Source organism: Pan troglodytes, chromosome 18 (genome assembly GCF_028858775.2).
Source record: "Pan troglodytes isolate AG18354 chromosome 18, NHGRI_mPanTro3-v2.0_pri, whole genome shotgun sequence".
NCBI lineage: Eukaryota > Metazoa > Chordata > Mammalia > Primates > Hominidae > Pan > Pan troglodytes.
In genome coordinates this window covers 43,263,975-43,336,063 of record NC_072416.2, presented here as the reverse complement: position 1 = coordinate 43,336,063, position 72,089 = coordinate 43,263,975, and positions in this window count along the sequence as shown.

Sequence of the window (72,089 nt, the reverse complement as noted above, 5' to 3'; positions counted from 1 at the left end):
TCATCCCACAGTGTTGAAACTTTCTTTTGATTGATCAGTTTGGAAACAGTCTTTTTGTAGAATCTACAAATGGATATGTGGAGTGCTCTGAATCCTATGGTGAAAAAGGAAACATCTTCAAATAAAAACTATTCAGAATCTTTCTGAAAAACTTCTTTGTGATGTGTGCATTCATCTCACAGAGTTGAACCTTTGTTTTGATTGAGCAGTTTTGAAACAGTCTTTTTGTAGAATTTTCAAAGGGATATTTGTGAGTGGTTTCAGGCCTATGGTGAAAAAGGAAATATCTTCACATGAAAACTAGACAGGAACATTCTGAGAAACTTCTTTGAGATGTGCACATTCATCTCACAGAGTTGAACTTTTCTTTTGATTGAGAAGTTTGGAAACAGTCTTTTTGTAGAGTCTGCAAAGGCATATTTGTGAGCCCTCTGAGGCCCATGGTGAAAAAGGAAATATCTTCACTTAAAAACTAGACTGAAGCTTTCTGAGAAACTTCTTTGTGATGTGTGCATTCGTCTCACAGAATTCTACTTTCTTTTTATTAAACAGTTTGTAAACGTGTTTTTAGAGTCTGCAAATGATACCTGTGAGCCCTTTGTGGCCTATAGTGAAAAAGGAAATATGTTGACATAAAAACTAGACAGAAGCTTTCTGAGAAACTACTTTCTGATGTGTGCATTCATCTCACAGAATTGAAACTTTCTTTTGATTCAGCACTTTGGAAACAGTTTTTCTTGAATCTGCAAAGGGATATTTGTGACCACTTTTAGGCCTATGGTGAAATAGGAAATATCTTCACATAAAAACTAGACAGAAGAATTCTGAGAAACTTCTTTCTGATGGGTGTGTTCATCTAACAGAGTTGAACGTTTCTTTTGATTAAGCAGTTTGGAAACACTCTTTTTGTAGTATCTGCAAATGGATATTTGGAGTGCTTTGAGGCCTATGGTGAAAAAGGAAATATCTTCACATAGAATGTAGGCAGAAGCTTTTTGAGAAACTACTTTGTCATATGTGCATTCATCTCACAGTGTTGAACCTTTCATTTGATTGAGCAGTTTGGAAGCAGTCTATTTGAAGAATCTGCAAATGGATATTTGGAGAGCTTTGAGTCCTATGGTGAAAATATATTCAAATTAAATATATTCAAATTAAATATATTCAATTTAATTGGAAATATTAAAGGAAATATATTCAAATTAGAACTAAACAGAAATTTTCTGAGAAACTTCTTTGTGATGTGCACATTCATCTCACAGAGTTGAACGTTTCTTTTGATTGAGAAATTTGGAAACAGCCTTTTTTTAGAATCTGCAAATGGATATTTGGAGTGCTTTGCTGCTTGTGGTGAAAAAGGAAATATCTTCAAATAAAAACTAAATAGAAGATTTCTGATAATCTTCTTTGTGATGTGTGCATTCATCTGACAGATTTGAAACTTTCTTTTGATTCAGCAGTTTGGAAACTGTCTTTTTTTATAATCTGCAGAGCAATATTTGTGAGCGGTTTGAGGTCTATGGTGAAAATGGAAACATCTTCACATAAAAGCTATACAGAAACACTCTGAGAAACTTCTTTGTGATGTGTGCATTCATCTCAGTGTTGAACCTTTCTTTTGATTGAGCAGTTTATAAATAGTTTCTTGTGGAATCTACAAAGGGATATTTTTGACCCCATTGATGCCTATGGTGAAATAGGAGAATCTTCACATAAAAACTAGACAGAAGCATTCTGAGAAACTGCTTTGTGATGTGTGCTTTCAACTCACAGAGTTGAACTTTTCGTTTGATTGAGAAATTTGGGAACAGTCTTTTTGTAGAATCTGCAAATGGATATTTGGTGCGCCTTGACACCTATGGTGAAAAATAAAATACCTTCACATAAAAACTAGACAGAAACATTCTGAGAAACTTCTTTGTGATGTGTGCATTCATCTCATGGAGTCGAACCTTTATTTTGATTGAGTAGTTTGGAAACAGTCTCTTTTTAGTATTTGCAGATAGATATTCATCAGTGGTTTGAGGCGTATGGTGACAATGGAAACATCTTCACATAAAAATTAAACAGACACTTTTTGAGAAACTTCTTTGTGATGTGTGAATTCATCTCATGGAGTTGAACCTTTCTTTTGATTGAGCAGTTTGGAAACAGTTTTTCTAGAATCTGCAAAGGGATATTTGTGACCCCATTGAGGCCTATTGTGAAATAGGAAATATCTTTACATAAAAACTTGACAGAAGCATTCTGAGAAACTTCTTTGTGATGTGTGATTTCATCTCAGAGAGATGAATCTTTCTTTTGATTGAGCAGTTTGGAAACAGTCATTTTGTAGACTCTGCAAATGGATATTTGGAGCACTTTGAGGTCTATGGTGAAAAAGGAAATAACTTCACATAAAAACTGGACAGAAGCTCTCTAAGAATCTATTTGTGATGTGTGCATTCATCTCACAGATTTGAACTTCTCTGTTTGAGAATTTTGGAAACAGCCTTTTTTTAGAATCTGCAGAGGAATATTTGTGAGTAGATTGAACCTTATTGTGAAAAAGATAATATATTCACATAAAAAGTAGGCAGATGCATTCTGAGAAACTTCTTTGTGATGTGTGCATTCATCTCCCAGATTTGAACTTCTTTTTTGATTGGGCAGTTTGGATATAGGACTCAAGGCGCTCCAAATATCAATTTGCGGTTTCTACAAAAAGACTTTTTACAAACTACTCAATGAAAAGAAAGTTTCAACTCCGTGAGATGAATGCACATGTCACAAAGAAGTTTCTCAGAATGGTTCTGTCTCGTTAGATGTGAAGATATTACTTTCTCACCATAGGCCTCATACCGCACAAAAAATCCCTTTGAAGATTGTACAAAAAGACTGCCTCCATACTCCTCAATCAAAAGAAAGGTTCAACTATGTGAGACGAAAGGACACATCACAAAGTAGTTTCTCAGAAACCATCTGCCCAGTTTTGATGTCAAGATATTTCTTATTACACTATAGGCTTCAATGGACTCACAATTATCCCTTTGAACATTCTACAAAAAGTCTGTTTCCAAACTGCTCAATCAAAAGAAAATTTCAACTCTGTGAGATGAAAGCACACATAACAAAGAATTTACTCAGAATGCAATGTTTCCAAATTGCTCTATCAAAAAGAAATGTTCAACTCTATGGGATGAAAGCAGACATCAAAAAGAAGTTTCTCAGAATGCTTCTATCTAGTTTTTATTTGAAGATATATATTTTTCACCATACACCTCATAGTGCTCCAAATATCCCTTGGCAGATTCTACAAAAAGAGTGTTTCAAAACTGCTCAATCAAAAGAAATTTTCAACTCTGTGAGATGAAGTCACGCATCACAAAGAAGTTTCTCAGAAAGCTTCTGCCTAGTTTTTATGTGACGATATTTCCATTTCCCCATAGGTCTCAACTCGTTCACAAATATATCTTTACAGCTTCTCCAAAAAGAACTTTTCCAAACTGCTCAATCAAAAGAAAGGTTCAACTATGTGAGACGAATCCACACATCAAGAAGAAGTTTTTCAGGAAGCTTCTGTCTAGTTTTTATGTGAAGATATTTCTTTTTTCAGCATTTTCCTCAAAACGCTACAATTATCCATTTGAAAATTTTTCAAATGCACTGTTTCCAAACTGTCAATCAAAAGAAAGCTTCGTCTCTATGAGATGAAAGCACATATAACAAGGAAGTTTCTCAGAAAGTTTCTGTCTATTTTTTATGTGAAGATATTTTGTATTTCACCATATGCCTCAATGGGCTGAAAATTATCCCTCTGCAGATTCTACAAAAAGACTGTTTCCAAATGGCTGAATGAAAAGAAAGGTTCAACACTGTGAGATTAATGAAAATATCACAAAGAAGTTTCTCAAGAAGATTCTGTCTAGTTTTTATGTGAAGATATTTCCTTTATCATAGGCCTTAAACCGCTCAAAGATATCCCTCTGCACATTCTACAAAAAGACTGTTTCCAAACTACTCAATCAAAAGAAATGTTCAACTCTGTGAGATGAATGTACACATCATGAAGAACTTTCTCACAAAGTTTCTGTCTAGTTTTTATATGAAGATATTTCCTTTTTCACCATAGGCCTCAAAGCACTCCAAATATCTATTTGCAGATTCTGCAAATGACTGTTTCCAAACTTCTCAATCAAAAGAAAGGCTCAACCCTGGGAGATGAAAGCACACATCACAAAGAAGTTTCTTAGAAAACTGTGTGTTTTTATGTCAAGATATTTCCTAATACACCATGGGCCTGAAAGGGCTCCCAAATATACCTCTGCAGATTCTACAAAAAGACTGTATACCAACTGCTCAATGAAAGGAAAGATTCAACTATGTGAGGTGAATGCACACATCACAAAGAAGTTTCTCAGAAAGCTTTTGTCTAGCTTTTATGTGAAGATATTTCTTTTTCACCACTGCCCTCAAATGGCTCAGAAACAACCCTTTGCAGATTGTAACAAAAAGTCTGTTTCCAAACTGCTCAATGAAAAGTAAGTTTCAACTCTATGAGTTGAATGCAAACATCGCAAAGAAATTTCTGAAAAACTGTCTAGTTTTTATGTGTAGATATTTCATATTTCACCATAGGCCTCAAAATATCCCAAATATCCCTTTCCAGATGCTACAAAAAGACTGTTTCCAAACTGCTCTATCAATAGAAAGGTTCAACTCTCTGAGACAAAAGCACACATCACAAAGGAGTTTCACAGAATGCTTCTATCTAGTTTTTATTTCAAGATATTTATTGTTCACCATAGGCCTCAAAGTGCTCCAAGTATTCCTTGGCAGATTCTACAAAAAGATGTTTTCAAAATATCTCAATCAAAAGAAAGGCTAAACTCTGTGAGATGAAGGCACACATCACAAAGAAGTTTCTCAGCAAGCTTCTGGCTAGTTTTTATGTGAAGATATTTCCTTTTTCACCATAGGCCTCAAAGCTCCCCAAATATCCATTTGCAGATACTACAAAAAGACTGTCTCCACACTACTCAATCAAAAGAAAGCTTCAACTCTGTCAGATGAATGCACATATCATAAAGTAGTTTCTCAGAAAGCTTCTGTCTACTTTTTACGTGAAGATATTTCCCTATTCACCACAGGCCCCAAAGCCCTCCAAACATCCCTTTGGAGAATCTATAAAAACACTGTTTAAAAACTGCTCAATGAAAAGAAAGGTTCAAACCTCTGAGATGAATGCACATATCACAAATAAGTTCCTCAGAAGATTCTGTCTAGTTTTCATGTGAAGATATTTCCATTTTCACCATAGGCCTCAAAGCACTCCAAATATCCACTTGCAGATTCTACAAAAAGACTGTTTCCAAACTGCTCACTCAAAAGAAAGGTTCAAATCTGTGAAATTAAAGCACACATCACAAAGAAGATTCTCAGAATGCTTCTTTCTAGTTTTTATGTGAAGATATTTCCTATTACATCATAGGCCTCAATGAGGTCACTAATATCCCTTTGAAGATTCTACAAAAAACTGTTTCCATCCTGCTCAATCAAAGAAACGTTCAACTCTGTGAGATGAATGCACACATCACAAAGAAGTTTCTCAGAAATCTTCTGTTTAGTTTTTATGTGAAGATATTTCCATTTTCACCATAGGCCTCAAAGCACTCCAAATATCCATTTGCAGATCCTACAAAAAGACTGTTTCAAAACTGCTCACTCGAAAGAAAGGTTCAACTCTGTGAAATGAAGGCACATATCACAAAGAAGATTCTCAGAATGCTTCTTTCTAGTTTTTATGTGAAGCTATTACCTATTACATGATAGGTCTCAATGGGGTCACAAATATCCCTTTGAAGATTCTACAAAAACTGTTTCCAAACTGCTCAATCAAAGAAAGGTTCAACTCTGTGAGATCAATGCACACATCACAAAGAAGTTTCTCAGAAATCTTTTGTTTAGTTTTTACGTGAAGATATTTCCTTTTTCACTGTAGGCCTCAAAGTGCTCCAAATATCCCTTGGCAGATTCTACAAAAAGACTGTTTCCAAACTGCTTAAGAAAGGAAAGTTTCAACTCTTTGAGATGAATGCACACATCACAAAGAAATTTCTCAGAAAGCTTCTTTCTAGTGTTTATTTGAAGATATTTCCTTTAACACCGTAGGCCAAAAATTGCTCAAAATATCACTTTGCAGATCCTCAAAAAGGCTGTTTCCAAACTGATCAATAAAAGGAAAGGTTCAAGTCTGTGAGATGACAGGACACATCACAAAGAAGTTTCTCAGAAAGCTTCTGTCTAGTTTTTATGTGAGGATATTTCCTTTTCCACCATAGGCATCAAAGAGCTCACAAATATCCCTTTGCATATTCTACAAAAAGACTGTTTCCAAACTGACCAATCTAAAGAAAGTTCCACCTCCATGAGATGAATGTACATATCCCAAATAAGATTATCAGAAATCTTGTGTGTACTTTTTATGTGAAGGTATTTCCTTATTCACCACAGGCCCCACGGCACTCCAAATATCCCTTTGCAGAATCTACAAAAAGACTCTTTCCAAACTGCTCAATTTAAAGAAAGTGTAAACTCTAGGAGATAAATGCACACATCAGAAAGAAGTTTTGCAGAATGCTTCTGTCTAGTTATTTTTTTTTTTCCGAGATATTTTCTTTTTCACCATGGGCCTCAAAGCACTCCAAATGTCCATTGGGAGATTCTACACAAACACTATTTCCAAACTGCTCAATCAAAACAAAGTTTCAAATCTGTGAGATGAAAACATCCATCACAAGGGAGTTTCCCAGAAAGCTTCTGTCTAGTTCTTATGTGAAGATTTTCCTTATTCGCCATAGGCCTCAAAGCACTCTAAATATCCCTTTGCAGATTCTACAAAAAGACTGTTTCCAAACCACTCAATGAAAAGAAATGTTCAACTCAGTGAGATGAATGCACACATCTGAAAGACATTTCCCAGAAAGCTTCTGTCTAGGTTTCATGTGATGATATTTCATTTTTTATCATCGGCCTCAAAGGGGTCACAAATATCTCTTTGCAGATTCTACAAAAAGACTGTTTCCACACTGATCAATGAAAGGAAATATTCAAATCTGTGAGATGGAAGCACATATCACAAAGAATTTTCTCAGCAAGATTCTCCCTAGTTTTTATGTGAAGATATTTCCTGTTTCACCATAGGCCTCAAACCACTCACAAATATCCCTTTGCAGATTCTACAAAAAGACTGTTTCCAAACTGCTCAATGAAAAGAAAGGTTCAACTACATGAGATGAAAGCACACATCACAAAGAAGTTTCTCGGAAAGCTTATATATGCTTTCTATATGAAGATATTTCCTTTTTCACAGTAGGCCTCAAAGCACTCCAAATATCCCTTTAAAGATTCTACAAAAAGACTGCTTCCAAACTGCTCAATGAAAAGAAAGGTTCAACTTTGTGAGATGAATGCACACATCACTAAGACGTTTCTTAAAATGCTTCTCTCTGGTTTTTATGTGAAGATATTTCCTTTTTTACGATGGGCTTCACAACACTCACAAATATCCCTTTGCAGATTCTACAAAAAGACTGCTTCCAAACTGCTTGATAAAGAAATGTTCAACTCTGTGAGATGAGTGGACACATCACAGAGAAGTTTCTCAGAAATATTCTGTCTAGTTTTTATGTGATGATATTTCTTTTTTCACCATAGGCCTCAAATTGCTCAATATATCTCCTTGCAGATTCTACAAAAAGACTGTTTCCAAACTGCTCAATCAAAAGAAAGCTTCAACACTGTGAGGTGAATGCACACATCACAAAGAAGTTTCTCAGAAAGCATCTGTTTACTTTTTATGTGAAGATATTCCTTTTTTCACCATACACCTAAAAGTGATCCAAATATCCCTTGGCAAATTCTTCAATAAGACTGTTTCCAAACTGCTCAAACAAAAGAAATATTCAACTCTGTGAGATAAATGCACACATTACAAAGAAGTTTCTCAAAAAGCTTCTGACTAGTTTTTATGTGAAGGTATTTCCTTTTTCACCATAGGCCTCAAAGCACTCTAAGTATACATTTGGAGATTCTACAAAAAGACTTTTTCCAGACTGCTTAATGAAAAGAAAGGTGTGATCTGGTAAGATGAATGCACCCATCACAAAGAAGTTTCTCAGAAAGCTTCTGTCTAGTTTTTATGTGAATATTTTCTTTATTCTCCATAGGCCTCAAAGCACTCCAAATATCCCTTTGCAGATTCCAGAAAATGACTATTTCCAAACTGCTCAAGGAAAAGAAAGGTTCACCTCTGTGAGGTGAATGAACACACCACAAAGTAGTCTCTCAGAAAGCTTCCATCTATGTTTTATGTGAAGACATTTCCTTTTTCACCATAGGCCTCAATGTGCTCCAAATATCCCTTTACAGATTCTCCAAAAAGACCCTTTCCAAACTACTCAATGAAAAGAAAGGTTCAACTCTGTGAGATGAAAGCACACATCCCAAACAAGTTTCTCTGAAAGCTTCTGTCTTGTCTTTATGTGAAGATAGTTCCTGTTCCATCATAGGCCTCATACAGCCTGCAAACATCCCTTTGCAGATTCTACAAAAAGACTCTTTCCAAACTGCTCAATCAAAAGAAAGGTTCAAGTCTGTGAGATTAATGCACACATCACAAAGAAGTTTCCCAGAAAGCTTCTGTCTAGTTTCATTGTGAAGATATTTCCTTTTTCACCATAGGCCTCAAAGGCATCACAAATATCCCGTAACAGATAACTCAAAAAGATGGTTTCAAAACTGATCTATCAAAAGAAAGTTTCAATTCTTTGAGATGAATTCTCACATCACAAAGAAGTTTGTCAGAAAGCTTCTGTCTGGTTTTTATGTGATTATATTTCCTTTTTCACAATAGTCCTCAAACCGCTCACAAGTATCCCTTTGGAGATTCTACAAAAAGAGATTCAAGACTACTCAATCAATAGAAATTTTCGACTCTGTGAGATGAATTCACACATCACAAGAAGTTTCTTAGAATGCTTCCATCTCGTTCTTATGTGAAGATATTTCATTTTTCACCATAGGCATCAAAGGGCTCAAAAATATCCCTTTGAAGAATCTACAAAAAAAGTTTCCAAACTGGTCATTAAAAATAAAACTTCAACTATGTGAGATGAATGCACACATCACAAAGAAGTCTCTCAGAAAGCTTCTATCTAGTTTTTATGGGAAGATATTTCCTTTTTCACCATAGCCCTCAAACCACCTAGAAAAATCCCTTTGCAGATTGTACAAAAAGAGTGTTTCCAAATTACTCAGTCAAAAAAAGTTTCAACTCTGTGAGATCAATGTACACATCACAAAGAAGTTTCTCAGGAAGCTTCTATCTTGTTTTTATGTGAAGATATTTCCTCTTTCACAATAGGCCTCAAACCGCCTAGAAATATCCCTTTGCAGATTCTAAACAAGACTGTTTCCAAACTGCTCAATGAAAAGAAAGCTTCAAATCTTTGAGATGTGTGCACACATCACAAAGAAGTTTCTCAGAAAGCTTTGGTCTAGTTTTTATGTGAAGATATTTCCTTTTTCACAATAGGCCTCAAAGCAGTCACAAATATCCCTTTGCAGATTCTAAAAAAAAGAATGATTCCAAACTGGTCAATCAAAAGAAAGGTTCAATTCTGTGAGGTGAATGCAGACATCACAAAGAAGTTTCTCAGAAAGCTTCTGTCTAGTTTTTATGTGAAGATATTTCCTTTTCCACAATAGGCGTCAAACCACTCACAAATCTCCCTTTGCAGATTCTACAAAAAGACTGTTTACAAACTGCTCAATCAAAAGAAAGTTTCAACTCTGTGAGATGAATGCACAAATCACAAAGAAGTTTCTCAGAAAGATTCTGTCTAGTTTTTTTACAAAGATATTTCCTTTTACAACACAGGGAAAATGTGCTCCAAATATTCCTTGGCAGATTCTACAAAAAGACTCTTTGCAAACTGCTAAATCAAAAGAAAGGTTCAATTCTGTGAGATGAATGCACACATCACAAATAAGTTTCTCAAAAGGCTTCTGTCTAGCTTTTATGTGAAGATGTTTCCTTTTTCACCATAGGCATCAAACCGCTCATAAATATCCCCTGGCAGATACTACAAAAAGACTGTTTTCAAACTTCTCAATCAAAAGAAATGTTCAAATATGTGAAGTCAATGCACACATCACAAAGAAGTTTCTCAGAAAGCTTCTGTCTAGTTTTTATATGAAGGTATTTCCTTTTTCACCATAGGCATCAAAGTGCTGCAAATATCTCTTTGCAGATTTTACAAAAAGACTGTTTCCAAACTGATCCATCAAAAGAATGGTAAAATTATGTGAGGTGAACACATACATCACAAATACATTTCTCAGAAAGCTTCCATCTGCTTTTTATGTGAAGATATTTCCTTTTTCACCATAGGTCTCAAATGGCTCACAAATATCCCTTTGCAGATTCTACAAAAAGACTGTTTCCAAATTACTCAATGAAAGAAAGGTTTAACTCTTTGAGTTGAATGCACACATCACAAGGAAGTTTCTGAGAAATCTTCTGTCTAGTTCTTATGTGAAGATATTTCTTTTTTCACCACAGGCCTCAACGCACTCCAAATATCCCTTTGTAGATTCTACAAAAGACTGTTTCCAAACTGCTCAATCAAAAGAAAAGTTCAAATTTGTGAGATGAAAGCACACAACACAAAGTAGTTTCTCAGAAAGCATCTGTCTAGTTTTTATGCAAAGATATTTACTTTATCATCATAGGCTTCAAGGGCTCATAGATATTCCTTTGCAGACTGTACAAAAAGATGGTTTCCAAACTCCTCAATGAAAAGAACGGTTCAAATCTGTGAGATGAATGCACAGATCACAAAGAAGTTTGTCAGAAAACTTCTGTCTATTTTTTATGTGAAGATATTCCCTTTTTCACCAAAGGCCTTAAATTGCTCAAAATATCCTTTGGAAGATTCTGCAAAAAGACTATTTCCAAACTGCTGAATGAAAAGAAAATTTCAACTCTGTGAGATGAATACACACATCTTAAAGAAGTATCTCAAAAAGCTTCTGTCTGGTTTTTATGTGAAGATATTTCTTTTGTCACCTTACGCCTCAATGTGCTCCAAATATTCCTTTGCAGATTCTACAAAAGACTGTTTCCAATTTCCTCAATCAAAAGAAAGGTTCAAATCTGTGAGATGATTGCACAAATCACAAATAATTTTCTCAGAAAGCTTCTTTCTAGTTTTTAAGTGAAGAGATTTCCTTTGTCACCATAAGCCACAAACACTCACAAATATCCCTTTGCAGATTCTATGAAAAGACTATTTCCAAACTGCTCCACCAAGAGAAACTTTCAACTCTGTGAGATGAAAGCACACATCACAGAGAGTTTCTGAGAAACCTTCTGTCTAGTTTTAACGTGGAGATATTTGTTTTTTCAACATAGGCCTCAAAGGCTTACAAATATCCCTTTGCAGATTCTACAAAAAGACTGTTTGCACACTCCTCAATCAAAAGAAAAGTTCAACTCTGTCAGATGAATGCACACATCACAAAATGTTTCTCATAATCCTTCTTTCTAGTTTTTGTGTGAAGATAATTCCTTTTTCATCATAGGCCACAAACTGCTCACAAATATCCCTTAGCAGATTCTACAAAAAGACTGTTTCCAAACTACTCAATCAAAAGAAAGGTTCGACTTTGTGAGATGAATGCACACATCACAAAGAAGTTTCTCAGAAAGCTTCTGTCTAGTTTTTATGTGAAGATATTTCCTTTTTCACCTTAGGCCTCAAACAGCTCACAAATATCCCTTTGCAGATTCAAGAAAATGACAGTTTCCAAACTGCTGAATCAAAAGAAAAGTTCAACTCTGTGAGATGAATGCACACATGACAATAAAGTTTCTCAGAAAGCTTCTATCCAGTTTTACCTGAAGATATGCCTTTTTCACCATAGGCCTCAAAGTGCTCCAAATATCCATTTGCATATACTACAAAAAGACTGTTTCAAAACTGACCAATCAGAAGAATGGTTCAAACCTGTTGGATGAAAGCACCCAACACAAAGAAGTTTCTCAGAAAGCTTCTGTCTAGTGTAAATGTGAAGATATTTCCTTTTTCAACATAGGCCAAAGTGGTCTCACAAATATCCATTTGCAGATTCTACAAAAAGACTGTTTCCAAGCTGCTTAATCAAAAGAAAATTCAAATCTGTGAGATGAATGCACATATCACAAAGAATTTTCTCAGAATACATCTGTCTAGTCTTTATGGGAAGATATTTCCTTTTTCACCATAGGCCTCAAACAGCTCACAAATATCCCTTTGCAGATTCTACAAAAAGACTGTTTCCAAACTGCTTAATCAAAAGAAAGTGTCAACTCTGTAAGACGAACGCACACATCAAAAAGAAGTTTCTCAGAAAGTTTTTGTCTGGTTTATATTTGAAGATACTTCATCTTTCATCATAGGAGTCACCCTGCTCCAAGTATCCCTTTGCAGATTCTACAAGAAAGTATGTCCAAACTGATCAATCAAAAGAAATGTTCTACCCTGTGAAATGAAAACACACATCACAAAGAAGTTTCTCAGAAGGATTCTGTCTAGTTTTTATGTGAAGATATTTCCCTTTTCACCTTAGGCCTCAAAATGCTCCAAATATCCATTTGGAGATTCTACAAAGAGACTGTTTCCAAGCTGCTCAATCAAAAGAAAGGTTCAACTCTATTAAATGAATGTGTGGTTCACAGACAGGTTACTCAGAAAGCTTTTGTCTAATTTTTATGTTGAGATATTTCCTTTTTCACCATGGGCCTCAAAGCGTTCCAAATATCCTCTTGCAGATTCTGCAAAAAGACTGTTTGCAAACTGCTCAATGCAAAGAAATATTCAACTCTGTGAGATGAAACCCACATCACAAAGAAGTTTCTCATAAATTTTCCATCTAGTATTTTTGTGAAATTTTCCTTATTTTTCAGAGGAATCAAAGTACTCCAAATATTGTTTTGGAGATTCTACAAAAAAACTGTTTCCAAACTGCTCAATCAAAAGAAAGGTTCCACTCTGTGGGAGGAATGCACACATCACAAAGATGTTTTGCAGAAAGTGTCTATCTAGTCTTTATGTGAAGATATTTCCTATTTCACCACAAGCCTCAGAGAGTTCGCAAATATCCCACTGCAGATTCTACAAAAAGATGGTTTCATAATTGCTCAATCAAAAGAAAGGTTCAACTCTGTGAGATGAATGCAAACATCACAAAGAAGATTCTCAAAATGATTCTGTCTAGTTTTAATGTGAAGACATTTCCTTTTTCACCATATGCTTCAAACTGCTCACAAATATCCCTTTGCAGATTCTACAAAAAGACTGTTTCCAAACTCCTCAATGAAAAAAAAGGTTCAACTCTGTGACATGAAAGCACACATCATAAAGAAGTTTCTCAGAAAGTTTCTGTCTAGATTTTATGTGAAGATATTTCCTTTTACACCATAGGCTTCAAACCATTCACAAATATCCTTCAGCAGATACTACAAAAAGACTGTTTCCATACTGCTCAATCAAAGGAAAGCTTCAACTCTGTGAGATGAAAGCACACATAAAAAAGAAGTTTCTCAGAAAGCTTATGTGTAGTTTTTGTATGAAGACATTTCCTTTTTCAACATAGGCCTCAAGTTCTCCAAAAATCCATTTGCAGATTCTACAAAAAAACTGTTTCCAAACTGCACAATCAAAAGAAAGGTTCAATTCAGTGACATGAAAGTAAACATCACAAAGCAGTTTCCCAAAAGGCTTCTGTCAAGTTTGTATGTGAAGATATTTCCTATTTCACCGCAGGCCTCAAAGGACTCAGAAATATTCCTTTGCAGATTGCATTAAAAGACTAAATATCTTCACAGAAAAACTAGAAAGAAGCATTCTGAGAAACTACTTTGTGAAGTGTGCATTCAACTCACAGAGTTGGGCATTTCTGTTGATTCAGCCATTTGCAAACAGTCTTTTTGTAGTATCTGCAAATGGATATTTGGAGTGCTTTGATGCATTTGGTGGAAAAGGAAATCTCTTCACATAAAAACTAGACGGAAGCATTCTGAGAAACTTCTTTATGATGTGTGCATTGATCTCACAGAGATGAATCTTTCTTTTCGTTGAGCATTTTTGAAGCAACCTTTTTGTAGAATCTACATGTGGATATTTGGAGTGCTTTTTGGCCTATAGTGGAAAAGGAAATATCTTCAAATAAAACCTAGACAGAAGCATTTTGAGAAACTTCTTTGCCATGTGTTCATTCAACTCACAGAGTTGAACCTTTCTTTTAATTGCACAGTTTGGAAACAGTCTTTTTGTAGTATTTGCAAATGGATATTTGGAGCGCTTTGAGGCCTATGGTGGAAAAGGAAATGTCTTCACATAAGAACTAGACAGAAGCATTCTCAGAAACTTCTTTGTGATGTGTGCATTGATCACACAGAGATGAATCCTTCTTTGATTGAGCATTTTTGAAACACTCTTTTTGTAGAATCTGCATGTGGATATTTGGAACACTTTTTGGCCCATGGTGGAAAGGAAATATCTTCAAATAAAAATTAGACAGAAGCATTCTGTGAAACTTCATTTTGATGTGCACATTCATCTCACAGAGTTGAACATTTCTTTTGATTGAGCAGCTTTGAAACATGCTTTCTGTAGAATCTGCAGGTGGATATTTGGAGCACTTTGAGGCCTGTGGTGGAAAAGGAAATATCTTCACATAAAAACTAGACAGAAGCATTCTGAGAAACTTCATTGTGATGTGTGCATTCAACTCACAGAGTTCAACCTTTCTTTTGATTGCGCAGTTTGGAAACTGTCTTTTTGTAGTATTTGCAAATGGATATTTGCAGCACTTTGAGGACTGTGGTGGACAAGGAAATATCTCCACATAAAAACTAGACAGAAACATTCTGAAAAACGTCTTCTTGATATGTGCATTCATCTCACAGAGTTGAACCTTTCTTTTGATTGAGCAGTTTTGAAACACTCTTTGAGTAGAATCTGAAGTGGATATTTGGAGCGCTTTGAGGCCTATGGTGCAAAAGGAAATATCATCACATAGAAACATCTTCATAATGTGTGCATTCAACTCACAGAGTTAAACATTTCTTTTGATTGAGCAGTTCGGAAACACTCTTTTTGTAGAATCTGCAAGAAGATATTTGGAAAGCTTTGAGGCCTAAGGCGGAGAAGGAAATATCTTCACATAAAAACTAGATAGAAGCCCTCAGAGAAACTTCTTTGTGATGTGTGCATTCAACTCACAAAGATGAACCTTTCTTTTGATTGAACAGTTTGGAAACAGTCTTTTTGTAGTACCTGAAAATGGATATGTGAAGTGCTTTGAGGCCTATGGTGGAAAAGGAAATATCTTCACATAAAAACTAGACAGAAGCATTCTGAGAAACTTCTTTGTGATATGTGCATTCATCTCACAGAGTTGAACTTTTCTTTTGATTGAGCAGTTTGGAAACAATATTTTTGTAGAATCTACAAGCAGATATTTGGAGCACTTTCTGGCCTATATTGGAAAAAGAAATATCTTCAAATAAAAACTAGAGAGAAACATTCTGATAAATTTCTTTGTGATGTGTGCTTTCACTTCACAGAGGTGAAACTTTCTTTTGATTGAGCAGTTTTGAAACACTCTTTTTGTAGAATCTGCGAGTGCATATTTGGAATGCTTTGAGGTCTATGCAGGAAAAGGACATATCTTCAGATAAAAACTAGACAGAAACATTCTGAGAAACTTCGTTGTGATGTGTGCATTCAATTCACAGAGTTGAACCTTTCTTTTGACTGAGCAGTTTAGAAACACTCTTTCTGTAGAAACTACAAGTGGATATTTGGAGCACTTTCGGACCTATGGTGGAAAAGGAAATATAATCACATAAAAACTAGACAGAAGTATTCTGAGAAACTTCTTTGTGAGGTGTGCATTCAACTCACAGAGTTGAACATTTCTTTTGATTGAGCAGCTTGGAAACAGTCTTTTTGTAGTATCTGCAAATGGATATCTGGAGTGCTTTGAGGCCTATAGCTGAAAAGGAACTATCTTCACATACAAAAAGATAGAAGCATTCTAAGAAACTTCATTGTGATGTGTGTATTCAACACACAGAGTTGAACCTTTCTTTTCTTGAGCAGTTTGGAAACAGTCTTTCTGTAGTATCTGAAAATGGATATTTGGAGCACTTTGAGGCCTATAGTAGAAAAGGAAATATCTTCACATAAAAACAAGACAGAAGCATTCTGAGAAACTTCTAGTGAAGTGTGCATTCATCTCACAGAGTTGAACCATTCTTTTGATTGAGCAGTTTTGAAACACTCTTTTTGTAGAGTCTGAAAGTGGATGATTGGAGAGCTTTGTGGCCTATGGCAGAAAAGGAAATATCTTCACATAAAAACTAGACAGAAGCATTCTGAGAAACTTCTTTGTGATGTGTGCTTTCAATTCAAAGAGTTGAACCCTTCCTTTGATTGAGCAGTTTGGAAACTGTGTTTTTGAAGAATCTGCAAGTGGGTATTTGGAGCACTTTGAGGCCTATAGTGGAAAAGAAAATATCTTCACATAAAAAACTAGATGGAAGCATTTTGAAAAACTTCTCAGTGATGTGTGCATTCAACTCACAGAGCTGAACTATTCTTCTGACTGAGCAACTTGGAAACAGTCTTTTTGTGTTATCTGCAAATGGATAATTGGAGCGGTTTTAGGCTTACAGTGGAGAAGGAAATGTCTTCGCATAAAAACTAGACAGAACCATTCTGAGAAACTTCTTTGTGATGTGTGCATTCATCTCACAGAGTTGAAACTCTCTTTTGATTGAGCATTTTTGAAACACTCTTTTTGTAGTGTCTGCAACTGGATATATGGACCGCTTTGAGGCCTACTGAGGAAAAGGAAATATCTTCACATACAAACTAGACAGAAGCATTCTCAGAAACTTCTCTGTGATGTGTGCATTCAACTCACAGCGTTGATCCTTTCTTTTGATTGAGAAGTTTGGAAACAGTCATTTTGTAGTATCTGCAAATGGATATTTGGAGCACTTTGAAGCCTACGGTGAAAAGGGAATATCTTCACATAAAAACTAGACAGAAGCATTCTGAGAAACTCCTTTGTGGTGTGCATTCATCTCACTGAGTTGAACCTTTCTTTACATTGAGGAGTTTTGAAACACTCTTTTTGTAGAATCTGCAAGTGGATATGTGGAGCTCTTTCAGTCCTACGGTGGAAAGGATATATCTTCATATAAAAACTAGACAGAAGCATTCTGAGAAACTTCTTTGTGATGTGTGGATGGAACTCACAGAGTTGATCCTTTCTTTTGATTGAGCAGTTTGGAAACAGTCATTTTGTAGTATCTGCAAATGGATATTTGGAGCGCTTTGAGGCCTATAGTGGAAAAGGAAATATCTTCACATAAAAACTAGGCAGAAGCATTCTCAGAAACTTCTTTGTGATGTGTGAATTTATCTCAGAGAGGTGAAACTTTCTTTTGATTGAGCAGTTTTGAAATACTCCTTTTGTAGAATCTGCAAATGGATATTTGGAGTGCTTCGAGTCTTATAATGGAAAAGGAAATTTCTTCATATAAAAACTAGCCAAAAGCATTCTCAGAAATTTCTTTGTGATGTCTGCATTCATCTCACAGAGTTGAACATTTCATTTGATTTAGGAGTTTGGAAAGAGTCTTTTTGAAGTATCTGCAAATGGATATTTGGAATGCTTTGAGGCGTATAGTGGAAAAGGAAATATCTTCACATAAAAACTAGACAGAAGCATTCTGAGAAACTTCTTTGTGATGTGTGCATTCATCTCACAGAGTTGAAACTTTCTTTTGATTGAACAGTTCTGAAACCTTCTTTTTGTAGTATCTACAAAAGTATATTTTTAGCTCTTTGAGGCTTACAGTGGAAAATGAAATATCTTCCCATGAAAACTAGACAGAAGCATTCTGAGGAACTTCGTTGTGATGTGTGCATTCATCTCACAGAGTTGAATCTTTCTTTTGATTGATTAGTTTTGAAACATTCTTTTTATAGAATCTTCAAGTGAGTATTTTGACCACTTTGATGCATATAGTGGAAAAGCAAATATCTTCACATAAAAACTAGACAGAACCATTCTGAGAGAGTTCTTTGTGATGTGTGTATTCAGCTCACACAGTTGAACCTGCTTTATGATTGAATAGTTTTGAAGGTCTCTTTCTTTAAATCTGCAAGTGGATATTTGTAGCACTTTGCAGTGTACAGTGGAAAAGAAAATATAGTCACATAATCACTAGACAGAAGCATTCAGATAAACTTCTTTGTGATATGTGCCTTCAACTCACAGAGTTGAAACTTTGTTTTGATTGAGCAGTTTGGAAACAGTCTTTTTGTAGTATCTGAAAATGGATATTTGGATGCGTTGAGGCCTAAAGTAGAAATAGGAATATCTTCACATAAAAACTAGACAGAAGCATTCTGAGAAACTTCTTTGTAAAATGTGCATTATACTCACACAATTGAACTTTTCTTTTGATTCAGCAGTTTTGAAACCCTCTTTTTGTGTAATCTGCAAGTGAATATTTGGAGCGCTCTGCATTATTGAATGGAAAAGAAATATTTTCACATAAGAACTAGAGAGAAACATTCTGAGAAACTTCTTTGGGATACGTGCATTCATCTCACAGATTTGAAAGTTTCTTTTGATTAAGCAGTTTGGAAACGCTATTGTTGTAGAATATGCAAGTGGATATTTGGAGCGATTTTTGGCCTATGGTGGAAAAGGAAATATGTTCACATAAAAACTAGACACAAGCATTCTGAGAAACTTCTTTTTGATTTGTGCATTCATCTCACAGAGTTGAAAGTTTCTTTTGATGGAGTAATATGGAAACAGTCGTTATGTAGAATGTGCAAAGGGATATTGATGAAACCATTGAGGCTTATGGAGAAATAGGAAATATCTTCACATAAAAACTAGAAAGAAGCTTTCTGGGAAACTCCTTTGTGATGTGTTCTTTCATGTCACAGAGTTGAAACTTTCTTTTGATTGAGCAGTTTGGAAACAATTTTTTGTAGAATCTGCAAATAGATATTTGGAGTGCTTTGAAGCCTGTGGTGAAAAAGGAAATATCTTCACGTGAAAAAGTAAATATCTTCACATAAAAACTAAACAGTAACATTCTGAGAAACTTCTTTGTGATGTGTGCATTCATCTCACAGATTTGGACCTTTTTTTTTGTTGAGCAGTGGGGAAACTGTCTTTTTTTATTATCTTCAAGTGGGTATTTGGAGCGATTTGAGGACTATGGTAGAAAAGATAACATCTTCATTTAAAAACTAGACAGAAGCGTTCTGAGAAACTTCCTTTGTGATGGCAGCATTAATCTCACAGAGTTGAAATTTTCTTTTGATTGAGCTGTTTTGAAGCACTCCTTTTGTACAATCTCCAGGGGGTTATTTGGAGTGCTTTGGGGCCCACGGTGGGAAAGGAAATATCATCACATAAAATCCTGACAGAAGCATTCGGAGAAAATTGTATGTGACGTGTGCATTCATCTCATGGAGTTGAAAGTTCCTTTGATTGAGCAGTTTGGAAACACTATTTTTGGAGAAACTGCAAGTGGATATTTGGAGCCCTTTGTTGCCTGTGGTAGAAAAGGAAATATCTTCACATAAAAACTAGACAGAAGCATTCTGAGAAACTCCTTTGTGATGTGTGCATTCATCTCACACAGTTGAACATTTCGTTTGATTGAGCAGTTCAGAAAGACTCTTTTTGTAGAATCTGCAGGTGGATTTTCGAAGACCTATGAGGCCTATGGTGGAAAAGGAAATATCTTCAAATTAAAAGTAGACAGAAGAATTCTGAGAAACTTTTTTGTGATGCGTGCATTCATCTTACAGAGTAGAAAGTTTCTTTTGATTGAGCAGTTAGGAAACACTATTTTTGTAGAAACTGCAAGTGGATATTTGGAGCTTTTTGTGACCTGTGGTGGAAAAGGAAATATCTTCACATAAAAACTAGACAGAAGCATTCTGAGGAACATCTTTGTGATGTGCGCATTCTCTTCACAGAGATGAACCTTTCTTTAGATTGAGCAGTTTTGAAACACTCATTTTGTAGTATCTGAAAGTGGATATTTGGAGCGCTTTGAGGCCTATATGGAAAAGGAAATATCTTCACATAAATACTAGACAGAAGGAGTCTGAGAAACTTCTTTGGGATGTGTGCATTCATCTCACAGGGTTAAAACTTTCTTTTGATGGTGCGATTTTGAAAAACTCTTTTTTTAGAATCCACAAGTGTATATTTGGAGCACTTTAAGGTCTATGGTGGAAAAGGAAATATCTTCACATAAAAACTAGAGAGAAGCATTCAGATAAATTTCTTTGTGATGTGTGCATTCATTTCACAGAATTGAACCTTTCTTTTGATTAAGCAGTTTGGAAACATTCCTTTTGTAGAATCTGTAAGTGGGTATCTGGAGCGATTTGTGGCCTATGGAGGAAAAGGAAATATCTTCACATAAAAACTAGACAGAAGTATTCCAGAAACGTCATTGTGATGTGTGCATTCATCTCACAGAATTGAAACTTGCTTTTTATTGAGCAGTTTGGAAACACTCTTTTTGTAGAATCTGCAAGAAGATATCTGGAGTGCTATGAGGCCTCTGGTGGAATAGGACATACCTTCACATAAAAACTAGACAGAAGGATTCTGAGAAACTTCTTAGTGATGTGTGCATTCAACTCGCGGATTTTAAACTTTCTTTTGATTGAACAGTTCGGAAACAGTCTTCTAGTAGTATCTGCAAAAGGATATGCCGAGCTTTTTGTGGTCTATAGTGGAAAAGGAAATATCTTCACATAAAAACAAGACAGAAGCAGTCTGAGAAACTTCTTGGTGAAGTGTGCGTTCATCCCTGAGTTAAGATTTTGTTTTGATTCAGAAGTTTTGAAACACTCTTTTTGTAGAATCTGCAAGTGGATATTTGGAGTGTTTTGTGCCCTCCAGTGAAAAAAGAAACATCTTCAAATAAAAAGTAGACAAAAGCATTCTGAGAAACTTTGTTGTGATACGTGCATTCATCTCACAGAGTTGAACCTTTCTTTTGATTTAGCAGATATCAAACTACTTTTTCTGTAGAATCTGCAAGCGGATATTTAGAGTGCTTTGAGGCCTATGTTGGAAAAGGAAATATCTTCACATAAAAACTAGGCAGAAGCATTCTCCGAAACTTCTTTGTGCTGTGTGCGTTTAACTCACAGATTTGAACATTTCTTTTGATTGAGCAGTTTGGAAACACTCTCTTTTAGTATCTGCAAATGGATCTTTGGAGTGCTTTGAGGTCTATAGCTGAAAAGGAAATATCTTCACATAAACACTAGACAGAAGTATTCTGAGAAACTTCCTTGTGATATGTGCATTTATCTCACAGAGATGAAACTTTCTTTTGATTGAGTAGTTTTGAAACACTCTTTTTGTAGAATCCACAAGTGGATACTTGGAGTGCTTTGAGGCCTATGGTGGAAAAGGAAATATCTTCACATAAAAACTGCACAGAAGCATTCTCAGAAACTAGTTTGCAATGCTTGCATTCATCTCAGAGAGTTGAAACTTTCTGTTGATTGAGCAGTTTTGAAACACTCTTTTTGTAGAATCTGCAAGTGGATATTTTGTTCCCTTGGAGGCCTGCATTGGAAAATGAAATATCTTCACATAAAAACTGACATACAAAGTCTGAGAAACTTCTTTGTTATGTGTGCATTCATCTCGCAGAGTTGAACCTTCCTTTTGACTGAGCAGTTTTGAAACACTCTTTTTGTAGAATCTGCAAGTGGATATTTGGAGCGCTTTGAGGCCTCTGATGAAAAAGGAAATATGTGCAAATAAAAACTAGACAGAAGCATTCTGAGAAACTTCTTTGTGATGTCTACATTCATCTCACAGGGTTGCACCTTTGTTTTGATTGAGCCGTTTTGAAACACTCTTTTTGAAGAATCTGCAAGTGAATATTTGCAGCGCTTTGAGGCCCATGGTGGGAATGGAAATATCTTCACATAAAAACTACATAGAAGCCATCTCAGATACATCTTTGTGGTGTGTGCATTCACATCACAGAGTTGAACCTTTCTTTTGATTGAGCATTTTGGAAAAGCTCTTTTTGTAGTATCTGCAAATGGATATTTGGAGCACTTTGAGGCCTATAGCTGAAAAGGAAATATTTTTGCTTAAAAACTAGACAGAAGCATTCTGAGAAACTTCTTTGGGATGTGTGCATTCATCTCACAGAGTTGAACCTTTCTTTTCATTGAGCAGTTTTTAAAGACTGTTTTTGTAGAATCTGCAATTGGATATTTGGAGCGATTTCGCCTCTGATGGAAAAGGAAATATCTTCATATTAAAACTAGACAGAAGTATTCTCAGAAACTTATTAGTGATGTGTGCATTCAACTCACAGAGTTGAAACTTACTTTTGATTGAGCATTTTGGAAACATTCTTTTTGTAGTATCTGCAAATGGATGTTTAGAGTGCTTTGACGCCTACAAGTGAGAAGGAAATATTTTCACATAAAAACTAGACAGAATCATTCTCAGAACCTTCTTTGTTATGTGTGCGTTCATCTCACAGGGTTAAACCTCTCCTTTGATTGAGCAGTATTGAAACACTCTTTTTGTAGAATCTGCAAGTGGATATTTGGAGCACTTTGAAGCCTGTGGTAGAAAAGTACATATCTTCAGATAAAAACTAAACAGAAGCATTCTGAGAAACTTCTTTGTGATGTATGGATTCATCTCACAGAGATGAATCTTTCCTTTGATTGACCTGTTTTGAAACACTCTTTTTCTAGAATCTGTAAGTGGATATTTCGTGCGCTTTGAGGCCTATGGTGAAAAAGGAAATAAGTGCAAATAACAGCTAGACAAAAACATTCTGAGAAACTTCTTTGTGATGTCTGCATTCATCTCACAGAGTTGAACCTTTCTTTTGATTGAGCCGTTTTGAAACACTCTTTTTGTAGAATCTGCGTGTGTATATTTGGAGCGCTTTGAGGCCTATTGTGGAAACAGATATATCTTCACATAAAAACTAGACAGAAGCATTCTCAGATACTTCTGTGTGATGTGTGCATTCATCTCACAGAGTTGAACCTTTCCTTTGATTGAGCAGTTTGGAAACATTCTTTTTTGTATCTGCAAATGGATATTTGGGGCGCTTTGAGCCCTATAGCTGTAATGGAAATATCTTCACATAAAAACGGTACAGAAACATTCTGAGAAACTTCTTTGTGATGTGTGCATTCGTCTCATAGAGTTGATTCTTTCTTTTGATTGAGCAGTTTTGAAACACTCTTTTTGTAGAATCTGCAAGTGGATATTTGCAGCGCTTTGAGGGTTACAGTGGAAAAGGAATTATCTTCACATAAAATCTAGATGGAAGCATTCTCAGAAACTTCTTCGTGATTTGTGCATTCAACTCACAGAGTTCAACCTTTCTTTTGATTGAGCAGTTTGGAAACACTCTTCTTGTAGTATCTGCAAATGGATATTTGGAGCACTTTGAGGCCTATAGCTGAAAAGGAAATATCTTCACATAAAAACTAGACAGAAGCATTCTGAGAAACTTCTTTGTGATGTATGAATTCATCTCACAGAGTTGAACTTTTCCTTTCATTGACCCATTTTGAAACACTCTTTTTGTAGAAACTGGAAGTGGATATTTGGAGCACTTTGAAGCCTTTGGTGAAAAAGGAAATATGTGCAAATAAAAACTAGATAGAAGCATTCTGAGAAACTTCCTTGTGATGTCTGCATTCGTCTAACAGAGTTGAACCTTTCTTTTGATTGAGCCGTTTTGAAACACTCTTTTTGTAGATCTACATGTGTATATTTGGAGCACATTAAGGCCTACTGTGGAAATGGATGTATTTTCACATAAAAACTAGACAGAAGCATTCTCAGATACTTCTGTGTCATGTGTGCATTTATCTCACAGAGTTGAACCTTTCTTTTGATTGAGCAGTTTCAAAACCCTTTTCTGGAGTATCTGCAAATGGGTATTTGGAGCGATTAGAGGCCTATAGCAGAAAGGGAAATATCTTCTTATAAAAACTAGACAGAAGCATTCTGAGAAACTTCTTTGTGATGTGTGCATTCATCTCACAGAGTTGAACCTTTCTTTTGTCTGTGCAGTTTTGAAACACTCTTTTTGTAGAATCTGCAAGTGGATATTTGGAGCACTTTGATGCCAATGGTGAAAAAGAAAATATCTTCACATAAAAACTAGACAGAAGCATTATCTGAAACTTCTTTGTGATTTTTGCATTCAACTCACAGAGTTGCACCTTTGTTTTGTTTGGGTGGTTTTGAAACACTCTTTTTGTATTATCTGCAAATGGATATTTGGAACGCTTTGAGGTCTATGGTGGAAAAGGTAATATATTCACATAAAAACAAGACAGAAGCTTTGTCCTTTTGGCTTAGGATTGACTTGGTGATGCGAGCTCCTTTTTGGTTCCATATGAACTTTAAAGTAGTTCTTTCAAATTCTGTGAAGAAAGTCATTGGTAGCTTGATGGGGATGGCATTGAATCTGTAAATTACCTTGGTCAGTATGGCCATTTTCATGATATTGATTCTTCCTACCCATGAACATGGAATGTTCTTCCATTTATTTTCATCCTCTTTTATTTCCTTGAGCAGTAGTTTGTAGTTCTCCTTGAAGAGGTCCTTCACATCCCTTGTAAGTTGGATTCCTAGGTATTTGATTCTCTTTGAAGCAATTGTGAGTGGGAGTTCACTCATGATTTGGCTCTCTGTTTGTCTGTTGTTGGTGTATAAGAATGCTTATGATTTTTGTACATTGATTGTGTATCCTGAGACTTTGCCGAAGTTGCTTATCAGCTTAAGGAAATTTTGGGCTGAGACAATGGGATTTTCTAGATATACAATCATGTCATCTGCAAACAGGGACAATTTGACTTCCTCTTTTCCTAATTGAATACACTTTATGTCCTTCACCTGCCTAATTGCCCTGGCCAGAACTTCCAGGGCAATGGAATAGGAGTGTTGAATAGGAGTGGTGAGAGAGGGCATCCCTGTCTTGTGCCTGTTTTCAAAGGGAATGCTTCCAGTTTTTGCCCATTCAGTATGATATTGGCTGTGGGTTTGTCATAGATACTCATTATTTTGAGATACGTCCCATCAATACCTAATTTATTGAGAGTTTTTAGCATGAAGAGCTGTTGAATTTTGTCACAGGCCTTTTCTGCATCTAATGAGATAATCATATGGTTTTTATCATGAGTTCTGTTTATATGGTGGGTTATGTTTATTGATTTATGTATGTTGAACCAGCCTTGCATCCCAGGGATGAAGCCTACTTGATAATGGCAGATAAGCTTCTGGATATGCTGCTGGATTCGGTTTCCCAGTATTTTATTGAGGATTTTTTCATCGATATTCATCAAGGATACTGGTCTAAAATTCTCTCTTTTTGTTTTGTCTCTGCCAGGCTTTGGTATCAGGATGATGCTGGCCTCATAAAATGATTTAGGAAGGACTCCCTCTCTTTCTATTGATTGGAATAGTTTCACAAGGAATGGTACCAGTTCCTCCTTGTACCTCTGGTAGAATTCGGCTGTGAATCCATCTGGTCCTGGACTCTTTTTAGTTGGTAAGCTATTGATTATTGCCATAATTTCAGCTCCTGTTATTGGTCTATTGAGAGATTCAACTTCTTCCTGGTTTAGTCTTGGGAGAGTGTATGTGTCAAGGAATTTATCCATTTCTTCTAGATCTTCTAGTTTATTTGCACAGAGGTATTTGTAGTATTCTCTGATGGTAGATTGTACTTCTGTGGGATCTGTGGTGATATCCCCTTTATCATTTTTATTGCATCTATTTGATTTTTCTCTCTTTTTTTCTTTATTAGTCTTGCTAGTGGTCTATCAATTTTGTTGTTCCTTTCAAAAAACCAGCTCCTGGATTCATTAATTTTTTGAAGGGTTTCTTGTGTCTCTATTTCCTTCAGTTCTGCTCTGATTTTAGTTATTTCTTGCCTTCTGCTAGCTTTTGAATGAGTTTGCTCTTGCTTTTCTAGTTCTTTTAATTTTGATGTTAGGGTGTCAATTTTGGATCTTTCCTGCTTTCTCTTGTGGGCATTTAGTGCTATAAATTTCCCTCTACATACTGCTTTGAATGCGTCCCAGAGATTCTGATATGTTGTGTCTTGTTCTTGTTGGTTTCAAAGAACATCTTTATTTCTGCCTTCATTTCGTTATGTACCCAGTGGAGGCATCACACTACCTGACTTCAAACTATACTACAAGGCTACAGTAACCAAAACAGCATGGTACTGGTACCAAAACAGAGATATAGATCAATGGAACAGAACAGAGCCCTCAGAAATAATGCCACATATCTACAACTCTCTGATCTTTGACAAACCTGAGAAAAACAAGCAATGGGGAAAGGATTCCCTATTTAATAAATGGTGCTGGGAAAACTGGCTAGCCATATGTAGAAAGCTGAAACTGGATCCCTTCCTTACACCTTATACAAAAATCAATTCAAGATGGATTAAAGACTTAAATGTTAGACCTAAAACCATAAAAACCCTAAAGAAAACCTAGTCATTACCATGCAGGACATAGGCATGGGCAAGGACTTCATGTCTAAAACACCAAAAGCAATGGCAACAAGAGACAAAATTGACAAATGGGATCTAATTAAACTAAAGAGCTTCTGCACAGCAAAAGAAATCACCATCAGAGTGAACAGGCAACCTACAGAATGGGAGAAAATTTTCACAACCTGCTCATCTGACAAAGGGCTAATATCCAGAATCTACAATGAACTCAAACAAATTTACAAGAAAAAAACAAACAACCCCATCAAAAAGTGGGTGAAGGACATGAACAGACACTTCTCAAACGAAGACATTTATGCAGCCAAAAAAGGCATGAAAAAATGCTCATCATCACTGGCCATCAGATAAATGCAAATCAAAACCACAATGAGATACCATCTCACACCAGTTAGAATGGCAATCATTAAAAAGTCATGAAACAACAGGTGCTGGAGAGGATGTGGATAAATAGGAACACTTTTACACTGTTGGTGGGACTGTAAACTAGTTCAACCATTGTGGAAGTCAGTGTGGTGATTCCTCAGGGATCTAGAACTGATTTCCAGCCATTTGACCCAGCCATCCCATTACTGGGTGTATACTCAAAGGACTATAAATCATGCTGCTATAAAGACACATGCACACGTATGTTTATTGTGGCATTATTCATAATAGCAAAGAGTTGGAACCAACCTAAATGTCCAACAATGATAGACTGGATTAAGAAAATGTGGCACATATACACCATGGAATACTATGCAGCCATAAAAAATGATGAGTTCATGTCCTTTGTAGGGACATGGGTGAAATTGGAAATCATCATTCTCAGTAAACTGTCGCAGGAACAAAAAACCAAACACCGCATATTCTCACTCATAGTTGGGAATTGAACAATGAGATCACACGGACACAGGAAGGGGAATATCATACTCTGGGGACAGTTGTGGGGTGGGGGGAGTGGGGAGGGATAGCATTGGGAGATATACCTAAAGCTAGATGACGAGTTAGTGGGTGCAGCACACCAGCATGGCACATGTATACATATGTAACTAACCTACACAATGTGCACATGTACCCTAAAACTTAAAGCATAATAATAATAATAAAAAGAAACACTCTTTTGTAAATTCTGCAAGTGGATGTTTTGAGCGCTTTGAGGCCTATGGTGGAAAAGGAAATATCTTCACAAAAAAACTACACAGAAGCATTCTCAGAAACTTCTTTGTGATGTGTGACTTCAAATCACAGAGTTGAACCTTTCTTTTAATAGAGGAGCTTAGAAACAGTCTTTTTGTAGAATCTGCAAGTGGAAATTTGGTTCCCTTTGAGGCCTATGTTGGAAAACGTAATATCTTCACATAAAACAAGACAGGAGCATTCTCAGAAACTTGTTTGTGATGTTTGCATTCAACTCACAGAGTTGAAACTTTCTTTTGATACAGCAGTTCTGAAACACTCTATTCGAAAAATCTGCAAGTAGATACTTGGAGTCTTTTGAGGCCTAAGGTGGAAAAGGAATTATCTTCACATAAAAACTAGACAGAAGCGTTCTCCGAAACTTCTTTGTGATGTGTGCATTGAATTCACAGAGTTGAACCTTTCTTTTGACAGAGCAGTTTTGAAACACTCTTTTTGTAGTGTCTGTAAGTGGGTATTTGGAGCGCTATGAGGCCTACGGTGGAAAAAGAAATATCTTCCCATAAAAACTAAATTAAAACATTCTCAGAAACTTCTTTGTGATGCGAGCATTCAACTCACAGAGTTGAACCTTTCTTTTGATTGAACAGTTTTGAAACACTCTTTTTGTAGAATCTCCTAGTGGGTATATGGAGGGATTAGAGGCCTATGGTGTAAAAGGAAATATCTTCACATAAAAAATACACAGAAGCATTCTCAGAAAGTTCCTTGTGATGTGTGAATTCAACTCAAAGAGTTGAAAATTTCTTTTGATAGAGCAGTTTTGAAACACGCTTTTTGAAGAATCTGCAAGTGGATATTTGTTTCCCGTTAAGGCTTATGATGATAAACGAACTGTCTTCACATAAAAACTAGACAGAAGCATTTTCCGAAGCTTCTTTGTGATGTGTGCATTCAACTCACAGAGCTGAACGTTTCTTTTGATAGAGCAGTGTGGAAACACTCTTTTTGTAGAATCTGCAAGTGGATATTTGGTTTCTTTTGAGGCTTATGTTGGAAAAGGAAATATCTTCACATAAAATCTAGACAGAAGCATTCTCAGAAACTTCTTTGGGATGTGTGCATTCAACTCACAGAGTTGAACCTTTCTTTTGATAGAGCAGTTTTGAAACACTCTTTTTGTAGTATCTGCATGTGGATATTTGGAGGGCTTTGAGGCCTATGGTGGAAAAGGAAATATCTTCATATAAAAACTAGACAGAAGCATTCGCAGAAACTTCTTCGTGATCTGTGCATTCAACTCACAAAATTTAACCTATCTTTTGATAGAGTAGTTTTGTAACACACATTTTGTACAATCTGCAAGTGGATATTTTGTTTCCTTTGAGGCCTATAATGGAAAACTAACTATTTTCACATAAAAAATAGACAGGAGCATTCTCCGAAACTTCTTTGTGATGTGTACATTCAACTCACAGAGTTCAAAGTTTCTTTTGATAGTGCAGTTTTGAAACACGATTTTGTATAATCTGCAAGTAGATATTTGGTACCTTTTGAGGCCTCTGTTGGAAAACGAAATGTCTTCACATAAATGCTAGAGAGAAGCATGCTCAGAAACTTCCTTGCGATGTTTGCATTCAACTCACAGAGTTAAACCTTTCTTTTGATTGAGCTGTTTTGAAACACTGTTTTTGTGGAATCTGCATGTGGATATTTGGAGTGCTTTGAGGCCTATGGTGGAAAAGGGAATATCTTCACATAAAAACTAGACAAAAGCATTCTCCAAAACTACTTTGTGATGTCTGCATTCAACTCTCAGGTTTGAACATTTCTTTTAATAGAGCAGCTTTGAAACACTCTTCTTGTGGAATCAGCAAGTGGAAAGTTGGTTCCCTTTGAGGCCTATGTTGGAAAACGTAATATCTTTACATATAAACAAAAAGAAGCATTCTCAGAAACACCTTTGTGATGTGTGCTTTCAACTCACAGTGTTGAACTTTTCTTTTGATAGAGCTGTTTTGAAACACTCTTTGTGTATTCTGCAAGTGGATATTTGGAGTGCTTTAAGGCCAATGGTGTAAAAGGAAATATCTTCACATAAAAACTAGACAGAAGCATTCTCCGAAACCTCTTTGTGATGTGTGCATTCTTCTCTCACAGTTGAACATTTCTTTTAATAGCACATCTTTGAAAGACTCTTTTTGTAGAATCTGCAATTGGAAAGTTGGTTCCCTTTGAGGCCTATGTTGGACAATGAAATATCTTCACATAAAAACAAGACAGAAGAGTTCTCAGAAAATCGTTTGTGATGCGTGCATTCAACTCACAGTGTTGAACATTTCTTTTGATAGAGCATATTTGAAATACTCTTTTTTTAGTATCTGCAAATGGATACTTGGAGCGCTTTGAGGCCTAAAGTGGAAAAGGAATTATCTTCACATAAAAACTAGACAGAATCATTCTCTAAAACTTCTTTGTGACCTGTGCATTCACCTCACAGAGTTTAAGCTTTCTTTTGATAGAGCAGTTTTGTAACACTATTTTTGCACAATCTGCATATAGATACTTGGAGCGCTTTGAGGCCTAAGGTGGAAAAGGATATATTTTCCCATAAAAGCTAAAATAAAATATTCTCAGAAACTTCTTTGTGATGCATGCATTCAACTCGTAGAGTTAAAACTTTCTTTTCATAGAGCAGTTTTGAAACATTCATTTTATAGAGTTTGCAAGTGGTTATTTGGAGCGCTTTGAGGCTTATGGTGGAAAAGGAAATATCTTCACATGAAAAGTATACAGAAGCATTCTCAGAAACTTCTTTCTGGCGTGTGCATTCAACTCACAGAGCTGAAACTTTCTTTTGAAAGAGTAGTTTTGAAACACTCTTTTTGTATAATCTGCAAGTACATATTTCGTTCCTTTTGAGACCTAGGTTGGAAAACGAAATATCTTAACATAAAAGCTAGAGAGAAGCATTCTCAGAAACTTATTTGTGTTGTGTGCATTCAGCTCACAGAGTTGAACCTTTCTTTAGATAGAGCAGTTTAGAAACACTCTTTTTGTAGCATCTGCATGTGGATATTTGGAGTGCTTTGAGGCCTATGGTGGAAAAGGAAATATCTTCACATAAAAATTCGACAGAAGAATTTTCTGAAACTACCTTGTGATGTGTGCATTAACCTCGCAGATTTGAACATTCCTGTTGATAGAGCAGTTTTCAAACACTCTTCGTAGAATCTACAAGTGGATATTTGTAGTGCTTTAAGGCCTATGGTGTAAAAGAAAATATCTTCACATAAAAACTAGACAGAAGCATTCTCCAAAACTTCTTTGCAATGTGTGCATTCTGCTCACAGAGTTGAACACTTATTTTAATCGAGCATCACTTAAACACTCTTTTTGTACAATCTGAAAGTGGAATGTTGGTTCCCTTTGAGGCCTATGCTGGAAAATGAAATATCTTCACATAAAAATAAGGCAGAAGCATTCTCAGAAAATTCTTTGTGATGTGTGCATTCAACTCAGAGTTGAACCTTTCTTTTGATAGAGCAGATTTGAAACACTCTTTGTAGAATCTGCAAATGGATGCTTGGAGCACTTTGAAACCTAAGGTGGAAAAGGAATTATCTTTAGATAAAAACTAGATGGAAGCATTCTCCGAAACTTCTTTTTGATCTGTGCATTCAACTCACAGAGATGAACCTTTCTTTTCATAGAGCAGTTTGGAAGCAGTCTTTTTGTAGAATTTGCAAGTGGATATTTTGGGCGCATGGAGGCCTATGGTGGAAAAGGAAATATCTTCCCATAAGAACTAAACTAAAACATTCTCAGAAACTTCTTTGTGATGTGTGCATTCAACTCACAGAGTTGAACATTTCTTTTGATAGAGCAGTTTTGAAACTCTGTTTTTGTAGATTCTGCAAGTGGATATTTAGTTCCCTTTGAGGCCTGTGTTGGAAAAGGAAATGTCTTCACATAAAAACTAGACGGAAGCATTCTCAGAAACTTCTTTGTGATGTACACATTCAACTCAAAGAGTTGAACCTTTGTGTTGATATAACAGCTTAGGAACATTCTTTTTGTACAATCTGCAAGTGAATATTTGGAGCGCTTTAAGGCCTTTGGTGGAAAAGGAAATATCTTCACATAAAAACTAGAAAGAAGCATTCTCCAAAACTTCTTTGTGATGTGTGCATTCAACTCACAGATTTCAACCTTTCCTTGGATAAAGCAGTTTTGAAACACTCTTTTTGTAGAATATGCAAGAGGATATTTATTTCCCTGTGAGGCCTATGTTGGAAAGGGAAATATCTTCACATAAAAACTAGACTGAAGCATTCCCACAAACTTCTTAGTGATGTGGGCATTCAACTCACAGAGTTGGGCCTTTCTTTTGATAGAGCAGTTTTGAAACAGTCGCTTTATAGAATCTACAGGTGAATATTTAGAGCGATTTGAGGCCTATGTTGGAAAAGGAAATATCTTCACATAAAAGCTAGATAGAAGCATTCCCCAAAACTTCTTTGTGATGTGTGCATTCAAAACACAGGGTGGAAACTTTCTTTTAATAGTGCAGTTTTGAAACATTTTTATTGTAGAATTTGCAACTGGATATTTGGTTGCCTTTGAGGACTATGTTGGAAAACGAAATAACTTTCCATAAAAACTAGAACGAAGCATTCTGAGAATCTTCTTTGTAATGAGTGCATTCAACTCACAGAGTTGAACCTTTCTTTTGATAGAGCAGTTTGAAACCCTCTTTTTGTAGGATCTGCAAGTGGACATTTGGAGCGCTTTGAGGCCTATGGTGAAAAAGAAAATAACTTCACATTAAAACTAGAGAGAAGAATTCTCCGAATATTCTTTGTGATGTATACATTCAACTCACCAAGTTGATCCTTTTTTTTTGATAGAGCAGTTTAGAAACACTCTTTTTTTAGAATCTGCAAGTGGATATTTAGTTCCCTTTGATGTCTATGTTAGAAAACGAAATATCTTCACATAAAAACCAGACAGAAGCATTCTCAGAAGCTTCTTTGTGATGTGTGCATTCAACTCACAGAGTTGAAACTTTCTTTGATAGAGCAGCTTTGATACACTCTTTTTGTAGAATCTGCAAGTGGATATTTGGAGTGTTTTGTGTCCTCTGGTGAAAAGGAAATATATTCACATAAAAACTAGACAGAAGCATTATCAGAAACTTCTTTGTGATGTGTGCATTGAACTCACAGAGTTGAACCCTTCTTTTGATAAAGCAGTTTTGATACACTCTTTTTGTGGAATCTGCAAGTGGACATTTGTAGCACTTTGAGGCCTATGGTGGAAGTTGTAATATCTTCACACAATCACTAGACAGAAGCATTCTCAGAAACTTCTCTCTAATGTGGGCATTCAACTCGCAGAGTTCAACCTTTCTTTTGATAGAGCAGTTTTGAAACACTCTTTTTTTTTGGAATCTGCAAGTGGACTTTTATTCCCATTGAGGCCTATGGTGGGAAAGGAAATATCTTCACATAAAAACTGGAAAGAAGCATTCTCAGAAACTACTTTGTGATGTTGCATTCAACTCACAGAGGTGAACCTTTCTTTTGATAGAGAAGTTTTGAAACTATCTTTTTGTAGAAACTACAAGTGGATATTTGGAGGGCTTGGGGCCTATGGTGGAAAAGGAAATATCTTTAAAAAAAACTAGACGGAAGCATTCTCAGAAACTTCTTTGTGATGTGTACATTGAACACAGAGTTGAAACTTTCTTTTGATAGAGCAGTTTTGAAACACTCTTTTTGTAGAACGTGCAAGTGGATATTTGGAGTGCTTTGAGGCCTACCATGGAAAAGCAAATATCTACAGATAAATAATACACAGAAGCATTCTTAGAAACTGTTTTCTGCTGCGGGCATTCATGAAATGGAGTTGAACCTATCTTTTGTTTGAGCAATTTTTATTCTCTCTTTTTGCAGAATCTGCAGGTGAATATTTGGAGCACCTTGCGGCCTACTCTGGAAAAGCAAATATATTCACATAAAAATTACTCAAAAGCATTCTGAGAAACTCCTTTGTGACGTGGGCATTCAACTCACAGTGTTGAACTAATCTTTTGATAGAGCAGTTCGGAATCTCTCTTTTTGTAGAATCAGCAAGTGGATATTTGGAGCCTTTTGGGTCCTGTGTTGGAAAAAGAAATATCTTCATATAAAAACTTCACTGAAGCATTCTCAGAAACTTCTTTGTGATGTGTGCCTTCAACTCACAGAGTTGAACCTTTGTTTTGATAAAGCAGTTTTGAAACACTCTTTTTGTAGAATCTGCAAGAGGATATTTTGAGCCCTTTGTGGCCTATGGTGGAAAAGGAAATATCTTCAAATTAAAACTACAAAGAAATATTCTGAGAAAATTTTTGTGATGTGTGCATTCATCTCGCAGGGTTGAAAGTATCTTATGATTGTGCAGTTTTGAAACACTCTTTTTGTAGAATCTGCAAGTGGATATTTGAAGAGCTGTGAGGCCTACCGCGGAAAAGCAAATATCTTCAGATAAAAACTACACAGAAGCATTCTGAAAAACTTCTTTGTGATGTATGCATTCAACTCAAAGAGTCGAACCTATCTTTTGATTGAGCAGTTTTCAATATCTCTTTTTTTGCAGAATCTGCAAGTGGGTATTTGGTGCCCTTTGTGGCCTATGGTGGAAAAGGAAATATCTTCACATAAAAACTACACAGAAACATTCTGAGAAACTCCTTTGTGTTGAATGCATTCATCACACAGGGTTGAACATATCTCATGATTGAGTAGTTTTGAAATACTGTTTTGTAGAATCTGCAAGTGGATATTTCGAGCATTTTGTGCCCTATAGTGGGAAAGGAAATATCTTCACATAAAGACTACACAGAAGCATTCTCAGAAACTGCTTCGTGATGTGTGCATTCAACTCACAGAATTGTACCTATCTTTTGATTTAGCAGTATTGAATCTCTCTTTTTGTAGAATCTGCAAGTGGATATTTGGGGCGCTGTGAGGCCTACTGTGGAAAATCGAATATGTTCACATAAAAATTACACAGAAGCATTCTGAGAAACATATTCGTGATGTGTGCATTCAACTCACAGATTTGAACCTTTTTTTTTGAGGAGTTTTGAATCTCTGTTTTTGCAGAATCTGCAAGTGGTTGTTTGGAGAGTTTTGAGGCCTATTGTGGAAAAGGAAATACCTTCACCTAAAAACTACACAGAAGCATTCTGAGAAACGACTTAGTGAGGTGTGCATGCAACTCCCAGAGTTGAACTTATCTTCTCATTGAGCAGTTTTGAATCCCCTTTTTGTAGAAGCTGCAAGTACATATTTGGAGCCCTTTGTGCCCTTTGAAGAAAAGGAAATATCTTCAAATAAAAACTACACAGAAGCATTCTCAGAAATTTCTTATTGATGTGTGCATTCAACTCACAGTGTTGAAACTGTGTTTTGATTGAGCAATTTTGAATCTCTCTTTTTGCAGAATCTACAAGTGGATGTTTGAAGAGCTGTGAGGCCTGTAGTGGAAAAGGAGATATCTTCACATAAAAACTACTCAGAAGCATTCTGAGAAACTACTTTGCGATGTGTACATTCGTCTCACAGAGTTTAAACTTTCTTTTGATAGAGCAGTTTTTATACACTCTTTTTGTAGAATCTGCAAGTGCATAATTGAAGTCCTTTGTGGCCTATTGTGGAAAACGAAATATCTTCACATAAAAAATACTCAGAAGCATTCTAAAAAACTTCTTTGTGATGTGTGCATTCATCTCACAGAGTTGTACCTATCTTTGATTCAGCAGTTTAGAATCTCTGATTTTGTAGAATCTGCAAGTGGATATTTGGAGTGCTTTGAGGCCTATGGTGGATAAGGAAATATCATTACATAAAATCGAGACTGAAGAATTTTCAGAATCTTCTTTGTGATGTGTGCATTCAACTCACAGAATTGAACCTTTTTTTTGACATATCGGTTTTAAAACACTCTTTTTGTAGAATCTTCATGTGGATATTTGGAGCCCTTTCTGGTCTATGGTGGAAAAGGAAACATCTTCACATAAAAACTGCACAGAAGCATTCTCTGAAACTACTTTGTGATGTGTGCATTCAACTCACAGGGAATCTGCAAGTGGTTAATTTGTTTCTTTTGAGGCCTGTGTTGGAAAAGGAAATATCTTCACATAAAAACTAGAGGGAAGCCTTCTCAGCAACTACTTTGTGATGTGTGCATTCAACTCACGATGTTGGAACTTTGTTTTGATAGAGCACTATTGAAACATTCATTTTGTAGAATCTGCAAGTGGATACTGTGGAAAAGGAAACATATTCATAAAAAGTACACAGAAGCATTCTCAGAAACTTCTTTCTGATTTGTGCTTTCAAATCACAGAGTTGAACTTTTCTTTTGATAGAACGGTGTTGAAACACTCCTTTTGTAGAATCTGTAAGTGGATGTTTTGTTCCCTTTGAGACCTATGTTGGAAAAGGAAATATCTTCACATCAAAAAAGACAGAAGCATTCTTAGAAACATCTTTGTGATGTCTGCATTCAACTCACAGAGTTAAAACTTTCTTTTGACAGAGCAGTATTGAAACCCTCTTTTTGTAGAATCTGCAAGTGGATATTTGGAGCGCTTTGAGGACTGTGATGGAAAACGAAATATCTTCAGATAAAAAATAGACAAAAGCATTGTCATAAACTTCTTTGTGATGTCTGCATTCAACTCACGGAGTTGAACCTTTCTTTTGAGAGAGCACTTTGAAAAACTCTTTTTGTAGAATCTTCAAGTGGATATTTTGTTCCCTATGAGGCCTGTGTTGGACAACGAAATAACTTCACATAGAAACTAGACAGAATGATTTTCAAAAACTTCTTTGTGATGTGTGCATTCAACTCCCAGAGTTGAACCTTTCTTTTGAAAGAACAGTTTTGAAACACTCTTTCTGTAGAATCTGCAAGTGGATATTTTGTTCCCTTTGAAGCCTATGTTGGAAAATGAAATATCTTCACATAAAATCTAGACAGAAGCATTATCAGAAACTTCCTGGTGCCGTGTGCATTCAGCTCACAGCGTTGAACCTTTCTTTTGATAGAGCAGTTTTGAAACGCTCCTTTTGCAGAATCTGCATGTGAACATTTTGAGCGCTTTGAAGCCTATGGTGGAAAAGGAAATATCTACACATAAAAACTAGAGAGAATCATTCTCAGAAACTTCTTTGTGATGTGTGCATTCAACTCACAGAGTTGAACCTTTCATTTCACAGAGCAGATTTGTAACACTCCTTTTGAAGAATCTGCAAGTGGATATTTGTTTCCCTTTGAGTTCTCTGTTGGAAAACGAAATATCTTTACATAAAAACTAGATAGAAGCATTCTCAGAAACTTCTTTGTGAAGTGTGCATTCAACTCACAGAGTTGAAACTTTCTTTGTTAGCGCAATTATGAAACACGCTTTTTGTGCAATCTGCAAATGGACATTTGAAGCGCTTTGAGGCCTATGGTGGAAGAGGAAATATCTTCATTTTAAAACTGGATGGAAGCACTCTCAGAAAATTCTTTGTGATATGTGCATTCAACTCACAGAGTTGAAGCTCTCTTTTGATAGAGCTGTTTTGAAACACTGTTTTTGTAGAATCTGCAAGTGGACATTTGCAGTGCTTTGAGGCCTATGGTTGAAAAGGAAATATCTTCACACAAAAACTAGACAGAAGCGTTCTCAGAAACATCTTTCTGATGTGGGCATTCAACTCGCAGATTTAAACCTTTCTTTTGATAGAGCAGTTTTGAAACACTCTTTTTTTAGAAACTACAAATGGATATTTTATTCCCATTGAGGTCTATGTTGGGAAAGGAAATATCTTCACATAAAAAATAGAGAGAAGCATTCTAAGAAACTTCTTTGTGATGTGTGCATTCAACTCACAGAGTTGAACTTTTCTTATGATAGAACAGTTGTGAAACACTCGTTTTGTAGAATCTGAAAGTGGATATTTGGAGCGCTTTGAGGCTTATGGTGGAAAACGAAATATCTTCATTTAAAAACTAGACAGAAGCAGTCTCAGAAACTTCTCTGTGATGTGTGCACTCAAGTCGCAGTGTAAAACGTTTCTTTTGATAGAGCAATTGTGAAACACTCGTTTTGTAGACTATGTAAGTGGATATTTTGCTCCCTTTGAGGCCTGTGTTGGAAAACGAAATGTCTTCACATAAAAACTAGACAGGAGAATTCTCAAAAACATCTTTGTGATGTGTGCATTCAACTCATGGAATTGAAACTTTCTATTGATAGAATGGTTTGAAACACTCTTTTTGTAGAATCTGCAAGTGGACATTTGGAGCGTTTTGAGGCTTATGGTGGAAAAGGAAATAACTAAACATTAAAACTAGACAGAAGCCCTCTCGGAAACTTCTTTGCGATGTTTGCATTCAACTTACCGAGTTGATCCTTTCTTTTGATAGAGCAGTTGTGAAACACTCGTTTTGTAGAATCTGCAAGTGGATACTTTGTTCCCTTTGAGGCCTGTGTTGGAAAATGAAATGTCTTCACATAAAAAATAGACAGAAGAATTCTCAGAAACATCTTTGTGATGTGTGCATTCAACTCACAGAGTCAAACCTTTCTATTGACAGAGCAGTTTGAAACACTCTTTTTGTAGATTCTACAAGTGGACATTTGGAGCGTTTTGAGACTTATGGTGGAAAAGGAAATAACTAAACATTAAAACTAGCCAGAAGCACTCTCGGAAACTTCTTTGTGATGTTTGCATTCAACTTACCGAGTTGATCCTTTCTTTCGATAGAGCAGTTTTGAAACACTCTATTTGTAGAATCTGCAAGTAGATATTTGTATCCCTTTGAGGCCTATGGTGGAAAACTAAATATCTTCACATAAAAACTAGACAGAAGCATTCTCAGAAACTCCTTTGTGATGTGCGCATTCAACTCACAGAGTTGAACCTTTCTTTTGACCGAGCAATTTGAAACACTCTTTTTGTAGAATCTGCAAACAGATATTTGGAGCACTTTCAGGCGAATGTTGGAAAAGGAAATATCTGCATATAAAAACTAGACAGAAGCATTCTCTGAAACTACTTAGTGATGTGTGCATTCTACTCACAGAGTTGAACCTTTTTTTGATAGAGCAGTTTTGAAAATCTCTTTTTGTAGAATCTGCAAGTGCATATGTGGTTCCCTTTGAGGCCTATGTTGGAAAATGAAATATCTTCTCACAAAAACTAGACGGAAGCATTCTCAGAGACTTCTTTGTGATGTGTGCATCCAACTCACAGTGATGAACTTCCTTTTCATAGAGGAGTTTTGAAACACTCTTTTGGTAGTATCTGCAAGTGGATATGTGATTCCTTTGAGGCCTATGTTGGAAAACGAAATATCTTCACATAAAAACCAGACAGAAGCATTCTCAGAATTTTCTTTGTGATGTGTGCATTCAACTCACAGAGTTGAAACTTTCTTTTGTAGAGGAGTTTTGAAACACTCTTTTTGTAGAATCTGCAAGTGGATATTTGGAGTGCTTTGAGGCCTGTGTTTTAAAATGAAATATCTTCACATAAATACTAGACAGAAGGTTTCTCAGACACTTATTTGTGATGTGTGCATTCAACTCACAGAGTTGAACATTTCTTTTGGTAGAGAGTTTTGGAACACTCTTTTTGTACAATCTGCAAGTGCATATTTGTAGCGCTTTCAGGCCTATGGTGGAAAACGAAATATCTTCACATAAAAACTAGACAGAAGCATTGTCAGAAACTTCTTTGTGTTGTGTGCATTCAACTTACAGAGTTGAACTTTTCTTTTCATAGAGCAGTTTTGAAACACTCTTTTTGTAGAATCTGCCAGTGGATATTTTCTTGCCTTTGAAGCCTATGTTGGAAAATGAAATATCTTCACATAAAAAGTAGACAGAAGCATTGTCAGAAACTTCTTTTTGATGTGTGCATTCAACTCACAGAGTTGAACTTTTTTTTTGATAGAGCAGTTTTGAAACACTCTTTTTGTCAAATATGCAAGTGGATATTTAGAGCGCTACTAGGACTATGGTTGAAAAGGAAATATCCTCACATAAAAATTAGACAGAAGGATTCTCAGAAACTTCTTTATTACGTGTGCATTTAACTCACAGAGTTGAGCCTTTCTTGTGACAGAGCAGTTTTGAAACACTCTTTTAGTAGATTCTGCAATCGGATATTTTGAACACTTTGAGGCCTGTGGTGGAAAAGGAAATACCTTCACATAAAAGCTAGACAGAAGCATTCTCAGAATTTTTTTTATGATCTGTGCATTCAACTCACAGAATTGAACATTTCTTCTGATAGAGCGGTTTTGAAACACTCTTTTTGTAGAATCTGCAAGCAGATATTTGGTTCCCATTGAGGCGTCTGTTGGAAAATGAAATATCTGCACATAAATACTAGACAGAAGCATTCTCAGAAACTTCTTTGTGATGTGTGTTTTCCACTCACAGTGTTGAACCTTTCTTTTGATAGAGCAGTTTTGAAACCCTCATTTTGTAATATCTGCAAGTGGATATAGTGAGCTCTTTGTGGCCTATGTTGGAAAAGGAAATATCTTCACGTAAAACTAGACAGGAGCGTTCTCAGAAACTTCTTTGTGATGTGTGCGTTCAACTCACAGGGTTGAACCCTTCTTTTGATAGAGCAGTATTGAAACACTCTTTTTGTAGGATCTGCCAGTGGATATGTGGTTCCCTTTGAGGCCTATGTTGGAAAACGAAATATCTTCACATAAAAACTAGACAGAAGCATTCTCAGAAACTTCTCTATGATGTGGGGTTTCAACTCAGAAAGTTGAAGCTCTCTTTTGGTAGAGTAGTTTTGAAACACTCTTCTTGCAGAATCTGCAAGTGGATAATGAGGGTGCTTTTAGGCCAATGATGGAGAAGGAAATATCTTCACAGAAAAAGTAGAAAGACGCATTCTCAGACACTTCTTTGTGATGTGTGCATTCAACTCACGGACTTCAAGCATTCTTTTGATAGAGCAGTTTTGAAACACTTTTTTTGTAGAATCTGCAAGTGGATATATGGAGAGCTTGGAGGCCTATAGCAGAAAAGGAAATATCTTCACATAAAAGGTAGACAGAAGCATTCTCTGGAACTTCTTTGTGGTGTGTGGATTCAACTCACAGAGTTGAACCATTCTTTTGACAGAGCAGTTTTTAAACACTCTTTTTGTAAAATCTGCAAGTCGATATATGGAGCGATTTGAGGCCTATGGTGGGAAAAGCAATATCTTCACGTAAAAACTAGACGGAAACATTCTCTGAAACTATTTAGTGATGTGTGCATTCTACTCGCAGTGTTGAACATTTCTTTTGATAGTGCAGTTTTCAAAACCTATTTTTGTAATATCTGCAAGTGAATATATGGATGGCTTTGATGCCTGTGGTGGAAAAGGAAATATCTTCACGTAAAAACTAAGCAGGAGCATTCTCAGAAACTTCTTTGTGATGTGTGCATTCAACTCACAGTGTTGTACACTTCTTTTTATAGAGCAGATTTGAAACAATCTTTTTGAAGAATCTGTAGGTGGATATGAGGTTCCCTTTGAGGCCTATGTTGGAAAATGAAATATCTTCACATAAAAACTAGGCAGAAGCATTCTCAGAAACTTCTTTGGAATGTGTGCATTCAACTCCCAGTGTTGAACCTTTCTTTTGACAGCGAAGTTTGAAACACTATTTGCAGAATCTGCAAGTGGATAAGTGTTTCCCTTGATGCCTATGTTGGAAAATGAAATATCTTTACATAAGAACTAGACAGAAGCATTCTCAGAAACTTCGTTGTGATGTGTGCATTCAACCCACAGAGTTGTACCTTTCCTTTGATAAAGCAGTTTTGAAACTCTCTTTTTGTAGAATCTGCAAGTGGTTATTTGGTTCCCTTTGAGGCCTATATTGGAAAACGAAATATCTTCAGGTAAAATCTAGACAGAAGCATTCTCAGAAACTTCTTTGCGATGTGTGCATTCAGCTCACAGAGTTGAACCTTTCTTTTGATAGAGTAGTTTACAAACACTCTTTTTGTAGAATCTGCAAGTGGATATTTGGAGTGCTTTGAGGACTATGGTGGAAAAGGAAATATCATCACATAAAAACTAGACAGAAGCATTCTCCGAATCTTCGTTGTGATGTGTGCATTAAACTCACAGGGTTGAACTTTTCTTTTGATAGAACAGTTTTGAAACACTCTTTGCGTAGAATCTGCAAGTGGATATTTACTTCCCTTGGAGGTCTATGTTGGAAAATGAAATGTCTTCACATAAAAACTAGACAGAAGCGTTGTCTGAAACTTCTTCGTGATGTGTGCATTCAACTCATAGAGTTGAACCTTTCTTTTCATAGAGCAGTTTTGAAACACTCTTTTTGTAGAATCTGCAAGTGTATATTTTGTTCCCTTTGAGACCTATATTGGAAAAACGAAATATCGTCACATAAAAACTAGACAAAAGCATTCTCAGAGAATTCTTTGTGATGTGTGCATTCAACTCACAGAGTTGGACCTTTCTTTTGATAGGGCAGTTTTGAAACACTCTTTTTGTAGAATCTGCAAGTGGATATTTGGAGCGCTTTGAGGCCTATGTTGGAAAAGGAATTATCTTCACATTAAATCTAGACAGAAGCATTTTCAGAAACTTCTTTTTGGTGTGTAACTTCAACTCTCAGAATTGAACCATTCTTTTGATAGGTCAGTTTTGAAACACTTTTTTTGTAGAATCTGCAAGTGGATATTTGGTTCCCTTTGAGACGTATGTTGGAAAATGAAATATTTTCACATAAAAACTATAAAGAAGTATTCTCAGAAAATTCTTTGTGATGTGTGCATTCAATTCACAGAGTTGAAATTATCTTTTGATTAAGCAGTTTAGAATCTCTGTTTTTGTAGATTCTGAAAGTGGATATTTGGAGCCTGTTGTGCCCTATTGTAGAAAAGGCAATATCTTCAAATAAAAACTACACAGAAGCATTCCAAGAAACTACATCGTGATGTGTGCATTCAACTCACAGGGTTCAACCTATCTTTTGATGGAGCAGTTTTGAATCTCTCTTTTTGAAGAATCTGCAAGTGGATTTTTGAAGTGCTGTGAGGCCTACTGTGGAACATTGAATATGTTCACCTAAAAACTACCCAGAAACATATTGAGAAACTTCTTTCTGATGTGTGCATTCAATTCACAGAGTTGAAACTATCTTTTGATTGAGGAGTTTTGAATCTCACTTTTTGCAGGATGTGCAAGTGGATATTTGGAGAGCTTTGAGGCCTATTGTGCAAAAAGGAAATACCTTCACATTAAAACTACACGGAAGCATTCTGAGAAAGTTATTTATGAGGTGTGCATTCAACTCACAGAGTTGACCATATCTTTTCATTGAGCATTGCTGAATCTCCCTTTGTGTAGAATCTGCAAGTGGATATGTGGAGCCCTTTTCGACCTGTGGTGGAAAAGGAAATATCTTCAAATAAAAACTACCCAGAAGCATTCTCAGAATCGTCTTCATGATGTGTGCATTCAACTCACAGAGTTCAACCTGTCTTTTGATTGAGCAGTTTTGAATCTCACTTTTTGCAGGATCTGCAAGTAGATGTTTCGAGAGCTTTGAGTCCTATTGTGGAAAGGAAATATCTTCACATAATAAATTCACAGAATGATTCTGAGAAACTTCTTTGTGAGGTGTCCATTGAACTCATAGAGTTGAACTTATCTTCTCATTAAACAGTTTTGAATCTCCCTTTTGTAGAATCTGCAAGTGGATATTTGGAGCCCTTTGAACATTTTGGTGGAAAAGGAAGTATCTTCAAATAAAAACTACAGAGAAGCATTCAGAGAAATTTCTTTGTGATGTCTGCATTCAACTGACAGAGTTGAACTTCTCTTTACATTGAGGAGCTTTGAATCTCTCTTTTTGCGGAATCTGCAGGTGGATATTTGGAGCTCTTTGAGGCCTACTGTGGAAAAGCAAATAACTTCATAGGAAAAGTACACAGAAACTTTCTGAGAAACTTCTTTGGGATGTGTGCATTCAACTGACAGAGTTGAACCTGTCTTTTGATTGAGCAGTTTTGAATCTCTCTTTTTGCAGAATCTGCAAGTGGATATTTGGAGCCCTTTGCAGCCTATGGTGGAAAAGGAAATATCTTCACATAAAAACTAAACAGAAACTTTCTAAAAAACTGCTTTGTGATGTGTCGATTCATCTCAGAGAGTTGAAAATTTCTTTTGATTGAGCAGTTTTGAAACACTCTTTTTGTAGAATCTGCAAGTGGATAATTGGAGCCCTTTGAGTCCTGTTGTAGAAAAGGATATATCTTCACATAAAAACTAGTCAGAAGCATACTGAAAAACTTCTTTGTGATGTGTGCATTCAATACACAGAGTTGAACCTATCTTTTGATTGAGCAGATTTGTATTTCACTTTTTGTGGAATCTGAAAATGAATATTTGGAACCCTTTGTGCTCTATTGTGGGAAAGCAAATATCTTCAAATAAAAACTACACAGAGGCATTCTCAGAAACTTCTTTGCGATGTGTTTATTCAACTCACAGAGTTGAACGTATCTTTTGATTGAAGAGTTTTGAATCTCTCTTTTTGTAGAATCTGCAAGTGGATATTTGGAGTGCTGTGAGGCCTACTGTGGAAAATCGAATATGTTCACATAAAAACTACACAGAAGCATGCTGAGCAGCTTCTTTGTGATGTGTGCATTCATCTCTCAGAGTTGAACCTATCTTATGATTGAGCAGTTTTGAAACACTCTTTTTTAGAATCTGCAAGTGGATAATTGTAGCACTTTGAGGCCTACCATGGAAAAGCGAATATCTTCAGATAAAAAATACACAGAAGCATTCTGAGAAACTTCTTTGTGGTGTGTGCATTCATCTCACAGAGTTGAACCTTTCTTTTGATTGAGCAGTTTTTAAACAGTCTTTTTGTAAAATCTGCAAGTGGATATTTGGAACCCTTTGAGACCTATTGGGAAAAGGAAATATATTCACATAAAAACTAGACAGAAGCATTCTCAGAAACTTCTATGTGATGTGTGCGTTCATCTCACAGAGTTGAACATTTCTTTTGATTGAACAGTTTTGAAACACTCTTTTTGTGGAATCTGCAAGTGGATAGTTGGATAGCTTTGTGGCCTAATGTGGAAAAGGAAATATCTTCACATAAAAACTACACAGAAGCATTCTGAGAAACTGCTTTGTGATGTGTGCATTCAATACAGACAGTTGAACCTGTCTTTTGATTGATCAGCTTAGAATCTCTCTTTTTGTAGAATCTGCAAGTGGATATTTGGAGCACTTTGAGGCCTACCTTGGAAAAGCAAATATCTTCAGATAAAAACTACACAGAAGAATTCTGAGAAACTTCTTTGTGAGGTGTGCATTCATCTCACAGAGTTGAAACTTTCTTTTTATTGAGCAGTTTTGAACAGTTTTTTTGTAGAATTTGCAAGTGGATATTAGTAGACCTTTGAGACCTATTGGGGAAAGGAAATATCTTCACATAAAAATTACACAGAAGCATTCTCAGAAACCTCTTTGTGATGTGTGCATTCATCTCACAGATTTCAAACTTTCTTTTGACTGAGCAGTTTTGAAACAATATTTTTGTAGAATCTGCAAGAGGATAGTTGAAGACCTTTGAGGCCTAATGTGGAAAAGGAAATATCTTCTCATAAAAGCTACTCAGAAGCATTCTTAGCTACTTCTTTGTGATGTGTGCATTCAACACACAGAGTTGATCCTATCTTTTGATTGAGCAGTTTAGAATCTCTCTTTTTGTAGAATCTGCAAGTGGATATTTGGAGTCCTTTGAGGCCTTCTGTGGTAAAACAAATATCTTCAGATTAAAACTACACTGAAGCATTCTAAGAAACTTCTTTGTGTTGTGTGCATTCATCTCACAGAGTTGAAACTTTCTTTTGATTGAGCAGTTTTGAAACACTCTTTTTGGAGAATCTGCAAGTGGATAATTGGAGCCCTTTGAAGCCTATTGTGGGAAAGGAAATGTCTTCACATAAAAACTACACAGAATCATTCTGAGAAACTTCTGTGTGATGTGTGCATTCATCTCACAGAGTGGAACCTTTCTTTTGATTGAGCAGTTTTGAAACACTATTTTTGTAAAATCTGCAAGGGGATAATTGGATCCCTTTGAGGCCTATTGTGGAAAAGGGAATATCTTCTCATAAAAGCTACTCAGAAGCATTCTGAGCAACTTCTTTGTGATGTGTGCATTCACCTACCAGAGTTGAAACTTTCTTTCGATTGAGCAGTTTGAATCTCTCTTTTTGTAGAATCTGCAAGTGGATATTTGGAGCCCTTTGCACCCTATGGTGGAAAAAGAAATGTCTTCAAATAAAAACTACACAGTAGCATTCAGAGAAATTTCTTTGTGATGTGTGCATTCAACTCACAGAGTTCAACCTATCTTTTCATTGAGCAGCTTTGAATCTCTCTTTTTGCAGAATCTGCAGGTGGACATTTGGAGCTCTTTGTGGCCTACTGTGGAAAGCAAATAACTTCACATAAAAACTACACAGAAACATTCTGAGAAACTTCTTTGGGATGTGTGCATTCAACTCACAGATTTGAACCTCTCTTTTGATTGAGCAGTTTTGAATCTCTCTTTTTGCAGAATCTGCAAGTGGATATTTGGAGCCCTTTGTTGCCTATGGTTGAAAAGGAAATATCTTCAATTAAAAACTACAGAGAAACATTCTGAGAAACTTCTTTTGATGTGCGCATTCATCTCACAGGTTTGAACCTGTCTTTTGATTGAGCAGTTTTGAAACACTCTTTTTTTAGAATCTGCAAGTGGATATTTGGAGCGTTTTGAGGCATAACGTGGAAAAGCAAATATCTTCAGATAAAAACTATACAGAATTGATTTTTGTATAAGGTGTAAGGAAGGGATCCAGTTTCAGGTTTTTACATATGGCTAGCCAGTTTTCCCAGCAACATTTATTAAATAGGGAATCCTTTCCCCATTGCTTGTTTTTCTCAGGTTTGTCAAAGATCAGATAGTTGTAGTTCTGCGGCATTATTTCTGAGGGCTCTGTTCTGTTCCATTGATCTATATATCTCTTTTGGTACCAGTACCATGCTGTTTTGGTTACTGTTGTCTTGTAGCACAGTTTGAAGTCAGGTAGTGTGATGCCTCCAGCTTTGTCCTTTTGGCTTAGTATTGACTTGGTGATGCGGGCTCTTTTTTGGTTCCTTATGAACATTAAATTAGTTTTTTCCAATTCTGTGAAGAAAGTCATTGGCAGCTTGATGGGGATGGCATTGAATCTATAAATTACCTTGGGCAGTATGGCCATTTTCATGATATTGATTCTTCCTATCCACGATCATGGAATGTTCTTCCATTTGTTTGTATCTTCTTTTATTTCATTGAGCAGTGCTTTGTAGTTCTCCTTGAAGAGGTCCTTCATGTCCCTTGCAAGTTGGATTCCTAGGTATTTTATTCTCTTTGAAGCAATTGTGAAGGAGATTTCATTCGTGATTTGGCTCTCTGTTTGTCTGTTATTGTTGTATAGGAATGCTTGCAATTTTGTACTTTGATTTTGTATCCTGAGACTTTGCTGAAGTTGCTTATCAGCTTAAGGAGATTTTGGGCTGAGACAATGGGGTTTTCTAGATATGCAGTCATGTCATCTGCAAACAGGGACAATTCGACTTCCTCTTTTCCTAATTGAATACCTTTTATTTCCTTCTCCTGCCTAATTGCCCTGGCCAGAACTTCCAACACTATGTTGAGTAGGACTGGTGAGAGAGGGCAACCCTGTCTTGTGCCAGTTTTCAAAGGGAATGCCTCCAGTTTTTGCCCATTCAGTATGATATTGGCTGTGGGTTTGTCATAGATAGCTCTTATTATTTTGAGATACATCCCATCAATACCTAATTTATTGAGAGTTTTTAGCATGAAGCGTTGTTGAATTTTGTCAAAGGCCTTTTCTGCATCTATTGAGATAATCATTTGGTTCTTGTCTTTGGTTCTGTTTATATGCTGGATTACATTTATTGATTTGCATATATTGAACCAGCCTTGCATCCCAGGGATGAAGCCCACTTGATCATGTTGGATAAGCTTTTTGATGTACTGCTGGATTTGGTTTGCCAGTATGTTATTGAGGATTTTTGCATCAATGTTCATCAGTTCAAGATGGATTAAAGACTTAAACGTTAGACCTAAAGCCATAAAAACCCTAGAAGAAAACCTAGGCATTACCATTCAGGACATAGTCATGGGCAAGGACTTCATGTCTAAAAAACCAAAAGCAATGACAACAAAAGCCAAAATTGACAAATGGGATCTAATTAAACTAAAGAGCTTCTGCACAGCAAAAGAAACTATCATCAGAGTGAAGAGGCAACCCATAAAATGGGAGAAAATTTTCCCAACCTACTTATCAGACAAAGGGCTAATATCCAGAATCTACAATGAACTCAAACAAATTTACAAGAAAAAAACAAACAACTCCATCAAAAAGTGGGCAAAGGACATGAACAGACACTTCTCAAAAGAAGACATTTATGCAGCCAAAAAAGGCATGAAAAAATGCTCACCATCACTGGCCATCAGATAAATGCAAATCAAAACCACAATGAGATATCATCTCACACTGTTAGAATGGCAATTATTAAAAAGTCAGGAAACAATAGGTGCTGGAGAGGATGTGGAGAAAAAGAAACACTTTTACACTGTTGGTAAGACTGTAAACTAGTTCAACCATTGTGGAAGTCAGTGTGGTGATTCCTTAGGGATCTAGAACTAGAAATACCATTTGACCCAGCCATCCCATTACTGGGTATATACCCAAAGGACTATAAATCGTGCTGCTATAAGGACACATGCACACATATGTTTATTGTGGCACTATTCACAATAGCAAAGACTTGGACCAACCCAAATGTCCAATAATGATAGATTGGATTAAGAATATGTGGCACCTATAGACCATGGAATACTACACAGCCATAAAAAATGATGAGTTCATGTCCTTTGTTGGAACATGCGTGAAATTGGAAATCATCATTCTCAGTAAACTATCACAAGAACAAAAAACCAAAGACCGCATATTCTCACTTATAGGTGAGAATTGAACAATGAGAACATAGGGACACAGGAAGGGGAACATCACACTCTGGGGATGGTTATGGAATGGGGGGAGGGTGTGGGATAGCATTGTGAGATATAACTAATGCTAGATGACGAGTTATTGGGTGCAGCGAACCAGAATGGCACATGTATACATATGTAACTAACCTGCACATTGTACACATGTCCCCTAAAACTTAAAGTATAACAAAAAACAAATATGTAAATAAATAAATAAATAAACAAATAATATAAAAAATAAAAAAAATAAAAACTACACGGAAGCATTCTGAGAAACATCTTTGTGATGTCTTGATTCCTCTCACAGAGTTGAACCTTTCTATTGATTAAGCAGCTTTGAACCACTCTTTGTGTATAATCTGCAAGTGGATATTTGGAGCCCTTTGAGGCCTGTTGTGGAAAAGGAAATATCTTCACATAAAAACTACACTGAAGCATTCTGAGAAACTTCTTTAAAATGTGTGCATTCATCTCACAGAGTTGAGCCTAACTTTTGCTTGAGCAATTTAGAATCTCTCTTTTGGAAAATCTGCAAGTGGATATTAGGAGCCCTTGGTGTCCTGTGGTGGAAAAAGAAATATCTTCAAATAAAAACTACACAGAAGCATTCTCAGAAACTTCTTCATGATGTCTGCATTCAACTCACAGAGTTGAACCTTACTTTTGATTGAGCAGTTTTGAATCTCTCTTTTTGCAGAATCTGCAAGTGTATGTTGGGAGAGCTTTGAGGGCTATTGTTGAAAAGGAAATATCGTCACAAGAGAACTACACAGAAGCATTCTGAGAAACCTCTTTGTGAGGTGTGCATTCAGCTCACAGAGTTGAACTTATCTTCGCACTGAGCAGTTTTTAATGTCTCTTTTTGTAGAATCTGCAAGTGGATAATTGGAGCCCTTTGGGGCCTATCGTGGAAAACGAAATATCTTCAAATAAAAACTACACAGAAGCATTCTCAGAAACTTCCTCGTGATGAATGCATTCAACTCACAGAGTTGAACTTATGTTTTGATTGAGCAGTTTTGAATGTCTCTTTTTGCAGAATCTGCAGGTGGATATTTGGAGCTCTTTGAAACCTAATGTGGAAAAGCAAATATCTTCACATAAAAACTACACAGAAGAATTCTGAGAAACTTCTTTAGTATGTGTGCATTCAACTCACAGATTTGAACCTATCTTTTGATTGAGCAGGTTTGAGTCTCCCTTTCTGCAGAATCTGCAAGTGGATATTTGGAGCCCTTTGGGGCCTATGGTGGTAAAGGAATTATCTTCAAATAAATACTACACAGAAACATTCTGAGAAACATCTACGTGATGTGTGCATTCTTCTCAAAGTGCTGAACCTATCTTATGATTGAGCAGTTTAGAAACACTCTTTTTGGAGAATCTGTAAGTGGATATTTGGAGCGCTTAGTGGCCTACTGTGGAAAAGCAAATATCTTCACATAAAAACTAGAGAGAAGCATTCTCAGAAACTCCTTTGTGATGTGCGCATTCGACTTTCAGAGTTGAAACTTTCTTTTCATAGAGCTGTTTTGAAACACTCTTCTTGTAGAGTTTGAGTGCTTTGAGGCCTATGGTGGAAAATAAATTATCTTCACATAATCACTAGACAGAATCATTCTCAGAAACTTCTTTGTGATGTGTGCATTCAACTCATAGAGTTGAACCTTTCTTTTGATAGAGCAGTTTGAAACACTCTTTTTGTAGAATCTGCAGGTGGATACTTTATTCCCTGTGAAGTCTATGCTGGAAAATGAAGTATCTTCACTTAAAAACTAGACAGAAGCAATCTCAGAAACGTCTTTGTGATGTGTGCATTCAACTCACAGAGTTGAACGTTTCTTTTGATACAGCTGTTTTCAAACACTCTTTTTGTAGAATCTGCAAGTGGATATTTGGTTCCCATTGAGGACTATGTTGGAAAAGGAAATACCTTCACATAAAAATTGGAAAGATTTCTCAGAAACTTCTTCGTGTTGTGTGTATTCAACTCATAGAGTTTAACCTTTCTTTTGATAGACCAGTTTTGAAACACTCTTATAGAATCTGCAAGTGGATATTTGGAGTGCTTTGAGGCCTATGGTGGAAAAGAAAATATCTTGACATAAAATATAGACAGAAGCATTCTCACATACTTCTTTGTGATGCATGCATTCAACTCACAGAGTTGAACCTTTCTTTTGATAGAGCAGTTTTGAAACAATGTTTTTGCAGGATCTGCAAGTGGATATTTGGAGCCCTTTGAGGCCTATGGTGGAAAAGGAAATATCTTGACATAAAAACTAGGCAGAAGCATTCTCAGATACTTCTTCATGATGTGTGCATTCAGCCCACAGAGTTGTACCTTTCTTTTGGTAGAGCAGTTTTGAAACACTCTTTTTGTAGATTCTGCAAGTGGATATTTAGAGCGTTTTGAGGCCTATGGTGGAAAAGGATTGTCTTCATATAAAAACTAGACAGAAGAATTCTCATAAACTACTTTGTGATGTGTGCATTTAACTCACAAATTTGGGCCTTTCTTTTGATAGAGCAGTTTTGAAACACTCTTTCTGTAGAATCTGCAATTGGATATTTGGAGAGCTTTGAGGCTTATGGCGGAAAAGGAAATATCCTCACATAAAACCTAGACAGAAGCATTCTCATAAACTGATTTGTGATGTGTGCAATCCACTCACACAGTTGAACCATTTTTTTTGATAGAGCAGTTTTGAAACACTCTTATTGTAGAATATGCAAGAGGATATTTGAAGTGCTTTGAGGCCTATGGTGGAAAAGGAAATATCTTCACATAAAAATTAGACTGAAGCATTCCCAGAAACTACTTTGTGATATGGGCATTCAACTCACAGAGGTGAACCTTTCCTTTGATAGAGCAGTTTTGAAAGGCTCTTTTTGTAAAATCTGCAAGTGGCTATTTGGAGCACTTTGAGGCCTATGGTGGAAATGGAAATATCTTCACATAAAAATTAGACAGAAGCAATCTTAGAAAATTCTTTGTGATGTGTGCATTCAACTCAGAGAGTTGAAACTTTTTTTGATAGAGCTGTTTTGAAACACTCTTTTTGTGGAATCCACCTGTGGCTATTTCGTTCCTTTGAGGCCAACGTTGGGAAAGGAAATATCGTCACATAAAAACTAGACAGAGGCATTCTCAGAAACTTCTTTGTGATGTGTGCATTCAACTCACGGAGTTCCACCCTTCTTTTGTTAGAGAAGTTTTGAAACACACTTTTTGTAGAATCTGCAAGGGAATATTTTGTTCCCATTGAGACCTATCTTGGAAAATGAAATATCTTTACATATAAAGTAGACAGAAGCATTCTCAGAAACTTCTTTGTGATGTGTGCCTTCAACTCACAGAGTTTAATCTTTCTTTTGATAGAGCAGTTTTGAAAAACTCTTTTTGCAGAATCTGCAAGAGAATATTTGGAGCGCTTTGGGTCCTATGTTGGGAAAAGAAATATCTTCACATAAAAACTAGACAGAAGCATTCTCATAAACTTTTTTGTGATGTGTGCATTCAACCCACAGTGTTGAAACTTTCCTTTCATAGAGCAGTTTTGAAGCAGTCATTTTGTAGGATCTGCAGTTGGATATTTGGAGTGCATTGAGGGCTATAGTGGAAAAGGAAGTATCTTCACATAAAAACTGGACAGAAACATTATCAGAAACTGCTTTGTGATGTGGGCTTTCAACTCACAGAGTTAAGCCTTTCTTTTGTTTGAGCAGTTTTGAAACACTCTTTTTGTCGAATCTGAAAGTGGATATTTTCTTCCCTATGAGGCCTATGGTGGAAAGGATATATCTTCACATAAAAACTAGACAGAAGCATTCTCAGAAAGTTTTTGGGATGTGTGCATTCACCTCACAGAGTTGAACATTTCGTTTGATAGAGCAGTTTTAAAACACTCTTTTTGTAGAATGTGAAAGTGGATATTTGGAGCGCTTTGAGGCATATGGTGGAAAAGGAAATATATTGACATAATACATAGACAGAAGCATTCTCACATACTTCTTTGTAATGTGTGCATTCACCTCACAGAGTTGAACCTTTTTTTTGATGCAGCAGTTTTGAAACACTCTTTTTGTAGTATCTGTAAATGGATATTTGCAGCGCTTAGAGGCCTACGGTGGAAAAGGAAATATCTTGGCATAAAAACTAGACAGAAGCATTCTCAGATATTTCTTCATGATGTGTGCATTTAGCTCACAGAGTTGAACCTTTATTTTGATAGAGCAGTTTTGAAACACTCTTTTTGTAGAATCTGCAAGTGAATAATTCTTTCCCTCTGAGGCCTATGTTAGAAAAGGAAATATCTCCACATAAAAACTAGACAGAAGCATTCTCAGAAACTTCTTTGTGATGTGTGCATTCAACTCACAGAGTTTAACCTTTCTTTTGATACAGCAGATTTGAAACACTGTTTTTGTAGTATCTGTAATGGATATTTGGAGTGCTTTGAGGCCTATGGTGGAAAAGGAAATGTCTTGACATAAAAACTAGACAGAAGCATTCTCAGATACTTCTTCGTGATGTGTGCATTTAGCTCACAGAGTTGAACCTTTCTTTTGATAGACCAGTTTTGAAACACTCTTTTTGTAGAATCTGCAAATAGATATTTGGAGCGTTTTGAGGCCTATGGTGGAAAAGGAATGTCTTCATATAAACACGACACAGAAGCATTCTAAGAAACTTCTTTGTGATGTGTGCATTCAACTCACAGTGTTGGGCCTTTCTTTTGATAGAGCAGCTTTGAAACACTCTTTCTGTAGAATCTGCAATTGGATATTTGGACAGATTTGAAGCCTATGGTGAAAAAGGAAATATCTTCACATAAAAACTAGACAGAAGCATTCTCAGAAATTTCTTTGTGATGTGTGCATTCAACTCACAGAGTTGAACCCATCTTTTGATACTGTAGTTTTGAAACAAACATTTTGTACAATCTACAAGGGGGTAATTGGAGCCTTTAGAGCCCTATGGTGGAAAAGGGAATTTCTACACATAAATAGTAGACACAAGCATTCTCCGAAACTTCTTCATGATGTGTGCATTCAACTCACAGAGTTGAACCTTTCTTTTCATAGAGCAATTTCGGAACACTCTTTTTGTAGACTCTGCAAGTGGATAATTGGTTCCCTTTAAGGCCTATGTTAGAAAAGGAAATATCTACACGTAAAAACTAGACAAAAGCATTCTCAGAAACTTCTTTGTGATGAGTGCATTCAACTCACAGAGTTTAACCTTTCTTTTGATAGAGCAGATTTGAAACACTCTTTTTGGAGAATCTGCAAGTGGATATTTGGAGTCTATTAAGGCCTATTGTGGAAAAGGAAATATCTTCAGATAAAAACTACACAGAAGCATTCTGAGAAACTTGTTTTTGATGTGTTCATTCACCTCACAGAGTTGAACCTTTCTTTTGATTGAGCAGTTTTGACGCACTGTTTTTGTAGAATCTGCAAGTGGATAGTTGGAGACCTTTGAGGCCTAATGTGGAAAAGGAAATATCTTCACATAAAAACTACACAGAAGCATTGTGAAAAACTTCCTTGTGATGTGTGCATTAAACACATAGAGTTGAACGTATCTTTTGATTGAACAGGTTATAATCTCTCTTTTTGTAGAATCTGCAAGTAAATATTTGGAGCACTTTGAAGCCCACCATGGAAAAGCAAATATCTTCAGATTAAAACTACACAGAAGCATTCTGAGACACTTATTTGTGATGTGTGCATTCATCTCACAGATTTGAACCTTTCTTTTGTTTGAGCAGTTTTGAAACAGTCTTTCTGTAGAATCTACAAGTGGATATTTGGAGCTCTTTGAGACCTAATGGGAAAAGGAAATATCTTCACATAAAAACTACACAGAAATATTCTGAGAAAGTTCTTTGTGATGTGTGCAATCGTCTGATAGGCTTGAACCTATCTTACGATTGAGCAGTTTTGAAATACTCTTTTTGTAGAATCTGTAAGTGGATATGTGGAGCGCTTTGTGGCCTACCATGGAAAGACAAATATCTTCATATAAAAACTACACTGAAGCATTCTCAGAAACTTCTTCATAATGTGTGAATTCAACTCACAGTCTTGAAACTATCTTTAGATTGAGCAGTTATGAATCTCTCTTTTTGTAGACTCTGCACTTGGATACTTGGAGTGCTGTGAGGCCTACTGTGGAAAATCAAATATGTTCATATAAAAACTACACAGAAGCATTCTGAGAAACTTCTTTGGGATGTGTGCATTCCACTCACAGTGTTGAACTTATCTTCTCATTGAGCAGTTTTGAGTCTCTCTTTTTGTAGAATCTGCAAGTGCATATTTGTAGCCCTTTGTGACCTATGGTGGAAAAGGAAATGTCTTCAAGGATAAACTACACAGAAGCATTGAGAGAATCTTCTTTGTGATGTATGCATTCACCTCACAGAGTTGAACATATATTTTGATTGATAAGTTTCGAATCTCTCTTTTTGCAGAATCTGCAGTTGGATATTTGGAGCCCTTAGAGACCTACTGTGGAAAACCAAATATCTTCACATAAAAACTGCACAGAAGCATTCTGAGAAACTTCTTTGGGTTGTGTGCCTTCAACTCTCAGAGATGAACCTATCTTTTGATTAAGCAGTTTTCAATCTCTCTTTTGCAGAATCTGCAAGTGGATATTTGGAGCCCTTTGCAGCCTATGGTGGAAAAGGAAATATCTTCACATAAAAACTACACAGGAAGATTCTGAGAAACTACTTTGTGATGACTGCATTCATTTCACAGTTTTGAAGGTATCTTATCATTGAGAAGTTTGGAAAAACTCTTTTTGCAGAATCTGCAGGTGGATATTTGGAGCACCTTGAGTCCCAATGTGGAAAGGCAAATATCTTCAGATAAATAATACACAGAAGCATTCTCAGAAACTTCTTTGTGATGTCGGCATTCATCTAACAGAGTTGAACCTATCCATCAAAATTGATTGAGCAATTTTTAATCTCTCTTTTTGCAGAATCTGCAGGTGGATGTTTGGAGCACCTTGGGGCCTACCATGGAAAAGCAAATATATTAAAATAGAAGCTACACAGAAGCATTCTGAGAAATTTCTGAGGGATGTGTGTATTCAACTCACAGAGATGAACCTATCTTTTGATTGATCAGTTTTGAATCTCTTCTTTTGCAGAATCTGCAAGTGGATATTTGGAGCCCTTTGTGGCCTATTGTGAAAAATGAAATATCTTCAGATAAAAACTACACAGAAACATTCTGAGAAACTTCTTAGGGATGAGTGCATTCATCTCACAGGGTTGAACCTATCTTATGATTGAGCAGTTTTGAAACACTCTTTTGTAGAATCTGCAAGTGGATATTTGGAGCTCTTTGAGGCCTACCGTGGAAAAGCAAATATCTTCACATAAAAACTACAAAGAAGCAATTCTGAGAAACTTCTTTGTGATGTGTGCATTGAACTCACAGAGTTGAACCTATCTTTTGATGGAGCAGTTTTGAATCTCTCTTTTGAGGCCTATTGGGAAAAGGAAATATCTTCACATAAAAACTACACAGAAGCATTCTGAGAAACTTCTTTGTCATGTGTGCATTCGTCTCACAGTGTTGAACCTTTCTTTTCTTTGAGCAGTTTTGAAACACTCTTTTTGGTAAAATTACAAGTGGATATTTGGATCCCTTTGAGGCATATTGTGGAAAAGGAAATATCTTCACATAAAAACTACTCAGAAGCATTGTGAGAAACTTCTTTGTGATGTGTGCATTCAACTCACAGAGTTGAACGTATCTTTTGATTGAGCAGTTTTGAATCTCTCTTTTTGTAGAATCTCCAAGTGGATATTTGGAGCCCTTTGGGCTCTATGATGGAAAAGGAAATATCTTCAAATAAAAACAACACAGAAGCACTCTCAGAAACTTCTTCATAATGTGTGCATTCAATTCACAGAGTTGAACTTATCTTTTGGTTGAAGAGTTTCAAATCTCTCTTTTTGTAAAATCTGCAAGTGGATATTTGGAGCGCTGTGAGACCTACTATTGAAAATCGAATATGTTCACATAAAAACTTCACAGAAGCATTCTGAGAAACTTCTTTGTGATGTGTGCATTTAAGTCTCAGAGTTGAACCTATATTTTCATTGAGCAGTTTTGAATCTCTCTATTTGCAGAATCTGCAGGTGGATATTTGGAGCCCTTGGAGGACTAATGTGGAATAGCAAATACCTTCTTATAAAAACTATGCAGAAGCATTCTCAGAAACTTCTTTGGGATGTGTGCATTCATCTCACAGAGTTGAACCTTTCTTTTGATTGAGCAGTTTTGATACTCTCTTTTTGTAGAATCTGCAAGTGGATATTTAGAACCCTTTGCTCATTTTAATGGAAAGGGAAGTATCTTCAAATAAAAACTACACAGAGACATTCAGAGAAACTTCCCTGTGATGTATGCATTCAACTCACAGAGTTGAAGCTATCTTTTGATTGAGCAGTTTGGAATCTCTCCTTTTGCAGAATCTGCAGGTGGATATTTGGAACCCTTTGGGGCCTACTGTGGAAAAGCAAATATCTTCACATAAAAACTATACAGAAGCATTCTGAGAAACTACTTTATGATGTGTGCATTCAACTCACAGAGTTGAACCTGTCTTTTGATTGAACAATTTTGAATCTCTCTTTTTGCAGAATCTGTAAGTGGATATTTGTAGCCCTTTGTGGCCTAGGGTGGAAGAGGAAATATCTTCAAATAAAAACTACACTGAAATAATCTGAGAAACTTATTTAGATTTGTACACTCATCTCACAGGGTTGAACCTATCTTATGATTGAGCAGTTTTGTAACCCCTTTTTTGTAAAATCTGCAATTGGATAATTGGAGCCCTTTGAGGCCTATTGCAGAAAAGGAAATATCTTCACATAAAAACTATTCAGAAAGATTCTGAGAAACTTCTTTGTGATGTGTGCATTCAACTCCCAAAGTTGAAGCTTCTTTTGATTGAGCAGTTTAGAATCTCTGTTTTTGTAGATTCTGCAAGTGGATATTTGGAGCCCTTTGTGCCCTATTGTGGAAAAGGAAATATTTTCAAGTAAAAACTACACAGAAGCATTCTGAGAAACTTCTTTGTGAGGTGTGCATCCAACACACAGATTTGAACTTATCTTCTCATTGAACAGTTTTGAATCTCTCTGTAGAATCTGCAAGTGGATATTTGCAGCCCTTTTCACCCAATGGTGGAAAAGGAAATATCTTCAAATAAATACTACACAGAGGCATTCAGAGAAACTTCTTTCTGATGTATGCATTCAACTCACAGAGTTGAACCTATCTTTTGATTGAGCAAGTTTGAATCTCTCTTTTTGCAGAATCTGCAGGTGGATATTTGGAGCCCTTTGAGGCCTACTGCGGAAAAGCAAATAGCTTTACCTAAAAACCACGCAGAAGTATTTCGAGAAACTTCTTTGTGATGTGTGTATTAATCTCACAGGGTTGACCGTATCTTATGATTGATCGGTTTTGAAACACCCTTTTTGTAGAATCTGCAAGTGGATATTTGGAGCGCTTTGAGGCCTACCGTAGAAAAGCAAATATCTTCAGATAAAAACTACACAGAAGCATTCTGAGAAACTTATTTTTGATGCGTGCATTCATCTCACAGAGTTGGACCTTTCTTTTGATTTAGCAGTTTTGAAACACTGTTTTTACAGAATCTGCAAGGGGATATTTGGAGCCCTTTATGCCCTATAGTTGAAAGGAAAATATCTTCAAATAAAAACTACACAGAAGCATTCTCAGAAACTTCATTGTGATGTGTGCATTCAACTTACAGAGTTCAACCTCTCTTTTGATTGAGCAGTTTTGAAATTCTCTTTTTGTAGATTCTGCAAGTGGATATTGTGGCGCTGTAAAGCTTACTTTGGAAAATCAAATATGTTCACATAAAAACTACACAGAAGCATTCTGAGAAACTTCTTTCTGATGTGTGCATTCAACTCACAGAGTTGCACCTTTCTTTTTATTGAGCAGTTTGGAATCCTCTTTTTGCAGAATCTGCAAGTGGATGTTTGGAGAACTTTCAGGCCTATTGTGGAAAAGCAAATATCTTCACATAAAGACTGCATAGAAACACTCTGAGAAACTCCTTTGTGAAGTGTGCATTTAACACCCATAGTTGAACTTATCTTCTCATTGAGCAGTTTTGAGTCTCTCTTTTTGAAGAATCTGCAAGTGGATATTTGGAGCCCTTTGCGCCTTGTGGTGGAAAAGGATATATCTTCAAATAAAAACGACACAGTAGCATTCAGAGAAACTTCTTTGGAATGTGTGCATTCAGATCACACAATTGAACCTATCTTTTGATTGAGCAGTTTAGAGTCTCTCCTTTTGCAGAATATGCAGGTGGATATTTGGAGCCCTTTGAGGTCTACTGAGTAAAAGCAAATATCTTCACATAAAAAGTACACTGAATCATTATGAGAAACTTCTTTGGGATGTGTGCATTCACCTCACAGAGTTGAACCTATCTTTTGATTAAGCAGTTTTGAATCTCTCTTTTTGAAGTATCTGCAACTGGATATTTGGAACCCTTTGTTGTCTATGGTGGAAAAGGAAATATCTTCAAATAAAAACTAAACAGAAACATTCTGGGAAACTTTTTTGTGATGTTTGCATTCACCTTACGTAGTTGAACATATCTTGTGATTGAGCAGTTTTGAAACTCTCTTTTTGTAGAATCTGCAAGTTGATATTTGGAGCGCTTTGAGGCCTGCAGTGGAAAAGCAAATATCTTCAGATTAAAACTACTCAGAAGCATTCTGAGAAACTTCTTTGTGATGTGCACATTCATCTCACAGAGTTGAACATTTCTTTTGTTTGAGCAGTTTTGAAGCACTCTTTTTGTAGTAGCTGCAAGTGGATATTTGGAGCCCTTTGAGGCCTATTGTTTAAAAGCAAATATCTTCACATGAAAACTACCCAGAAGCATTCTGAGAAACTTCTTTGTGATGTGTACATTCATCACACAGAGGGGAACCTTTCTATTGATTGAGCAGTATTGTAACACTCTTTTTGTAGAATCTGAAATGGATATTTGGAGCACTTTGAGGCCTATTGTGGAAAAGGAAATATCTTCACATAAAAACTACACAGAAGCATTGTGAGAAACTTCTTTTTGATGTGTGCATTCATCTAGCAGAGTTGAAACTTTCTTTAGATTGAGCAGTTTTGAAACACTCTTTTTGTGGAATCCGCAATTGGTAATTGGAGCCCTTTGAGGCCTGTTGTGGAAAAGGACATACCTTCACTTAAAAACTACTCGGAAGCATTCGGAGAAACTTCTTTCTGATGTGTCCATTCAACTCACAGAGTTGAACCTATCTTTTGTTTGAGCAGTTTAGAATCTCTCTCTTGGTAGAATCTGCAAGAGGATATTTGGAGCCCTGTGAGGCCTATTGTGGAAAAGAAAATATCTTTCAATAAAATCTACACAGAAGCATTCTCAGAATCTTCTTCGTGATGTGTGCATTCAACTCACAGAGTTTAAGCTATCTTTTGATTGTGCAGATTTGAATCTCTCTTTTTGTAGAATCTGCCAGTGGATATTTGGAGCACTGTGAGGCCTACAGTGGAAAATCAAATATGTTCACATAAAAGTTACACAGAAGCATTCTGAGAAACTTTTTGTGATGTGTGCATTCAACTCACCGAGTTGAACCTGTCTTTGGATTGAGCATTTTTGAATCCCTCTTTTTGCAGAATCTGCAAGTGGATGCTTGGAGACCTTTGAGGCCTATTGTGGAAAAGGAAATATCTTCACATAAAAACTACACTGAAGCATTCAGAGAAACTACTTTGTGAGGTGTGCATTGAACTCACAGAGTTGAACTTATCTTCTCACTGAGCAGCTTTGAATTTCTCTTTTTGTAGAATCTGCAAGTGGATATTTGGAGCCATTTGCACCCTATGGTGGAAAGGGAACTATCTTCAAATAAAAACTACACAGAAGCATTCAGATAAACTTCTTTGTGATGTATGCATTCAACTCACAGAGTTGAACCTATCATTCGGTTGAGCAGTTTTGAATCTCTTTTTGCAGAATCTGTGGGTGGATATTTGGAGCACTTTGAGGACTACTGTGGAAAAGAAAATACCTTCACATAAAAACTACACAGAAGCATTCTGAGAAACTTTTTGGGATGTGTGCATTCATCTCACAGAGTTGAACTTTTCTTTTCATTGAGCAGTTTTGAAACACTCTCTTTGTAGATCTGCAAGTGGATATCTTGAGCCCTTCGAGACCTATTGTGTAAAAGGAAATATCTTCACATAAAAACTACACAGAAGCATTCTGAGAAACTCCTTTGTGATGTGTGCATTCATCTCACAGAGTTGAACTTTTCTTTAGATTGAGCAGTTTTGAAATATCCTTTTTGTAGAATCTGCAAGTGGATAATTGGAGCCCTTTGAGGCCTATTGTGGAAAAGGAAATACCTTCACATAAAAACTACTCAGAAGCATTCTTAGAAACTTCCTTGTGATGTGTGCATTCAACTCACAGAGTTGAGCCTATGTTTTCTTTGAGCAGTTTAGAATATCTTTTTTGGTAGAATCCGCAAGTGGATATTTGGAGCCCTTTGCGCCCTATGGTGGAAAAGGAAATATCTTCAAATAAAAACTACACAGAAGCATTCAGAGAAACTTCTTTGTGATGTACGCATTCAACCCACGGAGTTGAACCTATCTTATGATTGAGCAGTTTTGAATCTCTCTTTTTGTAGTATCTGCTAGTGGATATTTGGAGCGCTGTGAGGCCTACTGTGGAAAATCGAACATGTTCACATAAAACCTACACCGAAGCATTGTGAGAAACTTCTTTGTGAGGCGTGCATTCAACTTGTAGAGTTGAACTTATCTTCTGAATGAGAAGTTTTGAATCTCTCTTTTTGTAGAATCTGCAAGTTGGTATTTGGAGCCCTTTGTGCCCTATGGTGGATAAGGAAATATTTTCAAATAAAAACTACACTGAAACATAATGAGAAACTTCTTTGTGAAGTGTGTATTCATCTCACAAGGTTGAACCTATATTATGATTGAACAGTTTTGAAACACTGTTTTTGTAGTATCTGCAAGTGGATATTTGGAGCGCTTTGAGGCCTACCATGGGAAAGCAAATATCTTCAGATAAAAAATACACAGAAGCATTCTGAGAAACTTCTTTGTGATGTGTGCATTCATCTCACACAGTTTAACCTTTCCTTTGATTGAGAAGTTTTGAAACACTCTTTTTGTACACTCTGCAAGTGGATATTCGGAGCCCTTTAAAGCCTATTGTGGAAAAGGAAATATCTTCACATAGAAACTACACAGAAGCATTCTGAGAAACTTCTTTGTGATGTGTGCATTCATCTCACAGAGTTGAACCTTTCTTTTGATTGAGCAGTTTTGAAACACTCTTTTTGTAGAATCTACAAGTGGATAATTGGAGCCCTTTGAAGCCTATTGTGGAAAAGGAAATACCTTCACATAAAACTACTCAGAAGCATTCTGAGAAAATTCTTTGTGAGGAGTGCATTCGACTTGCAGAGTTGAAGTTATCTTCTCATTGAGCAGTTTTGTATCTCTCTTTTTGTAGAATCTGCAAGTGGATATTTGAAGCCCTTTCTGCCCTATGGTGGAAAAGTAAATATTTTCAAATAAAAACTATGCAGAAGCATTCAGAGAAACTTCCTGGTGATGTGTGTGTTCACCTCACAGAGTTGAACATTTCTTTTGATTGAGCACTTTTGAAACACTCTTTCTGTAGAATCTGGAATTGGATTTTTGGAGGGCTTTGAGGCTATTGGAAAAGGAAATATCTTCACATAAAAACTACACAGAAGCATTCTGAGAAACTCCTTTGTTATGTATGCATTCAACTCACAGATTTGAACTTATCTTCTAATTGAGTTGTTTTGGATCTCTCTTTTTGCAGAATCTGCAAAAGTTTTTTTGGAGAGCTTTGAGACCTACTGTGAAAATCAAATATCTTCACATAAATACTTCCCAGAAGCATTCAGAGAAACTTCTTTGTGATGAGTGCATTCATCACACACAGTTGAACACTTCCTTTGATTGAGCTTTTTTGAAACACTCTTTTTGTAGAATCTGGAAGCGAATATTTGAAGAGCTTCGGGGCTATTTTGGAAAAGGAAATATCTTCACATAAAAACTACATAGAAGCATTGTAAGAAACTTGTTTGTTATGTGTGCTTTCAACTCACAGAGTTGAAAGTATCTTTGATTGAGCAGTTTTGAATCTCTTTTTGCGGAATCTGCAAGTGGATATTTGGAGGGCTTTGAGGCCTACAGTAGAAAAGGAAATATCTTCGCATAAAAACAACACAGACGCATTCTGAGAAACTACTTTGTGATGCGTGCATCCATCTCACAGAGTTGAATCTTTCTTTTGATTGAGCAGTTTTGAAACACTCTTTTTGTAGAATCTGCAAGTGGATATTTGGAGCCTTTTGTGGCTTCTAGTGGAACAGGAAATAACTTCACATAAAAACTACACAGAGCATGCTGAGAAACTTCTTTGTGAGGTGTACACCCATCTCACAGGGTTGAATACTTCTTTTGATTCAGCAGTTTTCAAATACTCTTTTTGTAGAATCTGCAAGTGCATAATTGGAGCCATTTGAGGCCTATTGTGGAAAAGGAAATATCTTCACATGAAAACTACTCAGAAGCATTCCGAGAAATTTCTCTGTGTTGTGTGCATTTAACTCACAGAGATGAATCTATCTTTGATTGAGCCGTTTGGAATCTCTCTTTTTGTACAATCTGCAAGTGGATATTTGGAGCCATTTGTGCCCTATGCTGGAAAAGGATATATCTTCAAATAAAAATTACAGATAAGCATTATCAGAAACGTCTTCCTCATGTGTGCCATCAACTCACAGAGTTGAACCTATCTTTTGATTGAGCAGTTTTGAATCTCTCTTTTTGTAGAATCTGCATCTGGATATTTGGAGTGCTGTGAGGCCTACTGTGGAAAATCAAATATGTTCACATAAAACCTACACAGAATCTTTGAGGCCTATTGTGGAAATGAAATATGTTCATATAAAAAGTACACAGAAGCATTCAGAGAAACTTCTTTGTGAGGTGTGCATTCAACTCACAGAGTTGAACTTATCTTCTCCTTGAGTAGATTTAAATCTCTCTTTTTGTATAATCTGCAAGTGGATATTTGGAGCCCTATGCACCGTAACGTGGAAAAGGAAATATCTTCAAATAAAAACTACACAGAAGCATTCATGGCAACTTATTTGTGATGTATGCATTCAAGTCACAGAGTTGAACCTTTCCTTTGATAAAGCAGTTTTGAAAAACTGTTTTTGTAAAATCTGCAAGTGGATACTTTGAGCACTTTGAGGCCTTTGGTAGAAAAGGAATATCTTCATAGAAAAGCTAGACAGAAATATTCTGAGAAACTTCTTTGTGATTTATGGAATTCATCTCACAGGGTTGAACTCATCTTTTGGTAGAGCGGTTTACAATCTCTCTTTTTGTACAATCTGGAAGTTTATATTTGGACCCCTTTGTGCCCTATGGTGGAAAAGGAAATATCTTCAAATAAAAACTACACAGAATCATTTTCAGAAACTTCTTCACGATGTGTGCATTCAACTCACAGAGTTGAACCTATCCATTGATTGAGCAGTTTAGAATCTCTCTTTTTGTAGAATCTGCAAGTGGATATTTGGAGCCCTTCGCATCCTATGGTGGAAAAGGAAATATGTTCAATTAAAAACTACATAGAAGCATTCTCAGAAACTTCCTCTTGATGTGTGCATTCAACTCACAAAATTGAACCTATATTTTGATGGAGCAGTTTGGAATCTCTCTTTATGAAGAATGTGCAAATGGATATTTGGAGCGCTGTTTGGCCTACTGTGTAAAATCGAATATGTTCCCCTAAAAAACACACAGAAGCATTCTGAGAAACTTCTTTGTGATGAGTGCATTCAACTCACTGAGTTGAACCTATCTTTTGATAGAGCAGTTTTGAAACACTTTGTAGAATCTGCAGGTGGATATTTGGTGCGCTGTGAGGCCTACGGTGGAAAAGGCAATGTCTTCACATAGAAACTAGACAGAGGCGTTCTCCAAAACTTCTTTGTGATGTGTGCATTCAACTCAGAGAGTTGAACCTGTCTTTTGATAGACCAGCTTTGAAACGCTCCTTTTGTAGAATCTGCAAGCGGATGATTGGAGTGCGTTGAGGCCTATGATGGAAAAGTAAATACCTTAATATAAAAACCAGACAGAAGCATTTTCCGAAAATTTTTGTGATGTGGACATTCAACTTATTGTGCTGAACCTTTCTTTTGATAGAGCAGTTTTGAAACACTCTTTTTGTAGAATCTGCAAATGGATAATTGGAGCACTTTGAGGTCTATGATGGAAATGGAAATATCTTCACATAAAAACTAGACGTGAGCATTCTGAGAAACTTCTATGTGATGTGTGCATTCACGTCACAGAGTTGACTCTTTTTTTGGTAGAACAGTTTTGATACACTCCTTATGTAGAATCTACAAGTGAATATTTGGAGTGTTTTGAGGCCTATGGTGGAAAAGGAAATATCTTCACATAAAAACTAGACAGAAGCATTCTCAGAAACTTCTTTGTGATGTGTGCATTCAACTCACAGAGTTGAACCTTTCTTTTGATGGAGCAGATTTGACACACTCTTTTTGTAGAATCTGCAAGAGGATATTTCGTTCCCTTGGTGGCCTATGTTGGAAAAGGAAATATCTTCACATAAAAACTTGAAAGAAGCTTTCTCAGAAACTTCTTTGTGATGTGTGCATTCAACTCACAGAGTTGAACCTTTCTTTTGATAGAGCAGCTTTGAAACACTCTTTTTGTAGAATCTGCAAGAGGATATTTCGTTCCCTTGGTGGCCTATGTTGGAAAAGGAAATATCTTCACATAAAAACTTGAAAGAAGCTTTCTCAGAAACTTCTTTGTGATGTGTGCATTCAACTCACAGAGTTGAACCTTTCTTTTGATAGAGCAGCTTTGAAACACTCTTTTTGTAGTATCTGCAAGTAGATATTTGGAGCACTTTAAGGCCTATGCTGGAAAAGGAAATCTCTTCGCATAAAAACTAGACAGAAGCATTCTCAGAAACATATTTGTGATTTATATATTGAATTCATAGGGTTGAACCTTTCTTTTGATACAGCAGTTTTGAAATACTCTTTTTGTAGAAACTGCACGTGGATACTTGGAGTGCTTTGGGGCCTGTGGTGGAAAAGGTAATATCTTCACACACAAAAAAAAGAAAAAAACATTCTCAGAAACTTCTTTGTGATGTGTGCATTCAACTCACAGAGTTGAACCTTTCTTTTGATACAGTTGTTTTGAAACACTCTTTTTCTAGAATCTGCAAGTGGATATTTTGTTCCCTTTGAGGCCAATGTTGGAAAAGGAAATACCTTCACATAAAAACTAGACAGAAGCATTCTCAGAAACTTCTTTGTGTTGTGTGCATTCAACTCACAGAGTTGAACCTTTCTTTTGACAGAGCAGTTTTGAAACACTCTTTTTGTAGGATCTGGAAGTGGATATTTGGAGCGCTTTGATGCCTATGGTGGAAAAGGAAATATCTTGACATTAAAACTAGACAGAAACATTCTCAAATATTTCTTTGTGATTTGTGCACTCAACTCACAGAGTTGAACCTTCCTTTTGATAGAGCAGTTTTGAAACACTCCTTTTGTAGATTCTGCAAGTGGATATTTGGAGCGTTTGGAGGCCTATGGTATAAAAGGAATATCTTCATATAAAAACTAGAGAGAAGCATTCTAAGAAACTTCTTTGTGATGTGTACATTCAACTCACAGAGTTGGGCCTTTCTATTGATAGAGCAGTTTTGAAACACTCTTTTTGTAGAATCTGTGATTCGATATTTGGAGAGCTTTGAGGCCCATGGTGAAAAACGAAATATCTTCACATAGAAACTAGACAGAAGCATTCTCCGAAACTTCTTTGTGATGTGTGCATTCAACTCACAGAGTTGAACCTATCTTTTGATTCAGCAATTTAGAAACACTCTTTTTGTAGAATCTGCAAGTGGATATTTGGAGCCTTTTGAGGCCTATGGTGGGAAAGGAAATATCTTCACATAAAAACTAGACAAAAGCATTCTCAGAAACTTTTTCTTATGTGGGCATTGAACTCACAGAGTTGAACCTTTCTTTTTATAGAGAGGTTTTGAAACACTCTTTTTGTAGAATCTGCAAGTGGATATTTGGAGCGCTATGAGGCCTATGTTGGAAAAGGAAATATCTTCACATAAAACCTAGACAGAAGCATTCTCCTAAACTTCTTTGTGATGTGTGCATTCAACTCACAGAGTTGAACCTTTTTTTTGATAGAGCACTTTTGAAACACTCTTACTGTAGTATATGCAAGTGGATGTTTGGAGCGCTTTGAGGCCTATGGTGGAAAAGGAAATAACTTCACATAAAAACTAGACAGAAGCATTCTCAGAAACTTTTTCTTATGTGGGCATTGAACTCACAGAGTTGAACCTTTCTTTTTATAGAGAAGTTTTGAAACACTCTTTTTGTAGAATCTGCAAGTGGATATTTGGAGCGCTATGAGGCCTATGTTGGAAAAGGAAATATCTTCACATAAAAACTAGATAGAAAGATTCTCATAAGCTTCTTTGTGATGTGCACATTCAACTCACAGTTTTGAACCTTTCTTTTGATAGAGCAGTTTTGAAACACTCTTTTTGTGGATTCTGCAAGTTGATATTTGGAGCGCTTTGAGGCCTATGTTGGAAAAGGAAATATCTTTACATAAAAACTAGACAGAAGCATTCTCCGAAACTTCTTTGTGATGTGTGCATTCAACGAACGCATTTGAACCTTTATTTTGATACAGCAGTTTTGAAACAGTCTTTCCGAAGGATCTGCAAGTGGATTTTTTTTTCCCTTTGAGGCCTATGTTGGAAAACGAAATATATTCACATAAAAACTAGATAGAATTATTCTCAGAAACTTATTCCTGATGTGTGTATTCAACTCTCAGTGTTGTACTTTTCTTTTGATAGAGCAGTTTTGAAACACTCTTTTTGTAGAATCTGCAAGTTGTTATTTGGAGAGCATTGAGGCCTGTGCTGGGAAAGAAATATCTTCACATAAAAACTAGACAGAAGCATTCTCAGAAACTTCTTTGTGACGTCTGCATTCAACTCACAGTGTTGAACCTTTCTTTTCATAGAGCAGTTTTGAAACACTCTTTTTGTAAAATCTTCAAGTGGATATATGTAGTGCTTTGAGGCTATGGTAGAAATGGATATATCTTCACATAAAAGAAAGACAGAGCCATTCTCCGAAACTTATTTGTGATTTTTGTATTCAACTGACAGTTGAACATTTCTTTTGATAGAGCTTTTTTTTTCTTTTTTTTTTTCAGTTATTATTATACTTTAAGTTTTAGGTTACATGTGCTCATTGTGCTGGTTAGTTACATATGTATACAAGCGCCATGCTAGTGCGCTGCACCCACTAACTCGTCATCTAACATTAGGTATATCTCCCAATGCTATCCCTACCCACTCCCTGCACCCCACAGCAGTCCCCAGAATGTGATGCTCCCTTTCCTGTCTCCATGTGTTCTCATTGATCAATTCCCACCTATGAGTGAGAATATGTGGAGTTTAGCTTTTTGTTCTTGTGATAGTTTACTGAGAATGATGTTTTCCAGTTTCATCCATATCCCTACAAAGGACATGAACTCATCTTTTTTATGGCTGCATAGTATTCCATGGTGTGTATGTGCCACATTTTCTTAATCCAGTCTATCATTGTTGGACATTTGGGTGGGTTCCAACTCTTTGCTATTGTGAATAATGCTGCAATGAACATACGTGTGCATGTGCCTTTATAGCAGCATGATTTATAGTCCTTTGGGTATATACCCAGTAATGGGATGGCTGGGTCAAATGGTATTTCTAGTTCTAGATCCCTGAGGAATCTCCACACTGACTTCCACAATGGTTGAACTAGTTTACATTCCCACCAGCAGTGTAAAAGTGTTCCTCTTTCTCCACATCCTCTCCAGCACCTGTTGTTTCCTGACTTTTTAATGATTGACATTCTACCTGGTGTGCGATGGTATTTCATTGTGGTTTTGATTTGCATTTTTCTGATGGTCAGTGATAGTGAGCATTTTTTCATGTGTTTTTTGGCTGCATAAATGTCTTCTTTTGAGAAGTGTCTGTTCATGTCCTTTGCCCACTTTTTGATGAGGTTGTTTGTTTTTTTCGTGTAAATTTGTTTGAGTTCATTGTAGATTCTGGATATTAGCCCTTTGTCAGATGAGTAGGTTGTGAAAATTTTCTCCCATTTTGTAGGTTGCCTGTTCACTCTGATGGTAGTTCCTTTTGCTGTGCAGAAGCTCTTTAGTTTAATTAGATCCCATTTGTCAATTTTGGCTTTGGTTGCCATTGCTTTTTGTGTTTTAGACATGAAGTCCTTGCCCATGCCTATATACTAAATGGTAATGCCTAAGTTTTCTTCTAGGGTTTTTATGGTTTCAGGTCTAAGGTTTAAGTCTTTAATCTATCTTTAATTGATTTTTGTATAATGTGTAAGGAAGGGATGCAGTTTCAGCTTTTTACATGTGACTAGCCAGTTTTCCCAGCACCATTTATTAAATAGGGAATCCTTTCCCCATTGCTTGTTTTTCTCAGGTTTATCAAAGATCAGATAGTTGTAGATATGCAATGTGACTTCTGAGGGCTCTGTTCTGTTCCATTGATCAATATCTCTGTTTTGGTACCAGTACCATGGTGTTTTGTTTACTGTATAGTTTGAAGTCAGGTAGTGTGATGCTTCCAGCTTTGTTCTTTTGACTTAGGATTGACTTGGTGATGCGGGCTCTTTTTTGGTTCCATATGAACTTTAAAGTAGATTTTCCAATTCTGTGAGGAAAGGCATTGGTAGCTTGAAGGAGATGGCATTAAATTTGCAAATTACCTTTGGCAGTATGGCCATTTACACGATATTGATTCTTCCTACCCACCCCTATTCAACATAGTGTTGGATTTTCTGGCCAGGGCAATTAGGCAGGAGAAGGAAATAAAGGGTATTCAATTATGAAAAGAGGAAGTCAAATTGTCCCTGTTTGCAGATGAAATGATTATATATCTTGAAAACCCTATTGTCTCAGCCCAAAATCTTCTTAAGCAGATAAGCAACTTCAGCAAAGTCTCAGCATACAAAATCAACGTACAAAAATCACAAGCATTCTTATACACCAACAACAGACAAACAGAGAGTCAAATCATGAGTGAACTCCCATTCACAACTGCTTCAAAGAGAATAAAATACCTATGAATCCAACTTACAAGGAGCGTGAAGGACCTCTTCAAGGAGAACTACAAACCAATGCTAAAGGAAATAAAAGAGGATACAAAAAATGGAAGAATATTCCATGCTCATGGGTAGGATAGAGCAGTTTTGAAACACTTTTTTGTAGAATCTGCAAGTGGATATTTGGTTCCCTTTGAGGCCTGTGTTGGAAAAGAATATATCTTCACATTAAAAATAGACCGAAGAATTCTCAGAAACTTCTTTGTGATGTGTGCATTCATCTCACGGAGTTGAACCATTCTTTTGATAGAGCAGTTTTGAAACACTCTTTTTGTAGAATCTGGAAGTGGATATTTGGAGCGTTTTGAGGCCGATGGTGGAAAAGGAAATATCTTCATTAAAAACAAGACAGAAGCATTCTCAGAAACTTCTTTGTGATGGGTGCATTCAAGTCACAGAGTTAAACATTTCTTTTGGTACAGCAGTTGTGAAACACCCTTTTGGTAGAATCTGCAAGGGGATATTTTGTTCCCTTTGAGGCCTACGTTGGAAAAGGAAATATCTTCACATAAAAACTAGACAGAAGTATTCTCAGAAACTTCTTTGTGATGTGTGCATTCAACTCACAGAGTTGAACCTTTCTTTTGACAGAGCAGTTTTGAAACACTCTTTTTGAGGAAACTGCAAGTGGATATTTGGAGCACTTTGAGGCCTATGGTGGAAAAGGAAATAACTTCACATAAAAACTAGATGGAAGCCTTGTCAGAAACTTCTCTCTGATGTGTGCATTCATCTCATGGAGTTGAACTTTCTTTTGATAGAGGAGTTTTGAAACACTCTTTTTGAGGAAACTGCAAGTGGATATTTGGAGTGCTTTGAGGCCTATGATGGAAAACGAAATATTCTCACATAAAAAGTAGACAGAAACATTCTCAGAAACTTCTTTGTGATGTGTGCATTCAACTCACAGAGTTCAATCTTCCTTTTGATAGAGCAGTTTTGAAACACTCTTTTTGTAGAATCTGCAAGTTGATATTTGGAGCACTTTGAGGCATTCGCTGGAAACTGGAATATCTTCATATGAAAACTAGAAACATTCTCATAAACTTCTTGGTGACGTGTGCATTCAACACACAGTGTTGAACCTTCCCTTTGATAGAGCAGTTTTGAAACACTCTTTTTATAGAATCTGAAAGTGGATATATAGAGCGCTTTGAGGCCTTCGTAGGAAACGGGAATATCTTCCCATAAAAACTAGACAGAAGCATTCTCAGAAACTTCTTTGTGATGAATGCATTCAACTCACAGATTGGAACCTTTATTTTGATAGAGCAGTTTTGAAACACTCTTTTGTAGCATCTGCAAGTGAATATTTGGAGGTCTTTCAGGCCAACGGTGGAAACAGGAATATCTTCACCTAAAAACTAGACAGAAGCATTCTCAGAATCTTCTTTGTGATGTGTGCATTCAACTCCCAGAGGTTAAACTTCCTTTTGATAGTGCAGTTCTGAAACACTCGCTTTGGAGAATCTGCAAGTGGATATATGCAGCGCTTTGAGGCCTGTGTTAGAGAAGAAAGTATCTTCATATAAAAACTAGATAGAAACATTATCAGAAACTAATTTGTGTTGTGTGCATTCAGCTTTAAGAGTTGAAACTTTCTTTTGATAGAACAGTTTTGAAACACTGTTTTTGTAGAATCTGGAACTAGACATTTTGAACACTCTGAAGCATGTGGTGGAAAAGGA